A 72,089-nucleotide genomic window follows, 5' to 3' on the forward strand; every position below is an offset into this window, starting at 1 on the left:
GGCAGCTCGCACTGCTGGCATGGAAGCTCAGACTTCTGCCATCTTGGCTTTGGGGGTCACTGTTCAAAGGGACATCACTCCTGCACTCTGTTCTCCAGCAGAGCCGGAGGAGTGCTGAGGCGCCGACCCAGGAGAGTGGGCTTGACTCCATGGGAGAGGCACCTGCTGTCCTCTCTCAAAATGACAGCATGTCTGCCCCCCCACCCCACTAGACACTCCACCAGTGACCTTGCTGGTGCCACTCAGCCAGCTGGCCAGACTACTGCAGCCCATGCTGAGATCCTGCAATCTGCAGTCGGGAACTCTAGACCCGGAGCTGCTCAAGATCATCCTCCAAGGCCTTCTGAAGTGTCCTCATTGGAAGCTCTGCAGCCTTCAACCTCCCAAGCTGTAGCCACTAAGAGCACACGAGACAGGCACTAAGGGCTTGCATAAGAGTGATTAGTAACTTTTTTTGTGAATGCTGACATGATTTGCTTGATAAATTTGTTTTTTGTTCTGCACTTGGTGTTCGTGTTTGTCTTTGTAATGAAGTAAGAGCATGACCCATGAGTCTGGAGTGAAGGAAGGCAATCAGATGGTGGTTGTAAGAAGAGTGGTAATGATTGTGGGACTGTTGGGAGGGCCAATTGAGTTGAAGCGCTCTTCAATGAGCTTACATAAGAACATAAGAAATTGGAGCAGGAGTAGGCCAATCGGCCCCTCAAGCCTGCTCCGCCATTCAATAAGATCATGGCTGATCTGATCCCAACCACAAATCTAAAGAACACAAGAAGTCGGAGCAGGACCCGGCCACATAGCCCCTGGGCCCTCTCCGCCACCCACAGGGCATTGACCGATCCGAACTCAGCTTCATGTCCAATTTCCTGCCCGCTCCCCATAACCCCTAATTCCCTGAGAGCTTGAGCAGTTAAGGGCTCTTCTCCTCCTCTTCTTCCTCTTCCTCCACTTCCTGCTCCTCCTCCTGTACTTGTTACTGCCCAGGTGGTGGGATGGGCTGGTCCCTCATGATGGCGAAATTATGCAGTATGCAGCAGATGATGACAAATCTGGATACCCGTTTAGGGGTGTACTGCATACCGGAACCGTCCAAGCAGTGGATGCATTGCTCGAGCACGCCAATTGTTTGCTCGATAATGTTACTTGCGGCAGCATAGCTCTCATTGCAGGTATGCTCTGCAGCTGTGCGCATGACTCATGAGTCATGTCCGGAGGAGGTAACCCTTGTCATCCAATAGCCAGTCTGTAATTTGTTTTGGACTCGTATGTTGTATTCTTTTGCAGTGCATTGTTGTCAGAATAATTTAGACATTTAAACTATTGCTGAATATGCCTTTCGTCTTGCCATTATTGACTAATGCAGCAATGAAAAATTGCCCAGAATTTTTCATTGTTTTAAAATTATAGGCTTGTCTTGTAGAGTATTCCTAATAATTTTACTTTGAATTCCAAAATCTAAAATGTGTGTGGTATATTGTTTATAGTCACTGTATTAAAAACTCTGGCTGTATGTGTGCTGCTATGAAAATAACATTATAACAGCCACAAATCTATAACATGCAAGTAATGCTAATTACACTGGGCCAGGGTGGAACTTAAATTGTCCTGTCTCTTCCCAATGTCTTATTACTGGTATGCACTTTTTACACATTTTTGTAACAACATTTGTGCTACTACCAACATAGACTAGTTCCATCAGAAAAATATATCAGACCCAAGATGCAATGTGGGGTGAGGGAATTTGGTTTGGATGAGTTCATGGTACCCAGTAATTTCACTGACATTAATTTTTGAAACTTGATATCTTTACCTGCAGTGAATACACCAGCAACGATGATGTAATCCTATCCAGAATTTAGTGCATGATGAAGCAGACATCTGGTGGCAAGAAAGTTCAACGTTTATCAATAGCACAGCAGCGCAAGATTAAGAGTGCCTGGCAGAGCACCATGCTTGTCTATAAACAATTGAACTATAACATCAAATACAAATTGGGCACATTCGCACTAAAGGCCAGTGGCAGTTCTGATCACGCCTAAGCTAAGTGTGAAAAGGGATGTGTGTTTGCATGCCCAATTCAACACAGGTGAAAGTGCTCATATTCATGCTTCTCATACTTAATTTTTATTGCCATGTTCAGGGCACTCTGGTTGTGAATGTGGTACAAAAATTATAGATCTGCTGCCATAATAGAGCTTTTCAAAATACTACAAGGTATCCTGACAGAGGATTTCTGTTGTGTCAGCTCCTGTCTAATATATGGTGCCTACACAATGGACCAGCATGCAGCAATTCCAGCACTTATTCAAGAGTGGAAGCTGAACATTCAGGTGCCATATTCCCTGAAGAAAATTTGAGGAAAGATGTGCCTTTGATCCTGGCCAAACTTCCAGCCTCTGGGTCATTTAAATATTGGAAGTCAATCTAGCCAGATTGGGGGCAGAGTTTTGCCTTAGCCTAAATATGTAGATAGCCTCCATGCTGCCTGTGAAAGGCTTGACATTTTTCACAAAGTTTTCAAAGTTGCCCCACCAACCGAAAAAAAAGTCTTGGGCCCTCTCTGCCACCATTACAATGCTGAATGCGAGGAATAAAGAGCCATTCCTTTTGTGCAGGATTGCAAATCCAGCAAAAAAGCAGAAGTGGGCAGGCAGGAAGTTGAGGCTATTATATACTGCCGTGCAACCAAGGCAAACTTCCATATCTGGTTTTTCAAACCTTCAAAATGGAAGCCAGGAATTAGAATACAAGTAAATAAAATGTTTAAAACTGGGGCATTTACCTGGCCTGTCAGCAATCTAAGGTTTAAAAGTCTATTAAAAGGACTATTCCTTCAGTCCTTGGTGGTAGCCACCTGTCACCTGACATTCTGCTCCTGCCAGCCTCCACTTTCCACTGGTTTTGGGCAGGCAACTAACCAGGGGCATGTAGATTATGCCCAGAGTTAAAATTGCCTGGGTCTCACACTGTCAAGGTCAGCCCTCGCCCACTCTATTCCCACTCCAAGTTAAAATCGAGGCTATATTGAACATATCAGGAATTTCTAGTCATTTTATCTCTCCTTTTAGATATTTCATGCCCTGTGTAATATCTCAACAGAAAGGATGGAAACTAGACCTGATTGCAGCCATCTTCTATTGTTATTCATAATCCAATATTTATCTCTCAACCAACGCCAATAAAAAACAGATGATCTGGTCATTATCACATTGTTGTTTGTGGGACCTTTCTGTGTGCAGATTGGCTGCTGCATTTCCTACATTACAACAGTGACTACACTTCAAAAGTGCTTTATTGGTTGTAAAGTACTTTGGGCTGTCCCGAGGTTGTGAAAGGTGCTATATAAATACAAGTCCTTCTAATTACTAAGAGGTGTGTGAGAGTAGTCCGGGGTAAAGTAACTGAACACTGTGTCATTCCATTCTTAAAGGTGCACTGTATAACTACTTGTAACATTTGTTTTGCTTGCGTTATGTAGTCTCCTTCACCTATGGAATGAACACTGCATTCAATAATTTCATATGCAGCATCCTCAACAAGTAATTGTAAATTGTTACTATGATATATGTATGTACTACTTTTATATTTTTCTGTACTTTCCATACACCTCTCTGCTATGGGGCTGATCAGATTCTATTGCATCCTCAACCAAATTCTGCTGCATGCTCTGGGTCTAATGTATTTTGTTCCACTCCATCAACTACTGCATCTTAGCATTTTTACCCAGAACCTGAGCTCTTAGATAGTAGGGTATTTGTTAGCCCATGCCTGACTCTATAACTGTTTCCAAAAAAACTCAGGCGAGTGATTCAAATCTCCCTTTGTTTGCTTACTAACAGTTAACACAAAATAATGAGGAAATAGAACAAGCAAAACCTACTTAAAGAAATTTAAGGAATTTTTATTACAAGCTAATTGACTGATCGGGAGCGCATAGTGGAAAATTGCACATCCCAGCCTATGATTTTTCATCCGTTAAAATTAATAGATGGTAAATCATGGCTGGATCACCAAATCAGAAAATCTCACAAGACCATTTCCCATTCAACAACCATCTCTATATTTTGCTCGGCCCCATTCAGTTCTGTTGTTGATGCCAAGACCAAGATCCAACTCCTCATTGTTCTTCAATATGGGTGATATCCATTTCTTAATTAAAAGTGTCACATGGTTGACTTCCTACAGAGAGTGTCATTGATATTTGATAGTTTTGTTTTTCCCTGTTTTCACTGCCTTTATTTATTATCACTTGTCTTCATATTGAGTTAACTAGAACTAGCCATAGCTGTTTTAATAAAAGCAATACCTTTCACCTAAGGGACCTTTAATTGTGAAAATTTCTAGGAACAGCTGACCTTTCAGAATTATTATCACAGTACAATAACAGATTCTACCCAAAATTTGGTTGAGATTGGATTCAACCTATTGGAAATATGAGAGGATTTTTGTTTTTCTAGTTGGTAAACAGCCTGGTTTTCTAACCTAAAAATTTGATGTGTGTTTTTTTCCCATCTTTAATTTTGAGCTTTTGTTATTTAGTAAGGGTGTGATCTTCTGAAATGGGTGTGGATGAAGTTAAATGTAACTGGTAGATGGAATGCCAAATCCTCTTACCTCTCTGCCTTTCTGACCAGTTCCTCTTATTCTTGGCTTTATTGTTGTCATTGCATTGGTTTTGTAGGAATGCGATTCCACCAGGATTTATGGACCCAAGCGATAGAGAGACAAATAAACAATACAACAGATTGGTAAAGTAAACTACTGTTTCTTTGCATAAACAATAAAACCAACAACCTGCCCTTTGAGAGTTCCGCGTCAGTGCAGTGGAGTGATCAGTTCCATGGTTCTTGAGGTCTTCTTTCCTGGGCGTCCTCCAAGATGGGTCTTCTGCCTTCTCTGCTGACTGCAGTGCCAAGAGTCTGGAAAATGGTCTTTTTATATCTCTCTGATGCAAGCAGGCGCAATTGATTGACATGTCTGGTTGCAAAGTTCTTTTGCAACAATGGCAACAACCTGTTGAGCTAGGTCGGATATTATTTTTTAATTCTTTCATGGGATGTGGGCGTCGCTGGCAAGGCCAGCATTTATTACCCATCCCTAATTGCCCTTGAGAAGGTGATGGTGAGCCGCCTTCTTGAAATGCTGCAGTCCATGTGGTGAAGGTACTCCCACAGTGCTGTTAGGGAGGGAGTTCCAGGATTTTGACCCAGCGATGATGAAGGAACGGCGATATATTTCCAAGTCAGGATGGTGTGTGACTTGGAGGGGAACGTGCAGGTTGTGTTGTTCCCATGCGTGCCTGCTGCCCTTGTCCTTCTAGGTGTTAGAGGTTGCAGGTTTGGGAGGTGCTGTCGAAGAAGTCATTGCGAGTTGCTGCAGTGCATCTTGTAGATGATACACACTGCAGCCACTGTGCGCTGGTGGTGAAGGGAGTGAATGTTTAGGGTGGTGGATGGGGTGCCAATCAAGCGAGCTGCTTTGTCCTGGATGGTGTCGAGCTTCTTGAGTGTTGTTGGAACTGCACTCATCCAGGCAAGTGGAGAGTATTCCATCACACTCCTGACTTATGCCTTGTAGATGGTGGAAAGGCTTTGGGGAGTCAGGAGGTGAGTCGCTACAGAATACCCAGCCTCTGACCTGCTGTTGTAGCCATGGTATTTATGTGGCTGGTCCAGTCAAGTTTCTGTTGAATGGTGACCCCCAGGATGTTGATGGTGGGGGATTCGGCAATGGTAATGCCGCTGAATGTCAAGGGGAGGTGGTTAGACTCTTTCTTTTTGGAGCTGGCCATTGCCTGGCACTTGTTACTTGCCACTTATCAGCCCAAGCCTAGATGTTCCTGATTGTTGGTATGTTTTAACCTTTCCTGTCTGTCCCACATCCCATTCTATTACCTTAACCCTTGTAACAAAATATATTTTATTGACTCTTTTGGACTGACCAATATTAATGGCGGCAAAGTTCATTATTTGTTGTAATTGGTCCAGTAACTGGTTAACATATCATTGCTGGGTCAGGGCCTGGAAATATGATGTAGTGGCGATAACGGAGACCTGGCTCAAAAAAGGGCAGGATTGGCTACTAAATATTCCTGGATACAAGGTGTTCAGGAAATATAGGGAAAGAAAAAAAGGAGGGGGGGCGGTGGCAGTATTGATTAAGGAGAATATTGCAGTGCTGGAGAGGGAGGATGTCATTGAGGGGTCAAAGACTGAATCCATTTGGTTAGAGTTAAAAAACAATAGAGGCGCCTCTACTAAGTGTATTCTATAGGCCACCAACTAGTGGGAAGGATATACAGCAGCAAATTTGCAGGGAAATTACAGAGAAGTGCAAGAACTATGGAGTATTGAAAATGGAGGACTTCAACTATCCTAATATAAACTGGGATAGTAATAGTGTAAAAGGAAAAGAGGGGGAGGAATTTCTGAAGTGTGTTCAGGAGAACTTGATCAGTATGTTTCTGGCCCAAAGAGGAAGGAAGCATTGCTGGATCTAGTTCAGGGAAATGAGATGGGTCAAGTGTCAATGGGGGAACATTTAGAGAACAGTGATCATAGTATCATAAGGATAGATTAGTTTTGGAAAAGGACAAGGAGCAATCTAGAGTAAAAATACTTAATTGGAGGAGGGCCAATTTCAGTGAGAATGGATCTGGTATGGGGTTGGTGCCTGAGGACTGGAGAATTGCAAATGTTACACCATTGTTCAAAAAAGGGTGTAAGAATAAACCCAGCAACTATAGGCCAGTCAGTTTAACTTCAGTGATGGGGAAGCTTTTAGAAATGATAATCCGGGACAAAATTAACAGTCACTTGGACAAGTGTGAATTAGTTAAGGAAAGCCAGTGTGTATTTGTTAAAGGTAAATCGTGTTTAACTAACTTGATTGAGTTTTTTGAAGAGGTAACAGAGAAGTTTGGTGTTGTGTATATGGACTTTCAAAAGGCATTTGATAAAGTGCCACATATTAAGCTTGTCAGCAAACTTGAAACCCATGGAATAAAAAGGGCAGTGGTAACATGGATATGAAATTGACTAAGTGACAGGAAACAGAGAGTGTTGGTGAACAGTTGTTTTTCGGACTGGAGGAAGGTATACAGTGGTGTTCCCCAGGGATTGGTAGTGGACCACTGCTTTTTTTGATCTTTATTAATGACTTGGACTTGGATATACAGCGCACAATTTCAAAATTTGCAAATGACACAAAACTTGGAAGTGTAGTAAACACTGAGGAGGATAGTAATAGACTTCAAGAGGACATAGACAGGCTGATGGAAAGGATGGACACATGGCAGATGAAATTTAACGCAGAGAAGTGTGAACTGATTCATTTTGGCAGGAAGAATGAGGAGAGGCAATATAAACTAAATGATACAATTCTAAAGGGGGTGCAGGAACAGAGAGCCCTGAGGGTAAATGTGCACAAATCTTTGAAGGTGGCAGGTCAGGTTGAAAAAGCCGTTAAAAAAGCATTTGAGATCCTGGGCTTTATAAATAGAGGCATAGAGTACAAAAGGAAATAAGTTTTTGCCAGTCGTGAATGGTGGTGAACAATTAAACAATTAACAGGAGGAGGAGGCTCTGTGAACATTCCCATCCTCAATGATGGCAGAGCCCAGCAGGTGAGTGCAAAAGACAAGGCTGAAGCATTTGCAACCATCTTTAGCCAGAAGTGTGGAGTGGATGATTCATCTCAGCCTCCTCCCAAGATTCCCACCATCGCTGAAGCCAGTCTTCAGCCAATTCAATTCAATTCACATGATATCAAGAAATAGCTGAGTGCACTGTATACAGCAAAGGCAATGGGCCCTGACAACATCACGGCTATAATGCTGAAGACTTGTGCTCCAGAACTAGCCGCGCCTCCAGCCAAGCTGTTCCAGTGCAGCTACAACACTGGTATCTACCCGGACAAAGTGGAAAATTGCCCAGGTATGTCCGGTCCACAAAACGCAGGACAAATCCAATCCGGCCAATTACCGCCCCATCAGTCTACTCTCAATCATCAGCAAAGTGATGGAAGGTGTCGTCAACAGTGCTATCAAGTGGCACTTACTCACCAATAACCTGCTCCCGATGCTCAGTTTGGTTTCCGCCAGGACCACTCGGCTCCAGACCTCATTACAGCCTTGGTCCAAACATGGACAAAAGAGCTGAATTCCAGAGGTGAGGTGAGAGTGACTGCCCTTGACATCAAGGCAGTATTTGACTGAGTGTGGCACCAAGGAGCCCTAGTAAAATTGAAGTCAATGGGAATCAGGGGGAAAACTCTCTGGTGGCTGGAGTCATAACTAGCACAAAGGAAGATGATCGTGGTTGTTGGAGACAATCATCTCAGCCCCAGGATATCGCTACAGGAGTTCCTCAGGGCAGTGCCCGAGGTCCAACCATCTTCAGCTGCTTCACCAATGACCTTCCCTCCATCATATGGTAAGAAATGGGGATGTTCTCTGATGACTGCACAGTGTTCAGTTCCATTTGCAACCGCTCAGATAATGAAGCAGTCCATGCTTGCATGCAATAAGACCTGGACAATATCCAGGCTTGGGCTGATAAGTGGCAAGTAACATTTGCGCCAGACAAGTGCCAGGAAATGACCATCTCCAACAAGAGAGAGTCTAACCACCTCCCCTTGACATTCAACGGCATTACCATCGCCGAATCCCCCACCATCAACATCCTGGGGGTCACCATTGACCAGAAACTTAACTGGACCAGCCACATGAATACTATGGCTGCAAGAGCAGGTCAGAGGCTGGGTATTCTGCGGCGAGAGACTCACCTCCTGATTCCCCAAGGCCTTTCCACCATCTACAAGGCACAAATCGGGAGTTTGATGGAATACTGTCCTCATGCCTGGATGAGTGCAGCTCCAACAACACTCAAGAAGCTTGACACCATCCAGGACAAAGCAGCCCGCCATCCAGGACAAAGCAGCCCGATTGATTGGCACCCCATCCACCACCCTAAACATTGACTCCCTCCACCACTGGCGCACCATGGCTGCAGTGTTTACCATCTACAAGATGCACTGCAGCTACTTGTCAAGGCTTCTCCGAGAGACCTCCCAAACCCATGACCTCCTACACCTAGAAGGGCAAGGGCAGCAGGCGCATGAAAACACCACCAACTGCACATCACCCCCCAAGTCACACACCATCCTGACTTGGAAATATACCACCGTTCCTTCATCGTCGCTGGGTCAAAGTCCTGGGCTCGATGGGCCAAATGGCCTCCTTCTGTGCTATAACCATTCTATGATTCTATGATTCGATAATTCTAGGGCCTGGTATTTGGGTTCAGACTTATCCTGGTACATTAAATGTTCAGGTGTTCTCTTAACCCTCTCGGTCATTAATTCATGAGCCGAGATCTTAATGGTACCTGACTCACTAGATCTCATGGCCATTAATGCCAAGGATAGCAATTGATCCTAGGTCTGACGGGATTGTCCAATTAGTTTCTTTAGCATAGTTTTCAAGATGCGGTTCACCCTCTCAACTGTACCTGATGACATAGGATTGTGTGAAATATAGAATCGCATTTTGATTCCTAGCTGCTGCATTGCGGTTTGCATAACCTTTCCAGTGAAATGGCTTCCTTGAGCTGAGTCAATGGATCTCGGAAGACCCCATCTGGTGACCACATGGTTTACCAGTATCTTTGCTGTGGCCTGAGCCGTCGCACTGGGGGTCAGGAATGCTTCCGCCTACTTGGAGAAGGTGTCTACTATCACTAATACATATTTATTTCCTCGAGGATGGGGAAAATGGTCCAATATAATCTATTTGCAAATCGGTTCATGGGCTTGCTGTCAGCATGGGGATTATGTTGGACACAGAGTATACAGTGGTGGCAACAGTGCTCCACTTGGCCTTGCATTGCTGGCCTTCGGGCCACCTGTTGGATTCTTTCCAAGGTGCCCCATGTCCCAGGATGTCCCATGGTAGGTGCATCATGGGCTTGGTAGAGAAAAGCATTCCTCTCATTCTACGGTACTACTCATTTTTGGTCGTACATTAAAACTCCATCTTTCACTCCAATTTTGGTTTATTAGCACATTGTCCATGTGGACTTTCTTTCCTTTCTCATGTCATTATTATAGCCTTTATTTCAGGATCCCCATTTTGCAATTGTTTCAGATCAATCAGGTCAGGTACTTTCACGTGTCGATTGGCTTCCATTGGGGGGAACATTTCCACTGGATCCCAATCCGTTCCCTTCCCATCTCTTTTCTTGGTCAATTCATCAGCCTTTTGATTCCCCTCCCAGAGAGGCTAGTTTTTGGTATGTGCCCTTACTTTATGGACTGCTGTGACTCAGCGCACTTCGTTTGCTTTCTTAAAAATCGCCCGTAAAATTGGAGAGCAGGGTAAGGCTTTCCCATCTGCCGAAATGAACCCTCTCTTTTCCCATATAGGGAGATATTCCGTTAAGGAATTGCACACATACATGGAGTCTGAGTGTATTGTATAAGGGGTCGGAAGCTCAGTGGGATGTGTTATCACATACACTACAACCGCCAACTCAGCCGCTTGAGCAGACATATGTGCGGGCAGCTTCAGTGCTAGTTCTGTTTGTCTATCAGGATCGTATATACCACACCCTAGTTTCCTTTCTCCATCTTTCATTTTGCTGGTCCCATCTACATATATATCCCGTGTGATGGGCAACACTTCTGACCTAATCGGTCCCTCTGGTTGGGTTTGATTTTCCACCTCTTTCACCTTGGTACATCAAATTCCCCTCCAGACTCGGTGGATCAGGGTTATGGTGTACCTGGATATCCCTTCCCTGCAGAAATAGGGTCCACTGGGCCAATTGGATTTTAGATATTGAACCGTCTTTTAATCTTTCATCCAACAATAACTCTGTTGGTGTATGATTGGTCAACAAGTGTAGCGGTGCCAATCCCATTAAGTAGGTAGTGTTTAAATGGCCCAAAAGGTTGCTAATAGGCGTTTCTCACACATAAGGTAATTGATCTCTACTGGAGTGAGAACCCGAGACACATAGGCAACTGGCCCCTGTTTCTCATGGATCTTTTGGATTAGCATGATTTTATGATTACAATGATTATGTGATGCCGCTGACCCTCCACGGTTTTCCTTATTAGTATTCATTTGCACCCGTACGGCTGCCTTTAAATCATCTCTTTGTTTTTCCAACTTTCTCATTTTATCTAATGTTTCTTGTGGGTTGCCTGATTCACAGCCAGTTTTCCCCCTTTAACCAGAGCCTGGCTCTGAAAATATTCTACGTGTCCTTCTAGGGTTTGCATATGTTAATCATTATTCTGACCCTCTCTCTTCCAATCACCGAGATTCATTTTTAATTGCTTATTTACTTCCTCTAATTCATTTTTTATAAAACTCAGTTTTTATAAAAACAGAAATTTATCAACTTCTTTTTTTAATTCTTGCCTTTGTCTTTTTCCTTACTGAGGCCAAGTAACCAAACGGCCTTGGCTTGTTTCTTCAAAGCCGGCCGTTCTTCCAACATACATGACCACCTATCATCATATGTGGTGGTCTTCTGTTGGGAACTATTCGGTTCCCCTAGGCAACTTCTTTCCTATGTATTTCTGTATTGCTTCTTCCATTTTAATATCCTGCTAGGTCCCCAGCCAGAAACTCTGATTCTGTTCCACCACTGGACAAGATAGTCTACTTTAATTTAATTTACTAAAACACTGACTAGTGTACACCAATGAAAATAGTAAATGGTTCAGTGTAATTTTTTGAAGTTATTTTTAGTGATTTAAAATCAGGTTACTCACAGGTGAAGGACTAGACATTTATTAAACATGCATATTTTTTGTGATAAACCCATTTTCAGTTGCATTAATAAAACTGCACCAGATTACCACTCTTAAATACATCAATGAATAAAATAAATGATTACATTCTATTAAGCTGCCGCATTGGGCTGGTTCATGGAAGATTTTAGTTTGTGATTATGCAAATGCATTTTAGCAGAAACTCAAACTGTAACCTAACTGGCGCAATTTTCGGATTGGGCCCAAAGCAATCTACCCCACTATGTTTATTTGGATCGCAATGTTCTGTTCATATGGTTTCCAAGAAATGGTGCCAAGTTGGCACATTTCCCATCAGTTTAAACGGTTGCTGTCTCACTTTATCTTTATTCCCCTTCCATGGTTCTCATTTCTTTTTCGTGGTATCAGGGACAAACTGACGCTTCAACCCCAACACTGCTTCGCCACAGAAACAAATATGACGGCAGTGTTAGAGGCTGACTTACCGCCTCTACATCTGCAGAAGCCAACTCAAGCTGTTGTTCCAGCTGATTCTGATGGTACCCAAGATCTGGATTTTCCCACTGAACTAAAGCAGCAGTGATTAGAAAATGAACAATTAACCACACTAGTTCAAACATTACAGAAACTCATTTTATTGTCATTATTATATGTTAATCTAAGTTTTGCATTCAGTGAATTCATGATTGGATAGATGCCTTAGAAAGGGTGATGTATCAAATCTCGGGTACTGACTCAGTGGAACTCCTGGTAGTTTTGGTTTCACTCTCAGTCTCTGTAGCTGCAGCGTGTCTGCTCAAGACTCCACCTCAGCAGTAGCAACAATACTTTATAGTTACTTGCTCTGATTGTCGAGGAGGCGCAAAACTTTGTGGTCACCTACGCTCTGTGTGGTCACCTCTCAACTCCAGTAAAACGAAACTTCTCCACCCAGTTTCTCAGTTCCAATTCTACCGGATGGGAGTGTGTTTTTTCTCGCTCTGAAGTGTTTTCAATAATTTCCGGAACTCAAGCGGCACTTCGAGGAGAACGAGCCCGCGCAGCAGGAGGTCTTCTTCACCATCTCCGGCGTTTGTCCTCCACTCTCTCTGGGGATTAGCTCCATCAACCACAGGCTGCGAGGTGAGTGCACAATCAACTGGGGCAGTGACAAGTGAAAAGGAACTTGGTGAATTTGTGTTTGATGCATGTATTATCTAACCGGAAGCTTTTTTAAATTCGTTCATGGGATGTGGGTGTGGCTGGCAAGGCCAGCATTTATTGTCCATCCTTAATTGCCCTTGAGAAGGTGGTGGTGAGCTGCTGCTTTGAACTGCAGAAGTCCATGTGGTGAAGGTACTTTCACAGTTGTTAGGTAGGGAGTTCCAGGGTTTTGATCCATAGAGTACAGATGTTTTCCCCTATCCTTCATCAAAAGCAAGAGACTTAAAAAAAAAATCATTGCTTTATGTTAGGATAAAAATGTGAACATTTTAGATTTCTACACATTGATCATTTTGTTACAACAAGCCGGACTGATACACAGAGAAAAAATATGCAGCACAGAGTTTTATATGACTGCAAACCAGGGGGTGCAAATTGAAGACATCAGCTGTGTAGTACAAAAAAACCTGGATGCGATTCTTACCTCAGTGTGATCCAAGTATAATTCCCATTGGTCTACCTTGGATCCTGATGTCATAAGTTTCATACTTCTCTTGGAATGTATTTGTGTGTTTATATATGCAAGGTTAAACCAGGCAATAAACATTTTTGCTGCATTGCCAATATTTTATTATTAATTTGTAGTGAAAGTTGCATTCGGAAAGGTCTCTCCGGTCTAGCTCGAGAGTTTAGGCAAATTATATAGGGAAATGAATCTTAGACTGGTTTTGGTAAGTCAATTCTTTTAATTTGTGCCTGAGTTGCACCTAAGGTTGCCAACCCTCCAGGATTGTCCTGGAGTCTCCAGGAATTAAAGGTTAATCTCCAGGACAGTGCTTCAAACAACTGAGGAGAAAAATCATTTGGGCATTAAAAAGAAATGTGTGCTTAAAAAAAATTTGAACTTTTTTGTTTGTTAGTTATAAAAATATTGGAAATGGGGGGGTGGGGGGAAGTGTTAGACTTTGAAGGTGTTTGAAAGCAGCGCACCGTGAGGATGGTTGTGTTAGGTGACCAATGGTGGGAGCGTGGGGGCAGGGTAGTTGGAGATGGGAGGTCATGTGATGAAACCTCCAGGAACATGTTCAACTAGAGTTGGCAACCCTAGATGTACCAGATTTGTGTTGTCCTCCTGGTTAGAAGTATTGTATTCCTGGAGGTTTGAACATGTGATGGCTGCAGGCAACGAAGGGAAATCGAAGGCAGGGAAAAGATTCGCGGGAGAAACCAGAGGTGGGAAGAACTTCGATTCGACCAATAACTAATAGTAACTCACTGAAATTGCACTGATAACTAATAGTAATATTGGTAACACTCAGATTCCCCTCATAACCATCAGTACTCCAATAACTCACTGATAGTCTGTATGTAACTGGTAGTAATAGGTGTAATACCCTGATAACCTACCTATAACTAGTAATAATCCTATAACCATTGATATTCACCCTGTAGCTACAGCCAGAATCACCCTGCACTACACAAGGTGGCGTCAGGGCCCCAGTCAATGCCATTTTTAACAGGCCCCATCTCCTTGGACTCAGGTTCTGTGTGAAGGTGACAACTCTGAACTGGGAGCTCCCTATAAACTCCCTCCTTTAAACTAGCTCTTTCATTACTGTTCTAGTTTTATGTTCTCTCTGAGAAATGCAGAAATTGAAGAGGTTTAATATCTCCACCATTTGAAACATATTACAAAATGAACAACCACTTTGAAATGCAAAGTTTCACTTTCACATTAGCAACAGATTTGATGTCTGATCATATTTGTGTGGAAATGGAATTTATTTAATTCTCCCCTTCCCCATATCCCCATCCCCCCCCTCATATTTTTGAAAGTGGTTCTCATGCAATTAAGGAGCAGTTAATTTGGCATTCTTGTCAATATATGTCAGCCTTGTCTCGGTGGTAATAATCTTGCCTCTGAGTTGGAAAGTTATGGGTTCATGCCCCATTCCAGATACATGAGTGCATGATCTAGGCTGACACTTTAGTGCATTGCCAAGGGAATCCTGCACTTTTGGCAGTGCTGTCTTTCCAATGAGATACTAAACCAAAACTCCATCTGGCCTCTCAGGTGGATGTAAAAGATCCCACATTACTATCAGAAGAAAAGCAGGGGAGTTCTCCCGGTGTCTTGGCCAATGTTTATCCCTCAATCAACACAACTAAAACAGATTATCTGGTCCAGTTGTTTGTGGGACCTTGCTGTGTGCACGTTGGCTGCTGTGTTTGCTTACATTAGAACAGTGACTACACTTCAAAAGCACTTAATCGGCTATGAAGCATTTGCAACATCCTGAGGATGTGAAAGATGCCATATAAATGCAATTTCTTTCTTTAAATAATATAACAAATGACTAATGCTATGGGGTATATTTATACAACCTGCAGACTAGATTGAACACTGCAAACTTTGCTGCTTATGGTGTTTTCCCATTGTTTACAATCACATCACACAAGAAATGTCCCAGGTGCGATGGTCAAAAAAATTTCGATTTAGGAATTTTAAAAAAATTCACGGGATGTGGGCGCGCTGGCAAGACCAGCATTTATTGCCCATCCCTAATTGCCCTTGACAAGGTAGTGTTGAGCCACCTTCTTGAACCGCTGCAGTCCGTGTGGTGAAGGTTCTCCCACAGTGCTGTTAGGATGGGAGTTCCAGGATTTTGACCCAGCGACGATGAAGGAACGGCGATATATTTCCAAGTCGGGATGGAGTGTGACTTGGAGGGGAACGTGCAGGTGGTGTTGTTCCCATGTGTCTGCTGCCCTTGTCCTTCCAGTTGGTAGAGGTCGTGGGTTTGTTGAAGAAGCCTTGGTGAGTTGCTGCAGTGCATCCTGTAGATGGTACACACTGCAGCCACAGTGCGCCGGTGGTGAAGGGAGTGAATGTTTAGGGTGGTGGATGGGGTGCCAATCAAGCGGGCTGCTTTGTCCTGGATGGTGTTGAGCTTCTTGAGTATTGTTGAAGCTGCACTCATCCAGGCAAGTGGAGAGTATTCCATCACACTCAGGACTTGTGCCTTGTAAATGGTGGAAAGGCTTTGGGGAGTCAGGAGGTGAGTCACTCGCTGCAGAATACCCAGCCTCTGACCTGCTCTTGTAGCCACAGTATTTGTGTGGCTGGCCCAGTTAAATTTCTGGTCAACTGTGTCCCACAGGATGTTGATGCTGGGGGATTCGGCGATGGTAATGGCGTTGAATGTCAAGGGGAGGTGGTTGGACTCTCTCTTGTTGGAGATGGTCATTGCCTGGCACTTGTCTGGCGCGAATGTTACTTGCCACTTATCAGCCCAAGCTTGGATGTTGTCCAGGTCTTGCTGCATGCAGACAGGGACTGCTTCATTATTTGAGGGGTTGCGAATGGAACTGAACACTGTGCAATCATCAGCGAACATCCCCATTTCTTACCTTATGATGGAGGGAAGGTCATTGATGAAGTAGCTGAAGATGGGTGGGCCTAGGACACTGCCCTGAGGAACTCCTGCAGCAATGCCCTGGGGCTGAGATGATTGGCCTCCAACAACCACTACCATCTTCCTTTGTGCTAGGTATGACTCCAGCCACTGGAGAGTTTTCCCCCTGATTCCCACTGACTTCAATTTTACTAGGGCTCCTTGGTGCCACACTCGGTCAAATGCTGCCTTGATGTCAAGGGCAGTCACTCTCACCTCACCTCTGGAATTCAGCTTTTTTGTCCATGTTTGGACCAAGGCTGTAATGAGGTCTGGAGCCAAGTGGTCCTGGCGGAACCCTAACTGAGCATCGGTGAGCAGGCTATTGGTGAGTAAGTGCCGCTTGATAGCACTGTTGATGACACCTTCTATCACTTTGCTGATGATTGAGTGTAGACTGATGGGGCGGTAATTGGCCGGATTGGATTTGTCCTGGTTTTTATGGACAGGACATACCTGGGCAATTTTCCACATTGTCGGGTAGATGCCAGTGTTGTAGTTGTACTGGAACAGCTTGGTTAGAGGCCCAGCTAGTTCTGGAGCACAAGTCTTCAGCACTACAGCCGGGATGTTGTCGGGGCCCATAGCCTTTGCTGTATCCAGTGCACTCAGCTGTTTCTTGATATCATGTGGAGTGAATCGAATTGGCTTCTGTGATGGTGGGGATATCGGGAGGCGGCCGAGATGGATCATCCACTCGGCACTTCTGGCTGAAGATGGTTGCATACGCTTCAGCCTTGTCTTTTGCACTCACATTATGGACTCTGCCATCGTTGAGGATGGGGATGTTCATGGATCCTCCTCCTCCCATTAGTTGTTTAATTTTTCACCACCATTCATGACTCGATGTTGCAGGACTGTATAGCTTTGATCTGATCCGTTGGTTGTGGAATCGTTTAGCTCTGTTGCTTCCGCTGTTCAGCATGCCTGTAGTCCTATTTTGTAGCTTCACCAGGTTGGTACCTCATTTTTAGGTACGCCTGGTGCTGCTCCTGGCATGTTCTTCTACACTGCTCATTGAATCAAGGTTGATCCCCTGGCTTGTTGGTAATGGTAGAGTGAGGAATGTACCGGGCCATGAGGTTACAGATTGTGCTGGAATACAATTCTGCTGCTGCTGATGGCCCACAGCGCCTCATGGATGCCTAGTTTTGAGCTGCTAGATCTGTTCTGAATCTATCCCATTTAGCACGGTGTTAGTGCCACACAACACGTTGGATGCTGTCCTCAGTGTGAAGACAGGACTTCGTCAAGTAGGTTTTTCCCTCGTGTTGGTTCACTCACCACCTGCTGCAGGCCCAATCTGGCAGCTATGTCCTTCAGGACTCGGCTAGCTCGGTCAGTAGTGGTGCTACCGAGCCACTCTTGGTGATGAACATTGAAGTCCCCCACCCAGAATACATTCTGTGCCCTTGCTAATTAGAGCCATGGTGTTGAAATTTGCAAATGATAATCAAATTGAGGGAGTAGGTAATAATCTGGAAGAGTGCAGGAAGACATAAAGAGGCTTGCAGAGTGGATGGATCAATGGCAAATGAAATTCAATATAGCAAAGTCTGAGGTGTTTTATTCTGGTAGGAGGAATAAGGATGCCATTTATTTCTTGGTAAGTAAGAAAGTAAATGGGTAGAGGTGCAAAGAGATCTGAGAATTTAGAGGCATAAATAGCTAAAAGTAGTAATGCAAGTTGACAAGGCCATAAAGAGTACAAACAAAATACTGGGGTTTATTTCTAAAGGAACAGAATACAAACATAAGAAATAGAAGCAGGAGTAGGCCATCCGGCCCCTCGGGCCTGCTCCGCCATTCACTAACATCATGGCTGATCTTTGACCTCAACTCCATTTCCTGCCCGATCCCCATATCCCTTGATTCCCTTAGTGTCCAAAAATCTATTGATCTCAGTCTTGAATATACTCAACGACTGATCATCCACAGCCCTCTGGGATACAGAATTCCAAAGATTCACCCCCTCTGAGTGAAGAAATTCCAACTCATCTCAGTCCTAAATGTCCAACCCCTTATCCTAAGACTCTGCCACCTACTTCTAGACTCTTCAGCCAGGGGAAACAGCCTCTCAGCATCTACCTTGTCAAGCCCTCTCAGAATCTTATGTTTCAATGAGATCACTTTTCGTTCTTCTAACGTCCAGACAGCATAGGCCCATTCTACTCAATCTCTCCTCACATGAATCAATCTAGTGAACCGCCTCGAAGGCAAATATCTCCTTCCTTAGGTAAGGAGACCCAAACTACACACAGTACTCCAGGTGTGGTCCTACCAAACCTCTGTACAATTGCAGCAAGACTTCCTTACTCTTATACTCTGACTTCCTTGCAAACAAGCAAAAACCATTTGCATTCCTGATTGCTTGCTGTACCTGCACGTTAATGTTCTGTGTTACATGTTTAAGGACACCAATCCCTCTCAACGCCAACATTTAATAGTTTCTCACCATTTAAAAAGTAAACTGTTTTTCTATTCTTCCATCCAAAGTGAATAAACTCACATTTCCACACATTATGCTCCATCTACCACCTTCTTGCCCACTCACTTAACCTGTCTATATCCCTTTGCAGACTCTTTGTGTCCTCCTCACTGCTTACTTTCCCAACTAGCTTTTTATCATCAGCAAACGTGGATAGATTACATTCGGTCCCTTCATCTAAGTCATTCATAAAGATTATATAGAATCATAGAAGTTACAACATGGAAACAGGCCCTTCGGCCCAACATGTCCATGTCGCCCAGTTTATACCACTAGGCTAGTCCCAATTGCCTGCACTTGGCCCATATCCCTCTATTCCCATCTTACCCATGTAACTGTCCAAATGCTTTTTAAAAGACAAAATTGTACCCGCCTCTACTACTGCCTCTGGCAGCTCGTTCCAGACACTCACCACCCTTTGAGTGAAAAAATTGCCCCCTCTGGACCCATTTGTATCTCTCCCCTCTCACCTTAAATCTATGCCCCCTCGTTATAGACTCCCCTACCTTTGGGAAAAGATTTTGAATATCGACCTTATCTATGCCCCTCATTATTTTATAGACTTCTATAAGATCACCCCTTAACCTCCTACTCTCCAGGGAAAAAAGTCCCAGTCTGTCTAACCTCTCCCTGTAAGTCAAACCATCAAGTCCCGGTAGCATCCTAGTAAATCTTTTCTGCACTCTTTCTAGTTTAATAATATCCTTTCTATAATAGGGTGACCAGAACTGTACACAGTATTCCAAGTGTGGCCTCACCAATGCCCTGTACAACTTCAACAAGACATCCCAACTCCTGCATTCAATGTTCTGACCAATGAAACCAAGCATGCTGAATGCCTTCTTCACCACCCTATCCACCTGTGACTCCACTTTCAAGGAGCTATGAATCTGTACTCCCAGATCTCTTTGTTCTATAACTCTCCCCAACGCCCTACCATTAACGGAGTAGGTCCTGGCCCGATTCGATCTACCAAAATGCATCACCTCACATTTATCTAAATTAAACTCCATCTGCCATTCATCGGCCCACTGGCCCAATTTATCAAGATCTCGTTGCAATCCTAGATAACCTTCTTCACTGTCCACAATGCCACCAATCTTGGTGTCATCTGCAAACTTACTAACCATGCCTCCTAAATTCTCATCCAAATCATTAATATAAATAACAAATAACAGCGGACCCAGCACCGATCCCTGAGGCACACCGCTGGACACAGGCATCCGGTTTGAAAAACAACCCTCTACAACCACCCTCTGTCTTCTGTCGTCAAGCCAATTTTGTATCCAATTGGCTACCTCACCTTGGATCCCATGAGATTTAACCTTATGTAACAACCTACCATGCGGTACCTTGTCAAATGCTTTGCTGAAGTCCATGTAGACCACGTCTACTGCACAGCCCTCATCTATCTTCTTGGTTACCCCTTCAAAAAACTCAATCAAATTCGTGAGACATGATTTTCCTCTCACAAAACCATGCTGACTGTTCCTAATTAGTCCCTGCCTCTCCAAATGCCTGTAGATCCTGTCCCTCAGAATACCCTCTAACAACTTACCCACTACAGATGTCAGGCTCACTGGTCTGTAGTTCCCAGGCTTTTCCCTGCCGCCCTTCTTAAACAAAGGCACAACATTTGCTACCCTCTAATCTTCAGGCACCTCACCTGTAGCGGTGGATGATTCAAATATCTCTGCTAGGGGACCCGCAATTTCCTCCCTAACCTCCCATAACGTCCTGGGATACATTTCATCAGGTCCCGGAGATTTATCTACCTTGATGCGCGTTAAGACTTCCAGCACCTCCCTCTCTGTAATATGTACACTCCTCAAGACATCACTATTTATTTCCCCAAGTTCCCTAACATCCATGCCTTTCTCAACCGTAAATACCGATGTGAAATATTCATTCAGGATCTCACCCATCTCTTGTGGTTCCGCACATTGATGACCTTGTTGATCCTTAAGAGGCCCTACTCTCTCCCTAGTTACCCTTTTGCCCTTTATGTATTTGTAGAAGCTCTTTGGATTCACCTTTGCCTGATCTGCCAAAGCAATCTCATATCCCCTTTTTGCCCTCCTGATTTCTCTCTTAACTCTACTCCGCTGAGGCCCAAGCACTGATCCTTGCGACACCCCACTAGTTACAGCCTGTTAACCTGAGAATGACCCGTTTATTCCTACTATTTGTTTTCTGTCCATTAACCAATCCTCTACCCATGCTAATATATTACCCCCAATGCCATGAGCCCTTACCTTGTGTAACAACCTTTTATATGGCACCTTATCGAATGCCTTTTGAAAATCGAAATTTAGTACATCCAGTGGTTCCCCTTTATCTACCTTGCTAGTTACATCCTCAAAAAACTCCAGTCAATTTGTCAAACACAATATTCCTTTCATGAAACAATGCTGACTCTGCCTAATCATATTATGATTTTCTAAGTGCCCTGTTACCACATCCTTAATAATGGATTCCAGCATTTTTCCGATGACTGATGTCAGGTTAACTGGTCCGTAGTTCCCTGTTTTCTCTCTCCCTCCTTTCTTGAATAGTGATGTTACATTTGCTACTTTCCAATCCACTGGGACCATTCTAGAATCCTGGGAATTTTGGAAGATCACAACCCTGTGCAATAAATCGAAATAATTCGAACGGAGCAGACTGGATTTCACGCTCATCAGGACTATACAGGACAAGTTGTGGCTTTATTGAAGATTGAAGATTGCAGATTGCCATAAAGTTCTAGAAAAAGCTGATTATATTGCTTTTATTGATTTTCGTAAGATTTTCAACCTAGTACTTCGCTGTAACCCTCGGGGAAACTGGAAGCCATTGCAGTACATGGCCAAAACTTGGGATTTAATTAGGATGTGTACATCAGCTCCAAAATCCATGAAAGGGTGGATGAGAGATTCAGTGAAATCTATCTCTCTCAAAAAAGGAGTGAGCCACAGTTGTTCATTGTCACCCATCCTATTTGATGACTTCATCAATTATGTGTTGAATAGTATTCTAAGAGATGGATTTGGAGTGTGTTCTTCACGAAGGTCCAGGGCCTAGTGATAAACAAGGAAGATCCATAGCTTAGCTGGACTGCAATAAAAACAGAAAATGCTGGAAATACTCAGCAGGTCAAGCAGCATCTGTGGAGAGAGAAACAAAGTTAATGTTTCAGGTGGATGACCTTTCATCAGAACTGACAAAAAAGTCATTGACCGGAAACGTTGGGCCAGAATTTACTGTAGCCGGCAAATGAACTGTGCCCACCGTTAGGTAGACTTGCTCTTGTCCGTTTAATTTTCATGAGATCTTGCACTGGAAGTTGCTGTGAGTGGGACATGGAACCGGTGCAGCGCCCTCTACAGGGCATCTGGGATCTGTGTGATCAGGGCAAGCAATTGTGTGTTCCCTTAACCAATCAATTTGAAGGATTGTGAAATGAATAGCGCAGAGTCTGAACCAGGAAGTGTAAATTAGAATAATTAATTCAATGTCAAATCAGGAACTGAAAGAGAAATAAAGAGAGGGAAAGAAAGATTGGATTAAGAGAGAGAAAAAAAAAGAGATAGAAAGGAAAAGTTAAAAAATATTTAATTTACATTTAAGTTACATTCTCATATCTAAGTTTGCCGATGACACAAAGATTGGTGGCATTGTAAGCAGTGTAGATGAAAACATAAAATTTTTTAAAAAAATCTCCAACAACAATTAAAAGCTGAAGGAATGAGATCCCGCACTTGTAATAGTTAATTTTCAGTGCCAGAGAGGTTGTTTGGCAGTAATTAACGCTTACCACGCCGTTAAAAAGGCACTCAGGCTGAAATGGAGAAGCCCTAACTTTCTGTAGTGAGTTTAATTCGTGTCTACCATACAGATACAGGAACTTCACGCCATTCAATACATTTGAATGGTGAGTCAGGCAGCGGGGATGCCGTTTTCACAAAGCTAACGGTGGAGCGGCGCATCTTGGACAGCTACTTCTGGATTTTCGCGTTTAACCACACATCTGCCCCGAAGTTGCTGTGCGATTGGCACATAAATAATATTGAGCGCCGTTAGCCTCACCGTTATTTTCACAGTAAATTCTCGCCTGTTAAACTTTGTTTCTCTCTCCACAGATGCTGCCTGACCTGCTGAGTATTTCGAGAATTTTTTGTTTTTATTTCAGCTTTCCAGCATCTGCAGTATTTTGCTTTTGTTTTAGCTGGACCGCACTCTGATTTGGGGCATGACAGGCAGGTTGGAGGTCTGAGTCCAGGCCTGGTGGGTTTAAGGTGTGGCCTGCCAGCTGTGGACCTCTGGGTATAGTTTGGGACTAGAGCCTGGGTGGCAGGAGGTTGGGGTCAGGCTGGTGGAGGTCTAGGTCCATAGCTTGTCTGAAATAAGGATCCATGGACTTCCAGAAGGCATTTGATAAGGTCCCACATAAGAGACTGTTAGCTAAGATAGAAGCCCATGGAATCAAGGGAAAAGGACGGACTTGGTTAGGAAGTTGGCTGAGCGAAAGGCGACAGAGAGTAGGGATAATGGGAAGGTACTCACATTGGCAGGATGTGACTAGTGGAGTCCCGCAGGGATCTGTCTTGGGGCCTCAATTATTCACAATATTTATTAACGACTTAGATGAAGGCATAGAAAGTCTCATATCTAAGTTTGCCGATGACACAAAGATTGGTGGCATTGTAAGCAGTGTAGATGAAAACATAAAATTACAAAGCAATATTGATAGATTAGGTAAATGGGCAAAACTGTGGCAAATGGAATTCAATGTAGACAAATGTGAGGTCATCCACTTTGGATCAAAAAAGGATAGAACAGGGTACTTTCTAAATGGTAAAAAGTTAAAAACAGTGGATGTCCAAAGGGACTTTGGTGTTCAGGTACATAGATCATTGAAGTGTCATGAACAGGTGCAGAAAATAATCAAGAAGGCAAATGGAATGCTGGCCTTTATATCTAGGGGACTGGAGTACAAGGGGCAGAAGTTATGCTGCAGCTATACAAAACCCTGGTTAGACCGCACCTGGAGTACTGTGACCAGTTCTGGGTACCGCACCTTCGGAAGGACATATTGGCCTTGGAGGGAGTGCAGCGTAGGTTTACTAGAATGATATCCGGACTTCAAGGGTTAAGTTACGAGGAGAGATTACACAAATTGGGGTTGTATTCTCTAGGGTTTCGAAGGTTAAGGGGTGATCTGATCGAAGTTTATAAGATATTAAGGGGCACGGATAGGGTGGATAGAAAGAAACTATTTCCGCTGGTTGGGGATTTTAGGAGTAGGGGGCACAGTCTAAAAATTAGAGCCAGACCTTTCAGGAGCGAGATTAGAAAACATTTCTACACACAAAGGGTTGTAGAAGTTTGGAACTCTCTTCTGCAAATGGCAAATGATACTAGCTCAATTGCTAAATTTAAATCTGAGATAGATAGCTTTTTGGCAACCAAAGGTATTAAGGGATATGGGCCAAAGGCAGGTATATGGAGGTAGATCACAGATCAGCCATGATCTTATCAAATGGCGGAGCAGGCACGAGGGGCTGAATAGCCTACTCCTGTTCCTATGTTCCTATAAGCTAGCTAGAGGTCTGGGGTCACTGCAGGATTAGATGGCAGTATGGTTCTGGCTGGAGGAAGTCTGGCTCCAAGAGCCAGGCTGAAAGTAGCAGTCTGGGTTCGGAACCTGACTTAGTGGAGGTCTAGAGCTGGTTCCAGAGGTCTGGGTAAAGGGCCAGTTTGCCATGGTCCCTAATTCAGTATTGTCAGCAAACTTCAACAACAACAACTTGCATTTATATAGCACTTTTAATGTAGTATAACATCCGAAGGCGCTTCACATGAGTGATTATCAAACAAAATTTGGCACTGAGCCACATAAGGAGATATTAGGACAGGTGGCCAAAAGCTTGATCAAAGAGATAGGTTTTAAGGAGTCTTAAAGGAGGAGAGAGAGGTAGAGAGATAGAGAGGTTTAGGGAGAGAATTCCAGAGCTTAGGGCCTAGGCAGCTGAGGCACGGTTGCCGATGCTGGAGCGATTAAAATCGGGGATGCGCAAGAGGCGTGAATTGGGGGAGTGCAGAGTTCTTGGAGGGTTGTAGGGCTAGAGGAGGTCACAGAGATAGGGAGGGGCGAGGCCATGGAGGGATTTGAAAACAAGGAAGAGAATTTTAAAATTGAAGCATTGCCGGACCTGGAGCCAATGTAGGTCAGCGAGCACAGGGCTACCTGTATCCTACCAATCCGAAAAACATCCATTTGCCCCTACTCTTTGCTATCTGTGCCCTAACTATTTTTCTATCCATGCAACTACATCTCCTTTAAAATCATGTGCCTGATCAGGTACTCCTAAAATCCTATTTTGACCGTAGGATCATAAAATGTTACAGCATTTGTCCCATCAAGACAGCACAGGTTCCTCCACATGAGCCACCTAGTTTAATCACAGTGCCTTGCTTACTTCCCATGACTTTAAATATTTCTCCTTTTCAAGCAATGATCTCATTCTCTTTTAAAAGAATTCATGGACTTTGCTTCAACAGTGGTTTATGACAGAGAATTCGACATTGTAGTCATCCTTTGTGTAAAGATTTTTTTCTAACTTTCCCCTTTAATTCTTGTTGCACTTATCTTAAATTTGTACACTCTCATTACTGTCTTGCCAAACAGAAGAAACAGTCTATCACCATTTACCTGATCATCACCATTCATGATCCTGAAGAGCCCCATAGGTCACCCCCCCCCCCCAAACATTTCAGCTCTAATGGAAAAAACATAATTTCATCAATCTCCCTTCATAACTGTAACCTCTTATCCCTGATTTCATTACAGTAAATCTATGCTGCATCTTTTTCATTGCTTTTACATCTTTTCTATAATGGGGTACCCAAAACTGCACACTAAACTCCAATTGTGGCCTAAGTAAGATCTTGTACAAGGCTATCATTACTTGCTTTTGTATCCTATGTCTCTACGTACAAAGCCAAGGATTCCATTTGCCTTTCTTATGACCTTTTCTACTTGCGCTGACACCTGTGCATCTGCACACATCTGCTTCTCTACTTCATTTAAAATTTTATCACTAAAGGTGTAGGGGGTGACCGATGTCAAGTGCACAGGTCGCCATCTTGGTAAAGGTGTTTGCGCACGCGTGCCTAATGCATGCCGACAGCATGTAGAGACCATCAGACCATAAGAGATAGGAGCAGGAGTCGGCCATTCAGCCCCTCGAGCCTGCTCCGCCATTTAATGAGATCATGGCTGATCTGATTTTTACCTCAACTCCACTTTCCCGCCGTTTTCCCATATCCTTCGACTCCCTTTCTGATCAAAAACTCTTCTAACTCAGCCTTGAATGTATTCAATGACTCAGCCTCCACAGCTTTTTGGGGTAAAGAATTTCAAAGATTCACGACCCTCTGGGAGAAGAAATTCCTCCTCATTTCCGTCTTAAACGGGCAACCCCTTATTCTGAGACTATGCCCCGTAGTTTTAGATTCCGCCATGAGGGGTAACATCCTCTCAGCATCTACCCTATCGAGTCCCCTCAGAATTTTGTATGTTTCAATAAGATCTCCTCTCATTCTTCTAAACTCCAATGAGAAAGTTCAATCTTTCCTCATACGACAACCCTTCCATACCCGAAATCAACCGAGTGAACCTTCTTTGAACTGCCTCCAATGCAAGTATGTCCTTCCTTAAATAAGGGCACCAGAACTGTACGCAGTACTCCAGGTGTGGTCTCACCAGCACCCTGTAGAGTTGTAGCATGACTTCCCTGCTTTTATACTCCATCCCCCTAGAAATAAAGGCCAATATTCCATTTGCCTTCCGCATTACCTGCTGCAACTGTATGTTGACTTTTTGTGTTTCAGGTTCAAGGACACTCAGATCCCTCTGTACCGCAGCATTTTGTAGTATTTCTCCATTCAAATAATATTTTGTTTTTTATTTTTCCTCCCAAAGTGGATGACTTCACATTTTCCCACATTATATTCCATCTGCCAAATTTTTGCCTATTCGCTTAACCTGTCAGTATCCCTTTGCAGACACTTTGTGTCCTCATCGAAACTTGCTTTTCCACCTATCTTTGTACACAGCAGGTGTACAATGAGAACCATGCTGCCACGCGTAACATCATAGAGCACGCTATAGGCATCCTCAAGCTTCCGTTGCCTGGACCGCTTTGGAGCAGCCCTGCAGTACTCAGCTGAGTGGGTATCAAGATTTGTCATTGTATGCTGCATGCTGTACAACCTGCCCATTATGAGGGAGCAGCCCTTGCCACTGCCTATCCGGCGAGAGCCTACTGAGGTGGAAGTCAAGGAGGAGGAGGAAGTCGAGGAAGAGGCAGGGAGGCAATAAGGTAGACAGGCTCTGACTGCCAGGGCTCTGTGTGATCAGATTATTAATGAGTGACATCAGTAAGTTCAATGACCCCTCCCCATTCAACAACAGTCCCACACTCCTTACCTTTCATCTCCCACATGACCATCGTCCTTATGATTACACATTGCTTCCTCGCTCAGCACATCGCAGAAATGAAAACCAACACCAAATACAAATTCATAACCACATTTATAGATTTACACGTGAAATGATTCAAACAAACTGACACTATTCACCTTTGTGTATTTCCTTAGTGCCTGTCGTTCGTGTGCCTTTACCTTTCCTAGTGCTCCTACGAGATGCATCCCCAGAGGCTGGAGCATGGGTGGTGGAAGGTTGCTGACCTTCAATTGAAGACACTGCAGATGGCCTTGGAGGGCAATCTCGAGCAGCTGTGGGCCGGGAGGGTCCAGCTTCAGACTGCGCCATCTCGGGCCTGGGCTGCAGCAGTCTAGTCTGGCTGACTGACAGGCAACAGCAAGAGGACTGGTGGAGTCGCAGGGATGGGAGCAGGAATGATGTCATCCTGAGAGAGGACAGCAGGTTCGTGTTCCATGGCGCCACTGCCACTCTCCTGGGGCGGCGCCTCAGCAACTCTGGTGATCAGTTGAAGAACAGATTGCTGGACTGCTGTGACGCCCTGGAAGCCCCGTTACACAGTGGAACCCAGAGCCACGATAGCAGCAGTCAGACCTTTGATGGAAGCTGTGACATCGGTCATCAGACGCTGCATCACGGTGGGTTCCACAGGTGAGCTGATGGAATTGACCACCCATTCCATGTTGGAAAGGTTGGGCTCCAAGCCCTGCGCAAAGCCCTGTGTCAAGTTGGAGCTGGACTCCTCCATTCGCAACGGGAATGTCCATACGCCCAAAGGCCTTCTTCTATAGCTTGGCCCATGAAAATCATCATCTGACTCCTCTGCAGCAGAACTGGTGAGCAACCTCACCCTCTGGTGAGCTGGCACCTATGATATCCTTTCCCCCCACCCTGGCTTTTGCGCACTTGTGTCCAGAGTCTCATCACGTGCAGATCCCTCCTCTGTCCTAGCCTCTAAACTACGTGCAGTGTCAGAATCTGAGCTGGTAGCTACTGGTGTAAGATCGAATGACAGTGTGTCTGCATTATCACTGTCGTCTTCCTCTGCCTCTTCTGACTGTGCCGTTTCCAGTTCTTGGGTATTTGAAATGACAAAGGGCTGTGTTGTGGTGAGGGGAGAGGAGAAAGAAAGAAGTGTATGCTCACACCATCTGTAGCATGTGAGTCAGAAAAGATTGTGGACTGAGGGAGAAGTGGGAAGCGAGAAGGAGGATTAGGTATTCAGAGACCCTCATCACCAACATTGTCAGTGGCCACAGCCTCAGCGATGGCTCATCTAATGATGGACAGCACTGTCTCCTCCATGGGGGTTAGGACGTGTAGGCGCGCCTGTCCTCCCCCAGTTCTTTCCTGCTGCCTAGTATTGTGCGCCACCTTCTCTTGCAAGAAAGAGGGAAGTGTGTCAGTGAATGCCCTGCAAGATGTTTGAGTGATGTGGCTGTCATGGTTGAATAGCTGCCAGTTTATGTCACCTGTGAGTTGTGGGTGTGCAGCTTGCAAGAGTGGTAATATGTGAGGGCAAGATGCAGCATCTGATTTGCAGGGTTGAATACTGATTGAAAGAGTTTGTTGGTAGGTGGGTGATGGGGGGTGTAGTGTGTGAAGCAGTGAATGAGGCTAGTGGTGCATTTGGTAGGATATGCCATGTGACAGTTGAACTCACTCACCTTGACCACTTGTGTCAAATCATTGAACTTCTTCCTGCGCTACATCCATATGCATGGTGTGATGCTCCTGGCCTTGACCTCATGTGTGATTTCCACTGCCCCTTGAGCATGTGTCTGGAAGGCCTCCTGCCCCCCTGCGGATATAGGATGCTCCTCCATCTGTCCACCTCTTCCACCAAGGCCTCCAGTGCACCGTCCAAGAACCTTGGTGCTGCTGTCTCACAGGCGCAGCCACTCTTCAGTATATTCCAGCACAGACTTACTTCCCAAAGGACTTCCTGCAACCCCAGTGCACCTCCCCTTTAAAAGGTGCAGGCTGCCTTTAAGCAGTGCTAGCCACTCCCGATAGCGGGGCCTCCTGCTGGTGCATGCAGCCAATCAACAGCACAGGTAGCACTGGCTGCACGCAGCGATTGTTGAAATCATCAGGCAGCACAAATGTAACATGGCGTGGGTTAATCACACACCGTGATCCCAGCGCCTGTTTTCGGGGGTTATCCAATATAACCCCTGTATTCTTTTGTTATCCTTAATTCCAAAATGTATTACTTCAAATTTTTCTACAGTTAATGGTGTGTCTCACCTATCTTCAATTCCTGCTAACATTCCTGTGTTCTTCTGCACTTATTCAATTTTTGATGACCCAAATTTGGTGTCCTCAGTAAATTTTGATGTTGTTCCTTAATTCCTGAGCCTAGATCATTTATGTAAGTTTGCCTATATAGCAGCTGTAACTGCACTTCCAGTGTAATCTTTGCTTATAAAGCATTTTGTGACATCTCAAGGATAAGATGCTTTCTCAATGCAAATTCCTTCTTCTTTCTTTAAGAGTGACCTAACATTTGGAATACCATTCACCACACCTTTTAATTCTAAGAAACTTTGTTTAACAAATTGTCTGTCAAAACTTTATTAACAGCAGTACAAAATACAGAAATTCTGGAGAACAATGACTGCATAGTGTGGCCTCCCTCCTAGTTTGAACTATGCTGGGGTTTATATACTTTACTTGCTTACCATTCTCTGTGCATGCCAGCAATCATTCGTATAATTGTTCAACTGTACATCTTCAACTATCCAAATATCCCAGATCAATAATAGTCATAGGAGGGCTGGACTTTGGTTCCAAAAGAACATCTTATCAGCTTGAGGTGATATCCCCTTTGCTCCATCTTCCATACAAGAGCCATCTTGTTGGACCTCAACTTTCCATGCAATGATGTCCAATGTGAAGAAGGCCATTTGACCAATTAGTGATGTACATATGAACATTACCCATATGATTGATTACCGAAATTGGATAATTATAGAATTCGTACAGATGCTATTCACATGATTTATGACTAACAAGAACTAAAACATATCTCTATCAGTCCTTGCGGACCCAATTATAGATGGGACGAGTTCCTGCTCATCTCTCAACATCGCCATTAATCATCAATTTTTACTTATATTGTTACACGCCAGACACTCCCAAGGCCGCTACCATTATTCTCCTTCAACAATGATGTTGTTCGAGTTACTTGCAGTACTCTAAGGTCTATGGAGAGGCCTTTCCCGTGCTAACCCTGCTCTAAAAACCGTGGTGGTGCTTTTGCTTTTTTAAAAATAATTTATATCCTATATTAACCAAAAACCTTTGCCAACAATATCAAGTCTAGTCACAACAATTGTTTGCTTAGTCTGCCTTTGGAGAGATTGAAGAAATGCATTGGTGAAAAACACGAGTATCCAGTCCAGACCACAAGGGGATGCTATTGTAACATCTCTGGGTTGGGCTACCGTAAAAGTAGATATAGGGCAGAAGTGAATCAACTCCCATTACATAAAACTCTTAGACTGTCTAAAGGAGCGACTAATGCCACTGAACCTGAGACGGTACCTACAGCAGACCTGAATTTGCAACTGTCAGCTTTATAATTAATTTTAATAATGTTATTGTGAAATATGTAATTTTATTTTTTTTCATATTACAATAAGGCTTGTAATATGAAAAAAAATAAAATTACATATTTCACAATAACATTATTAAAATTAATTATAATTTTGAACATTACAGATTTGAATTACTGAGAAAATGGCATACAATTTTTTATTCAAAAAGAATTTTGAGTGACTTGACTGGCTCGCCTTTCCTTTTGTTGGTAGGTTCTTGTGATTGTCATTCAGGATTAGTTAGTTTTATAAGTCTATGGTAATTTCTCATTAGTGGTACACTTACCTTGCTTTTGATTTACACATTCCCTACCTTTGCAGTAAAAATTCTTAAAATCTTAAACCCGCCCATTTCCAGTTTTAATGGAGGTGGGACGAATGGTGGGCGACCAACTCACTCTCAGGAGGCTGGTCGGTCACTGAAAGCTTTCAAGAGGGCAGCGGGTCTCCATTTTTACAGTTTTTTTATTTTTAACCCCTGGGGGCGGGATTCCGGGCCTTCTACTTCACATTATGTGAGAGGAGGCGAGAAGGCCTAAAACAGCAGGTAAGTGCCTTTATCGCACTGCTTGTGGGCCCAGAGGAGCAAGAGTGCTTCCCCCAGGTCCAACAAGTCTACCTGCAGCAACCACTTCCCCCCACACGATCTCCAACCCCACCCCCACAATCTCTGACCCCCCCCACCATCTCTGACCCTTCCATGATCTCTGACCCCTTCCCCCATGACCCCCGACCCCCCCCCTCCCAATGACTCAGGACTCACAATGATTCTGGACCCCCGCTGACTCCCGATCTCCGCTGACTCCTGACCCTGCCCCCCCCCCCGATTACCCTGATGACTCCTGACCCCGACATCCGATAACCCCTGACCCGACCACCCGATGACTCCCGACCCCTGATGACTCCCGACCCCCGATGACTCCTGACCCCCGATGACTCCCGACCCCCGATGACTCTCGACCTCAACTCCCCGATGACTCCCGACCCCCGATGACTCCCGACCCCCGATGACTCCCGACCCCCGATGACTCTCGACCTCAACTCCCTGATGACTCCCGATCCCCCGCTGACCCCGTACCCGACCCCCACCCCGATGACACCCCAACCCCCTCCTCCATCTAAGACTTATCTTCTCGCATCTGCTTCCTTCCTCTTCTCCCATCCAACTGACAGCCAGCCTGTCAATCAGGCCGACCTGTCGGGCAGGAAACCGACAAAAAAAATAAAAGACATCTTTACGTCAAAATCGTAAGGACATCCGGGGAAATCCGTATTTCCAGGTTTTCTGTCAGGAATTCCTCCCCCCCCCCCCCCCCCACCACTGCCGCCCCGCTTTCCCGTTCCATGTTAAAATTTAGGCCCTAGTGTCAGATATCAGATATCTGAGTTCGGGGCAACGATTGAGGAAACTTTGCCTTTTCAGCCTTAGAAGGATACATCCAAGAGGTAATCTTATAGAAGATTGTTAATGGAATGGAAAAAGTAAATGCAGAAAATTACTTCAAAGTACACTATGTAAATAGGACCAGAGGACATAGATTCAGACTAGTAAAAGGCAGATTTAGGAGTGACATCAGGAAATTCCTCTTCACACAAGAGAGGTGGATCTTGACTTTGTGCGATAGTGTAAAACATGAGATAGCGAATCGGCAGCCTGCTTTACATCTCTCCCGATTTTTATTTCCGTTGACTTCAATGGAAATAAATTTGGGAGAGATATAAAACGGGCTGCCGATTCGCTATTACCCATTTTACACTATTGCGCAGTCAGGATCTACCCCAAAGATTGATCAATCAATGGAATGGAGTTTCAGATAGAGCAGAGGAGGTGAAAACCCTGGCATTTAAGAACAAATTGGGTGCTGCAGTGAGGGAACTACAGGATGTTTCTGGATAGAAGAACTAAAATGGGTCAAATAACTTCCCTCAACTGTAGCATTTTTTTGAACTTTTATTTAACATTTGTAGCAAGAAATGTATAATTCTTAGTTTTGTAACCATCTGTAATTACATTTTCTCTTACTTTCGCAGATGTTTTTGGATGACATCCCATTGCCTCGTGGAAATGCAGCCATTTGGTCTTCCATCACTGTTATGCTTGCATCTTTCACCTATATGTTTTTTTCCACTGAAGTGAAATTTATTGTGCAGGAAATTATGTTTCAGCTTTTCTTGTCATTTGTAACTATAAGTGTGCTCAAGTTATGTGAGTTTCTGGAGGAATACAGGCACATCCCTTCTAGGTATGTATATGCCTTGTTTAAAGAAGGAGTGTTATTATCAGTAATTATTTAAAAGACAAACTTTTGCAAATAACTTTCATTAACCTTACCATCCTTTTTATTTTGCTGTGCATTTCTATTATTTTAGATTTCTGTGTGAGGCATTCCCTAATTTATAATGTATGATACTAAGTGTGTCACAAAAGTAATTAAATCTCAAGGATATTCTTGTCTTCAGATAAAATTATTTTGTTTCCATTGCTAAAGGTGCGGTATGTCCTTGACATTGCATTGGGTATCATTATAAACATGCTGTGTGGCCTCGTTCTCTGATTCAAGGTTTGATAAGTGAAAAATATTCCTGAGCAAAGGGTCATATTTTCACAGATTAGCCCCAAACAAAAGTGAATCCCAATCCATCCAATTAAAACAAATTGTTTGTTGTTGTAGTGACAACTCTTGAGACTATCCCATAAAATAACTGGTCTGTTTAAGAAAAGGCAAGTATATAGGCCATTTTACAGGGCTATAACAAAAGATTGCCAGTAATCATATTTCAGTGCCAAAAGCTAGGAATTAACATGATATAATTGGATAATTCATCACAAAATTTGTGCAAATATTCATATACAGGTTAGCTCGATAGTAACACATAAATTAACATTTGTAGCTAAATTATACCTAACGTTTTAGTCACAGTTGCAATTGTTTAGCCAGTCAGTTGTAATTCCAGAGAAAAATTGATGTTTACAGCCATGAAAGAGAACAATTGGACATCCTTTCTGTTTTGCCTCTTTGCTAGAGCAATTCAAAACCAGACTCACTGCCTTAATCCCTCTTTTTCCTCTGCTTCAAATATTTATCCAGTTTTCCCTTAAAAGATACAATGGTCTCTGCCTCACCCACTCGCTGTGGCAAAGCATTCCAGGCTCCTTTACAAGGAGCCCTAGTAAAATTGAAGTCAATGGGAATAAGGGGGAATACTCCCCAGTGGCTGGAGTCATACCTAGCAAAAGAAAGATGGTAGTGGTTGTTGCAGGTCAATCTTCTCAGCCCCAGGACATTGCTGCAGGAGTTCCTCAGGGCAGTGTCCTTGGCCCAACCATCTTCAGCTGCTTCATCAATGACCTTCCCTTCATCATAAGGTCAGAAATGGGGATGTTCGCTGATGGTTGCACAGTGTTCAGTTCCATTCACAACCCCTCAGATAATGAAGCAGTCCGTGCCCGCATACAGCAAGACCTGGACAACATCCAGGCTTGGGCTCATAAGTGGCAAGTAACATTTGTGCCAGACAAGTGCCAAGCAATGACCATCTCCAACAAGAGAGAGTCTAACCATCTCCCCTTGACATTCAACGGCATTACCATCGCCGAATCCCCACCATCAACATCCTGGGGGTCACCATTGACCAGAAACTTAACTGGACCAGCCACATAAATACTGTGGCTACAAGAGCAGGTCAGAGGCTGGGTATTCTGTGGCGAGTGACTCACGTTCTGACTCCCCAAAGCCTTTCCACTATCTACAAGGCACAAGTCAGGAGTGTGATGGAATACTCTCCACTTGCCTGGATGAGTGCAGCTCCAACAACACTCAAGAAGCTCGACACCATCCATGACAAAACAGCCCGCTTGATTGGCACCCCATCCACCACTCTAAACATTCACTCCCTTCACCACCGGCGCACTATGGCTGCAGTGTGTACCATCCAAAGGATGCACTGCAACAACTCGCCAAGGCTTCTTCGACAGCACCTCCCAAACCCGCGACCTCTACCACCTAGAAGGACAAGAGCAGCAGGCACATGGGAACAACACTACCTGCACATTCCCCTCCAAGTCACACACTATCCCGAATTGGAAATATATCACCCTTCCTTCATTGCCGCTGGGTCAAAATCCTGGAACTCCCTTCCTAAGATTCCTTACATTTATACACCCCAGTCCATCACCGGCATCTCCACATCATAACGGCACTGTGAGAGAATCTTCACCATACAGACTGCAGCGGTTCAAGAAGGCGGCTCACCGCCACCTTCTCAAGGGCAATTAGGGATGAGCAATTAATGCTGGCCTTGCCAGTGACGGCCACATCCCATGAACGAATAAAAAAAACCCTGCATAAAGAAACCTCTTCTTACTCTCTTAGTGTTAGATTTAAATTGATGACCCCACATCACTGACTCTCCAACCAGGTGTAATAGTCTTTCCCTGTTCAAAAAAGAATATGAAATCATGGTTTGTAATTCTGTATCTGAGAAAAAAACTACACTATCATCAGTTGAAATTAATAAGGAACATTTTAGTTTTAAGATTTAAAATAAATCTTTGCCCTCCTCATGATATTGGTTCATTTGTGTAGCTGTCTGCAGGTATGAACTGAAGATATTTAGACGTTATACAGTTCTTAAAAGGCTATTATTTAGTTATTTAAATTTATTACGAAGATTAAAACTGGGGTGCAGTACATAATCATTGTAAAAATAAAGCTGTTTTGATTTTTTTTCCAAATTACTACTGCATGCACTTTCAAACCTGCATTAATCTGGTCATTGTCACATTGCTGTTTGTGGGAACTTGCTGCGTGCATATTGGCTGCCGCATTTCCCTACATTACAACAGTGACTACACTTCAAAAATTGTCTGTAAAGCGCTTTGGGACATCCTGATGTCATGAAAGGTGCTATATAAATGCAAGTCTTTTTTTTATTTTGTAGATACAAAAGCTACTGGAAGGCTTTGAATGCATCACTTGATCTAAAGAAAAATGGCTGTGGAGTGGTATTTTCTGCACTGTTCTACTACTTACTTCTTGAGTGCAAAAATGAAGACATTGGTTTTCTGAGATCTTTGGCCTGGGAAATAAGCCTTTCCTGTTTCTGCTATTTGTTCCTCAAGGTTTTTAGATTTCTTGTAAGTATTTATTAAAAAATTATATTTTGCAATATTTATCCCACAGTAATTTTTAGGGAACCTTGTTTGTTTTAGAATTTGTCTTTTCCTTCAACGCCAACTGGGATGATGAATTGTATCACATGTTTGGACCAGGCTAGGTAGTAGGTTCAAATTGAAGTCTAGGAATGATACGATACTGACAGCTTAACTTTTGAAATAATTTGCAGTTGATTAAAATACATTTATGTTGTGAATTCGTTTTATTTTGTGTTAGCTTTAGTTTTGTGTTACATTTATAGGCATATAGTTAAATTCAGTCAAATGGTAACAATACGCTTAAAATGCCTTACTGTTTAATTGAGAAACAGTAAGGGGTCTAACAATAGAAGTAAAACTATATTTATTGTGACCTTATAGAAATATACTGTACTTGGGCTAATCTATTCTGAATTTAGGAAAAGCTTATGGATTCCTTACATTTTGTATATAGATATTGATTATTTGTCTTTCAGTAGGAATTAGAAAACATTCACATTTAAAAATCAGTGGGCTGTATTTAAAGGATTGGAAAGAATAGGTTTTTCATCAATTTCTTTCAGTTCTGAAATCACAAAACCATTCTGTTAAATCTCATGATTCAATCTGTGCCTATAAAAGTCATCTTAGTAAAATATGTTTTTTTTACTGAAGTAATACATATCACTCTGCAGGATCCCACTCCAGCTGAAATTTCAGAAATCTGTGAGAAGAATCATTTTAATGTTGCTCATGGATTGGCTTGGTCCTATTACATTGGTTACCTGAAGTTAATTTTACCCAGTAAGTATTTATAAAATTTCTTCACTAAAAATATATTTGTGTTGATGGCGTTAAAATGCCTGTCAATATCTACTGCTTTGTTGAACAAGTCACCCATTATGAATTATTCAATAGTCTATCTTATTTTCATGTATATTGTATATATTAACTTTAAAGACTAATCAGATTTGTCAACTAATTTCACAGAATTGCCTGTGATTATTAATATAATCTGTGTATACCCAAAGGCAGAATTATTGGTGCCTAATTCAGCAACAAAACAAATGATATTTGTACTTTAATCCCTAAAGTCACTTGGGATGACTTGATGGGATAAGTCTGTCCATACCCAGACTTCAAAAATATTTATTTCACAATCTTTATTCTATCTGTGGTTCTGCAGCATTCATAATGAATAGACTGATTACTCGGGAATTGTTCTTCATTACTGTTAAAATCTACAGAATAGAAATTACTGTTGGTAATGTTATTGTCCAAACATTTGATGGCTCGTACCAAATTCTTTTCTCTGCTATTTTAATGGAGGAGTTAACCTCTTTAAAACAAACAATAAAATAAGGGAGAGAGGAATTTGATAAGTGAATTAAATGTTTGTACAGAAGGGAAGCATATTATTCAAGATCAAATGTGACATTAACAAAAGGGAAAATAATTAATTATCAGCACAGCAATGGGGAAAGAAGTTGAGGTAGAAGATCAGCCATGATCTTATTGAATGGCGGAGTAGGGTTGAGGGGCCATATGGCCTACTTCTGCTCCTATTTCATATGTTCTTATGTCCTAATGAAAGTGATTAGGAAACTGTTTTGTACAGTCCAAAAACAATTTGCAGTTTATCACAACAGAACAGGAGGGGGAAAGGGTGTCCCAAGAATTTAGAGGACATGAGGTGCCTGATTCACAGCAAGCACTATCCCAAACAGCAGATGTAATGCAAGAGTCAGCTAATGGCATGGCAGAAGAGCAGTGCATGAGGAGGTTTAAGCTCACCAGACAAGTTCTGACTAAAGTAATGGGCCCTGATCAAGGAAGGCTTGCAGAAGCAGATAACCATTTGGAATATACTATCAATGGCAATGAAGGTAACCACCCTCAACATTTATGCCAGAAGAACCTTCAAGGAACCCACAGAGAACAGTCATGTTGTCCTGTAGTACTCCATTAAGGTGATGCCTGAAGTTTGCTATTACCCCACATCCTGCCAGGTACATCTCAGCAAGGCCACGCCAGTGGAATCAGGTGCGCTAATTGCTTTTTTAAATTGAGACGCTAAGATGAAGGACAGAATATCACCAAGGTTGACACAAAATACAAAAATTAAATCAGAAAATAGTAATTAGTTGGTTCCGAGCTTGGATTTTAAAAGTTCAAAGATTATACAAAGAAGGAAAGACTAAGGGAGGCAAAGAGGTTCACAGTTTGAGGTCCTAGGAAATAATGATTTAGAGCATGGCAGGGAGGAGAAAGACCATGTATTTTGGCACATTTGGTACTGTAAGTACTGTACTTAGCAACTGTACTTGCAGTGCTGTGATATTTACAGTATTCAAACTACACCCGAAATGCTGTGAGTAGGAGCCAAATACTGGATGAGTCCCAGCCACAGTGTCACAAATACAATGGGGCAGAACTTGCGCCGAGCGCTATGGCAACTATTGCTATAGCTCCTGCGAAATAAATTTACGGGCTCTGTGGCATCGACTTGCGTGATTTTGAACTTTTAAAGAATTGTGCGCAATCAACCTAGCCTCTGAACAGCGCAGGTTGATTCGCATGGAAATGTCTGTGAGAATGGAAGACGTGCCCACAAAATTTGTCAGGAACAGAAATCATGCCCACAGACAGGCAAGAAGGCTTCATGCATTTAAATTTGGTATTCAGGAAGACATTGTAAACAAAACATGTTTTTTTATAAAAAGCCAAAGAAATAATTAAATTAAAGAGACAGAAAGGAAAATTTTTTAAAAATGTTAAAATTTTTATATTTTTCCATTTTTGTTTAATGACCAAAAACTATTAAAATAAGGAGTAATATGAGACTCCACATTTTTTAAATTTAATTTTTAGTTGTTTGGCAGTCATAGAGTTATCGCTCTTTTAAAACTTAGTTTAGACCTGGTATTTTCAAGCGTACCTTTTGGTGACATAATTAGTTACTTTCCAGCTGGGCAGATGAGCAAGTTTTTGATTTTTCAGTGATTTCTATGATTGTAGGGTACGATGGCCCTTTAATTCTCAGCTGCCAAATCGCCGGCGAACCGATAGGAGCAAGTTCACGACTTCCACATTTTATTGCATATATTCAAATGCGGCAACTTGCTTCTTCAATCTGCCATAAAAAACGGAGAGTGCTGTTGAGCTCGCCCTTATTTTGGGAGCAAGTTCTGCCCCATTGTTTAAAATTCTAATTTGTTCTGTGTTTGTCATATTTATGAGGTGTAGAGCTTTCATATTCAAGAAAAAGCCTTGGAAACACAAAAGCTTTTGTTTTCCAGTTACTGTTCATTTCACTGACGCTTGAGCTTTCTTGGTTGCTTAAACCTCCCCAGTTGCTTTTTTTCCTGTAGGCTTTGCTACTGCACCTTTTATATCTTTTTTTGCCCTGCTCTCTTTTGCTCATTAAGTTCTCACCTCAGGTTCTTTTTGTGGAGCTTATCTTTGAATCTTCCTACACGTCACTATCCCTCTAGTTTCCTACGCATTCTTCCCCTGTTTGGCTGATTTCTGCAACCCTGCTTTTTCTCTTGTTGGCTTTTTATTTGCTACAATTATTATTATAATTATTATTCATTCTTGGGTTGTGGGTGTCACCGGCAAGACCAGCATTTATTGGTCATCCCTAGTTGCCCTTAAGAAGGTGATGGTGGGCCTGCTTCTTGAACTGATGCAGTCCATGTGACAAAATTACTCCCACAATGCTGTTAAGTTGGGAGTACCAGGATATTGTCCCAGCGATGATGAAGGAACGGCAATATTTGTCCAAGTCAGCATGGTATATATCTTGGAGGGGAACTTGGAGATGAGGGTGTTCCCATGCATGTGCTGCCTTTGTCCTTCTAGGCGATGGAGGTGGCGGGTTTGGGAGGTGCTGCTGAGAAAGCGGTGGCAAGTTGCTGCATTGCATGCTGTAGATAGTACACCCTGCAGATGGTACACAAATGGTGGAGGGGGTGGATGTTTAGTACATTCAAGGCCCTATATAAATGCAAGTTACGAGTGGATGAAGTTCCGATCAAATGGACTGCTTTGTCCTGGATGGTGTTCAGCTTCTTGACTGCTGTTGCAGATGCACCCATCCAGGCAAGTGGAGAATGTTCCAGCACACTTCCAAATTGTGTCCTGTAGGTGGTGGAGAGACTTTGGAGAGTCAAGAGGTGCATGTCGACTAACTGCAGAATGTCCAGCTTCTATCCTGCATTTGTAGCCACAGCATTTATCTGGCTGGTCCAGTTGAGTTTCTGGTCAATGGTGACCCCCCAGGATATTGATGTTGGGGCATTCTGCAACAGTAATGATGTGGAGATGCCGGTGATGGACTGGGGTTGACAATTGTAAACAATTTTACAACACCAAGTTATAGTCCAGCAATTTTATTTTAAATTCACAAGCTTTCGGAGGCTTCCTCCTTTTCACATCGTTCACCTGACGAAGGAGGAAGCCTCCGAAAGCTTGTGAATTTAAAATAAAATTGCTGGACTATAACTTGGTGTTGTAAAATTGTTTGCAACAGTAATGCCATTGAATATTAAGGGAAGGTCATTAGGCATTCTTTTGTTGGAGATGGTCATTGCATGGCACTTGTGTGGCGTGAATGTTACTTGCTACTTATCAGCCCAAGCCTGGATGTTGTCAAAGTCTTGCTGCATGTGGACACGGGCTGCTTTATTATCTGAGAAATTGAGAATGGAGCTGAACACATTGCAATCATCAACAAACATCCCCACTTCTGACCTTATGATAGCAGGAAGGTAATTGATGAAGCAGTTGAAGATAGTTGGGCCTAGGACACTGCCCTGAGGAACTCCTGCAGGGATGTCCTGGAGTTGAGATGATTGGCCTCTGACAACCACAACCATCTTTCTTTGTGCCAGGTATGACTCCAGCCATTGGAGAGTTTTCCCCCAATCCACATTGATTTCAGTTTCACTAGGACTTCTTGGTGCCACAATCGGTCAAATGCTGCCTTGATGTCAAGGGCAGTCACTCTGACCCCACCTCCGGAATTAAGGTCTTGCATCCATATTTGGACCAAGGCTGTAATGAGGTCTGGAGCCGAGTGGTCCTGGCGGAACCCAAACTGAGCATCAGTGCGACAGTGGGTACGATAGCATAGTGGTTATGTTATTGGACTAGTAATCCAGAGGCCCGGACTAAAAACCGGAGTTATGAGTTCAAATCCTGCCACAGCAGCTGGTGAATTTAAAATTCAATTAATTAAATTCAATTAATTAAATAAAAGCTGGAATTAAAATACTAGTATCAGTAATGGTGGCCATGAAATTACCGGATTGTCGTAAAAACCCATCTGGTTCACGAATGTCCTTTAGGGAAGGAAACCTGCCGTCCTTACCTGGTCTGGCCTATATGTGACTCCAGACCCACAGCAATGTGGTTGATTCTTAATTGTCCTCTGAAATGGCCTAGCAAGCCACTCAGTTGTAAAATCTCGCTATGAAAAGTCATAACAAGAATAAAACCGGACGGACCACTAGGCACCGGACACGACAACGGCAATCCAAGCCCAGTCGACCCTGCAAAGTCCTCCTCACTAACATCTGGGGACTTGTGCCAAAATTGGGAGAGCTGTCCCACAGACTAGTCAAGCAACAGCATGACATAGCCATACTCACAGAATCATACCTTTCAGCCAACGTCCCAGACTCTTCCATTACCATCCCTGGGTATGTCCTGTTCCACCGGCAGGACCGACCCACCAGAGGTGGCGGTACAGTGATATACAGTCAAGAGGGAGTGGCCCTGGGAGTCCTTAACATTGACTCTGGACCCCATGAAATCTCATGGCATCAGGTCAATCGTGGGCAAGGAAACCTCCTGCTGATTACCACCTACCATCCTCCCTCAGCTGATGAATCAGTCCTCCTCCATGTTGAGCACCACTTGGAGGAAGCACTGAGGGTAGCAAGGGTACAAAATGTACTCTGGGTGGTGGACTTCAATATCCATCACCAAGAGTGGCTCGGTAGCACCACTACTGGCCAAGTCCTGAAGGATATAGCTGCCAGACTGGGCCTGCGGCAGGTGGTGAGCGAACCAACACGAGGGAAAAACTTACTTGACCTCGTCCTCACCAATCTACCTCGCATCTGCCATGACAGTATTGGTAGGAGTGACCACCGCACAGTCCTCGTGGAGAGGAAGTCCCGTCTTCGCACTGAGGACACCATCCAACGTGTTGTGTGACACTACCACCGTGCTAAATGGGATAGATTCAGAACAGATCTAGCAGCTCAAACTGGGCATCCATGAGGCACTGTGGGCCATCAGCAGCAGAATTGTATTCCAGCACAATCTGTAACCTCATGGCCTGGCATATTCCTCACTCTACCATTACCAACAAGCCAGGAGATCAACCCTGGTTCAATGAGGAGTGTAGAAGAGCATGCCAGGAGCAGCACCGGGCGTACCTAAAAATGAGGTGCCAACCTGGTGAAGCTACAACTCAGGACTACAGCCATGCTAAACAGCGGAAGCAACATGCTATAGTCAGAGCGAAGCGATTCCACAACCAACGGATCAGATCAAAGCTCTGCAGTCCTGCCACATCCAGTCGTGAATGGTGGTGGACAATTAAACAACTAACGGGAGGAGGAGGCTCCGTAAACATTCCCATCCTCAATGTTGGCGGAATCCATCACATGAGTGCAAAAGACAAGGCTGAAGCGTTTGCAACCATCTTCAGCCAGAAGTGCTGAGTGGATGATCCATCTCGGCCTCCACCCGACATCCGCACCATCACAGAAGCCAGTCTCCAGCCAATTCGATTCACTCCAGGTGATATCAAGAAACGGCTGAGTGCACTGGATACAGCAAAGGCTATGGGCTCCGACAACATCCCAGCTGTCGTGCTGAAGATTTGTGCTCCGGAACTAGCTGCGCCTCTAGCCAAGCTGTTCCAGTACAGCTACAACACTGGCATCTACCCAACAATGTGGAAAATTGCCCAGGTATGTCCTGTCCACAAAAAGCAGGACAAATCCAATCCGGCCAATTATCGCCTCATCAGTCCACTCTCAATCATCAGCAAAGTGATGGAAGGTGTCATCGACAGTGCTATCAAGCGGCACTTACTCACCAATCACCTGCTTACCGATGCTCAGTTTGGGTTCCGCCAGGACCACTCGGCTCCAGGCCTCATTACAGCCTTGGTCCAAACATGGACAAAAGAGCTGAATTCCAGAGGTGAGGTGAGAGTGACTGCCCTTGACATCAAGGAGCCCTAGTAAAATTGAAGTCAATGGGAATCAGGGGGAAAACTCTCCAGTGCCTGGAGTCATACGTAGCACAAAGGAAGATGGTAGTGGTTGTTGGAGGCCAATCATCTCAGCCCCAGGATATTGCTACAGGAGTTCCTCAGGGCAGTGTCCTAGGCCCAACCATCTTCAGCTGCTTCATCAATGACCTTCCCTCAATCATAAGGTCAGACACGGGGATGTGCGCTGATGATTGCACAGTGTTCAGTTCCATTCGCAACCCTTAAATAATTAAGCAGTCCGAGCCCGCATGCATCAAGACCTGGAGAACATCCAGGCTTGGGCTGATAAGTGGCAAGTAACATTCGTGCCAGATAAGTGCGAGGCAATGACCATCTCCAACAAGAGAGAATCTAACCACCTCCTCTTGACATTCAACAGCATTTCGATCGCTGAATCCCTCACCATCAACGTCCTGGGGGTCACCATTGACCAGAAACTTAACTGGACCAGCCATATAAATACTGTGGCTATGAGAGCAGATCAGAGGCTGGGTATTCTGCGACGAGTGACTCACCTCCTGACTCCCCAAAGCCTTTCCACCATCTACAAGGCACAAGTCAGGAGTGTGATGGAATACTCTCCACTTGCTTAGATGAGTGCAGCTCCAACAACACTCAAGAAGCTCGACACCATCCAAGATAAAGCAGCCCGCTTGATTGGCACCCCATCCACCACCGTAAACATTCACTCCCTTCACCACCGGCGCACTATGGCTGCAGTGTGTACCATCCACAGGATGCACTGCAGCAACTCGCCAAGGCTTCTTCGACAGCACCTCCCAAACCCGCGACCTTTACCACCTAGAAGGACAAGAGCAGCACGCACATGGGAACAACACCACCTGCACGTTCCCCTCCAAGTCACACACCATCCCGACTTGGAAATATATCGCCGTTACTTCATCGTCGCTGGGTCAAAATCCTGGAACTCCCTTCCTAACAGCACTGTAGGAGAACCGTCACCACACGGACTGCAGCGGTTCAAGAAGGCGGCTCACCACCAACTTCTCTAGGGCAATTAGGGATAGGCAATAAATGCCGGCCTCGCCAGCGATGCCCACATCCCATGAACGAATAAAAAAAAAGATGCACACTTCCCTGCTTGCTACTTGGATTTTCCATTACAGGATTTCTGACTAAGACTTTCAACCAACACAAGAGTTGAATAAGATCATTTGAACTTTGTGAAGTAACAAAAGGTCTTAAGCAAACATTTCCCCTGTGGAACAATCACAATCTTTTAATCTGAGAGAAGGATGATCTAACAGTTTATCTTGCTAGGGAGGATAAATAAATGGTAATTTTATCTCCTTCAACTCTTTCTCTTTAGCATTCTTCTGTTGAAGACAGCAGCTAAATCCTTGGGGTACCAGAAGCTGTCCACTACCTTATTAAAGAGGCCATTTGTTATTTTTGATCCTGGGCACAGCATTCAGCAGGTTGCTTGATTACTGGCTGTGGTAGTCAAATCCAATTCAAATTCCACACATATGTACTTCTATTCGGTATCACTGTACAGCAATCCCAAGCAGGAAACCTAGTCAAATCCAATTGGAAATCAGTTGATTCAGGTTAGAACAAGGACTGAACTTGTGACCTTATGCATTACACTCTGCCCTGTATCTACTCACAGACCATTTTTACCTTTTATCCGGGGAGTAGTCTGGATTGAACATAAGAACATAAGAAATAGGAGCAGGAGTAGGCCAATCGGCCCCTCAAGCCTGCTCCACCATTCAATAAGTTCATGGCTGATCTGATCCTAACCTCAAATCTAAATTCATGTCCAATTTCCTGCCCGCTCCCTGTAACCCCTAATTCCCTTTACTTCTAGGAAACTGTCTATTTCTGTTTTAAATTTATTTAATGATGTAGCTTCCACAGCTTCCTGGGGCAGCAAATTCCACAGACCTACTACCCTCTGAGTGAAGAAGTTTCTCCTCATCTCAGTTTTGAAAGAGCAGCCCCTTATTCTAAGATTATGCCCCCTAGTTCTAGTTTCACCCATCCTTGGGAACATCCTTACCGCATCCACCCGATCAAGCCCCTTCACAATCTTATATGTTTCAATAAGATCGCCTCTCATTCTTCTGAACTCCAATGAGTAGAGTCCCAATCTACTCAACCTCTCCTCATGTGTCCGCCCCCTCATCCCCGGGATTAACTGAGTGAACCTTCTTTGTACTGCCTCGAGAGCAAGCATGTCTTTTCTTAAGTATGGAGACCAAAACTGTATGCAGTATTCCAGGTGCGGTCTCACCAATACCTTATATAACTGCAGCAATACCTCCCTGTTTTTATATTCTATCTCCCTAGCAATAAACGGCAACATTCCGTTGGCCTTCTTGATCACCTGCTACACCTGCATACTAACTTTTTGATTTTCTTGCACTAGGACCCCCAGATCCCTTTGTACTGCAGTACTTTCCAGTTTCACGCCATTAAGATAATAACTTGCTCTCTGATTTTTCCTGCCAAAGTGAATAACCTCACATTTTCCAATATTGTATTGCATCTGCCAAATCTCCGCCCACTCACCCAGCCTGTCTATATCCCCCTGTAGGTTTTTTATTTCCTCCTCACTCTCTACTTTCCCTCCCATCTTTGTATCATCTGCAAACTTTGATATGTTACACTCGGTCCCCTCCTCCAAATTGTTAATATAGATTGTAAAGAGTTGGGGACCCAGCACCGACCCCTGCGGAACACCACTGGCTACTGGTTGCCAGTCCGAGAATGAACCATTTATCCCAACTCTCTGCTTCCTGTTAGATAACCAATCCTCCACCCATGCCAGAATATTACCCCCAATCCAGTGATTCTTTATCTTGAGCAATAATCTTTTATGTGGCACCTTGTCGAATGCCTTCTGGAAGTCTAAATACACTACGTCCACTGGTTCCCCTTTATCCACCCTGTACGTTATGTCCTCAAAGAACTCAAGCAAATTTGTCAGACATGACTTCCCCTTCGTAAAGCCATGCTGACTTTGTCCTATTAAATTATGTTTATCCAAATGTTCTGCTACTGTCTCCTTAATAATAGACTCCAAAATTTTACCCACTACAGATGTTAGGCTAACTGGTCTATAATTTCCAGCCTTCTGCCGACTACCCTTTTTAAACATTGAAAATAAAATGTTTTCTCCCCTTAACCTGCAGTATTGTTTGTTTGTAAAGGAATGTCATAATATTAAATATTTTTACACAATTGCAAGGACATTACTGTCATGACTGCTGTTAATAGTAGTTGGAATACTTAAATGAAATGGTCAAATTGACAATATTGTGCTCATTATTTTTGACTTCTGCATTTTAATACACAAAATTTGAAATTATATTTTTCACTTAAAAATGTCCCTTCACGTTGTTTATTTTGGGCTAATGGTTAACTTATCAATGTTTTGTTGCATTTATTAGATCTGGAAGAAAGAATAAAGAAGTACCAGCACATTTCAAAAAATATACCAGAATATAAAAAAAAATGGAAGTTATATATCCTAATTCCATTCAGCTGTAAGATTCATGACAAACTGGAAAAGATGGACAGTCGGATCAAATTCTTTGGGAATCTACCGGAACTTTGTGTTGACAGAGCTGGAATAAAAGCAAGAAGCTACAAGAACAGTATATATTCAATTTATGATCAAAAGGACAAGGTACAGAATGCATTTCTTAATAACTGAAGATCATCATTCCCATTTCTAGAATTGAATTTTATAAAATATTTGAGATTAATATTTTGTATAGTTGCATAATAAGATTTGTAAAATTCGCCAGCAATTTGATATTTTTGTAATAGTGTATATTCTAAAAATTAAGGTTCAGATGAATAAACAAATATGCCTCTTTTTAAACTATTGTAACAAATTACCTTTTAATTTGCTTATAGATATCAATTTTGTTTAACTTTTGCTCCTTCAATTTACTTTTAAACATAACACTAATGCTCCATCCTGTTCCCTGTCATAGATTCATTACTGTATCCTTGAATACGCCACACCGCTGAGGTCCCTGTTTGAAATGTCCAATGATGCCACTGCAGCCTTTAGCAAAGAGCAGCGTCGACAGCAGGCCAAGTTGTTCTACAGCACCTTAAAGACTATCTTGAACAACTCTGTAGAATGTACAGGTTACTTCAGATTGATTCCATATGATGGTATGTGTGACCAATATTTATTTCTACACTTGTGGTTTGGCAGTAATTAGTATGATTTGTCTCTCAGAAGCACTAATTTCGTCATTTGAGCCATTTATCATGTAACTTTCATCGAATGCATTTACCAGTGTATAAATAGGTGCAAAGCTCAATTTTTCATCAGTGTTCAATATGCAAATTTTCCTTCCATGTGCTGGAGAGAGAAATTAGACTAATACTAACAATGTGCATATCCTCAAAAGCAAAATATTGTGGAAGCTGGAAATCTGAAATAAAAACAGAAAATGCTGGAGAAGCTCAGCAAGTCAGGCAGCATCTGTGGAGAAAGAAACAGAGTTAATGTTACAGATCAAAGACCTTTCATCAGAACTGAAAGATGTTAAACAGTTTTAAGCAAGTACAGAGCCAGGGAAAGGAAGGGGGGCGAGGAAGTTGGGTGGGGCGGGGGGAGAAAGAACAAAAGGGATAAGGTGGAGGGCAAAAGTGATCAAATGACAAAAGGGATGATGGTGCAAGGCAAGGAAGGTGGTAATGGGACAGATTAAGAAACAAAAGATTGGTCAGGAGTAGCTGTGAATGGCAACAGCAGAACCATTACCAGCACATGCTGTCCGAAAAAATGGGAGCAGTGGTTATTATCTGAAGTTATATCCTCACAGGGCGCTAAGGAGTAATCTGTGCAGAGTTTCATTGTCCAAGTAAAGTGCCGTTCTTCTGTTGCTTCTATTGTACATCTGTCCACTTCTGACACACCCTTTAGCATTAAATTAAAACCATCACAGATTCTGGTTCATGCCTGAGAGGGGCAAACTTGTTCTGGGGATGGTCAGAGACTCACACTTTACTTCTTGCCAACTTGTCTCCTCCTGTGAGCCTTTCTTCTTTTGCAATGTTATGAATCTATGACTGAGGAGTTCAGTATACCTCTTGATCTGGCCACTACACTATATGTAAGAAACTGGCACAGACTGACTCACTTGTTCTTTCTTTCTTCTCTATATGTGATGAAGTAGTCCATTGCATTCAGTTTTCTCAACATGGTGAGTTACCTCTATCAATTCTAGTTACTTCTCTACAGAGAATGAGGAAATATTGAAAACAGCTTTTGTCCACTTCCTAGCAGCTGGTCACAGAGTGGTAATTCTAAATACCTGCGAGAAGGTTTCCCTGGTAGCTCAAGAAGGCTTGGAAAAAGAAAAATGAGAAGAATAGAAAGTAATGTACGAAAAAAAAATTGTTGTTATTTTTAATCTATATACAGAGGCTCATCGTAACTTGGGTCTAATCAATAGTATGGGGATCTCGCCTGCCAAGCTTGAGTAATGCATATTACCACAGATTTGTAGCCACATGATTACTTTTACTTAAAGAGAAATTCTGGAGTTACCTGGATTCTACCTGTGGAAAATCAGGCACCCAACCTCGTCTGACCAATTTGTGAGGTGCCTGATTTTGTAGGGGTCAGAATATGTGTCATGTTACTGGCATGCATGGGCCTCACATAAATATGTAAATTATCTATGAAAAGTCTCATGCTGATTCTTCCAACAGCGGGCAAAGTTCTATCCACAGCATGCTGCTCACAGGTTAAATCTAGCCTTCTGAAAGGAGATGGTGGTATTTGTTGCAGGTCATTTTTTTTAGCATTTTCAATTAATATATTTTTCTTTACACATTTGGTTTTGCTGGGTATTCTTCCATTTTTGCATTTTTGTGGGGTTTTTTCCTGCCAAGACTTTGCTTCATTATTCTTTGTTGCTACTGTCCCTAAAATTGTACCTTGCAAAGAGTTGAGGATGGATATTCTTAGTGGGCTCTGAACATGCTGCATAATTGAGATGAGCAAGAGGAATTCATGAGGGGCCAACAAATGTGCAACAACACTTAAGATAATTTGGCCACATCTGTGATTACCCCAGGATTATCGATTGCTGCTCAGTATCCATTTATACATTCCAATGCCTTGACATCTCTGCTTCACAAGACAGGCTATAACAGAGTTCATAGTATCATAGTAGATACAGCACAGGAGGAAGCCATTCGGCTCATCGTGCCTGTACCGGCTCTTTGAAAGAGCTATCCAATTAGTCCCATTCCCCTGCTCTTCCCCCAGAGCCCTGTAAATGTATTCCCTTCAATTGTTTATTTAATTCCCTTTTGAAAGTTACTATTGAATCTGCTTCTGCTACCTTTTCAGGCAGTGCATTCCAAATCATTACAACTCACCGTGTAAAAAAAATGTTTTCTCATGTTGCCTCTCGCTCTTTTGTCGATCACCTTAAATCTGTGTCCTCTGGTTACCAATCCTTCTGCCACTGGAAACAGTTTCTCCTTTCTTCTGTACAATGACCTCTATTCAACCTCTGAATCAGGGACAAATCATCCTATAGAAGAGAAGGTGATCACTGCATGAAGCTTTCATGTTGCCAAATCCTTCCAAGCCACTCCAAAAATATCTGCCAGATCAGCAAGTCTGCATTGCATACATGTATCAAGCAAATGACAAATGCTATGTTTGCAAGAAACAATACCTTCAATACTTTTCCTAAGGAAAGGAGGTATTAGCTGGATAGGGCACTGAGCATCCGCAAGGTGACATGGTGCTCTCAAGTGCACAGTGGTATATATGTCCTCATGTGGGCTTCAGGGCTCTTCATATCAAGGCCATGGGCTTCATGAACAGAAAGGATTTGCACTCAATTACTGTTGAAAGAGTTTCTGACCATTAAAATGATTGTGTATATCAGTGACAACTATCTAGAAAGCATCCATGATGCCTTCATTGTGCGGCAATCCGTGCTGCCCACACTATATGAAGGCAAAGAGATACTGGGTACATGGCTTTTAGAAAACCAGTGCAATCCTCTACATTCACTGCTGTTGATCTCATTAAGATACCCTTAACAGCAGAAGACCACCTACTCCTTGGCTGCCACCTCTACCTTCAAGAAAAGTATGTGGGCTGTACAGTTTTTGCACAGTGTGCAAAGGGCAATGATTGTATTGAAATGATACATGCGAGAAGATGCTGCAGTTCCCAGGTTAGATTTGTGCTATGGTTAATGGACCTCACAAGAAATGTGCACAAAATTGAGAGGTATAATTACTTTCTTCCTTCTGATACTAGCAAACTTCTTCTTCATTTGAAGTCAGGTATGAAGAACATAGGTGACAGCATTGGTTCTGTTACTCAGGTCCCTTGTACCTCATGCAGCCGACACCTATGCTTTTACTGGAGGGTGGCCTTTATCCCCAAATAAGAGCATGTTCCTTTGATCTATCCTGAAATAGAAGCTCCAACCCTTCAGCATTAAAAGTGCTAGTGCTGCCCGCTTGTCTCCATTGTACAAATGTAAACAGTGAATTTATCTGTCACCACCAATACACGCTATTTAATGCCTAGCTGTGGCCCTTTAAGAGCTACTGCCTCAAGATTATTTACTTCCCAGCCAAGTTTGTCTCAGGCCACATTGTTTGGGTAAGGCTTTCTTGTGCCAATAGCCAATTCAAATTAGGGAAGGAACTCTCATTGGAAAATTCTCTGTGACCTGCCCCATTACCTGCCTGCCCAGTTAAGTTTGTGCCATGGGTCAGCACAACCCCATTTTTTATCAGAATTAAAAAATTGGGGCTCAGAGCACAATATTTGTCAATTTCCTTTCTCTTCCCCTACCTCCCAGCAATAACATGACTTTGATCAGAAACTCATCATTTGAGATATGCAAATTCTAATTTAACTTTCTATACCATTTAAAAACAACTGTACTATTTAAAAAGAATGAATGCATTTCAGGGTGAAGAGTAATTGATCCTGTTGGTGATTTATGTATCACACTACAAGCCCCAGCATTAATGGTAACCAGCTTGTAGTGGTGAGCAGTTAGTGCTGAGGATTACAAGCTTCCTTCAATTTCTTTCCCCTTTCAACTTATCACTGATTCAGTGAAGACTGCACCACAGATAGTTTATCATATCCTCATCTCAACAGCACCTTGCATTTATATCGAGTCTTTAATAGTATGCAGTGTTTGACAGAAGAGTGCAGAAAAATAAGTAGAAATAAATAAAGGAAAGCACAAACACAAGGACCTGGGGGAAGGAATTAGGAGGGAAGACCAAATGCTTGGTCAAAGAGATGGGTTTAAAGAAGGTTTTTAAAGATGGAGAGAAAAGTGGAAAGGCAAAGAGATTTAGTGGGGGGAGTTCCAGAGAGTAAAGCCGTGGTAGCTGAAGGCCAGTGGTGGGGTGAAGCTGCGGTGAATGCACAAAAGACCAGACCCAAGGATGTGGGAGGGGATATAAGGCTGGAGATGGTTACAGAGATATGGTGGACAGATTTGAAGACAATGGTAAGGATTTTAAATCTTAATACATTGAGGGACAGGGAGCCACTGTAGGTTAATGAGGATAGGAGATGAGTGGCAAGTAGGGCTCAATGTGAGACAAGATACAAATGGCTGCATTTGGGCAAGTTGGAGTTTATAGACGAAGGAGGTCAAGAGGCCAACAAGGAGAACATTGAAGAAATTAGGGATAATTTGACCTTCACCACCCGGGCGATAATCTGGTTGGGCAGATCGTTCACCCATTATAGAATCTACTTGATTTTCATTCAGTTGAAGTCAAGCAGTGAAGGTGAACATTACCCCCAATGAGTCTAGAAGTGACAAAAGGATGGATAAGTCCTTCAGCAGAGAAGTGGCTGAGGTAGGGGCAGAGGTGGCAGATGGATAGGATGTGAGGTTTAAAGCTCAACTCTCACTCAAATCATACCAAGATTTTGCACAGTCTGGCTTAGCCTGAGCAAATGATTGAGAGCACATTGCTACCTTGTGGACGCTCAGTGCCCTATCCAGCTAATGCCTTGAGAATGTCAGGAGTGGGAGACAGTGCGGGGGAGCGGCGGGGGGGGGGGGGAGTTTTAATCCCCTACGACGGTGGATGGGGATAAATTCATAAAAACGTGAAACCTGACCCCAAACCGCCATGAATGTGCCTACTTCCGATTTTTTCGTGACGGGTTTGGGGGCGGCCAAGTAACCCGCTCTCGAGAGGTGGGTCCGTGATGATAATATTTAAATAAGGCGCCGTTCCTCAGATTTTGGCAGCCATTTGAATTTAAGGGCTGAATGATGGGTTTCCCAGGGCTCAGAAAACCCGGTAGCTAAAGGGAGACGAGAGCTGCCAGATCCAGCAGGTAACTGCTTTTCCAGCACTGCTTGTGGGCCAGGAGGAGCGGGAGTGCTTCCCCCGGCCCCTCAAGCAAACCGTACACCACAGTCTGCCGACCCCCCACTTGTGCGATCTCTATCTCTCCCCCCCCCCCCCCCGCTAACTCCATCTCTCTCCCGCAATTTCTATCTCCCCACTGTGATCTTTATCTCTCCCCCACAATCACTCTCTCCCCCCGCAATCTCTATCTTTACCCCCCGCAATGTCTCCCTCCCCCCCACTCCTCGCTATCGCACACTGAGCCACCACCCCCCCCCCCCCCCCCCCCCCCTCCGCCACCCCACCAATTCCCGATCTTCTCAATTGCCAGGGACTATCCCCAATGCTGGCTGCTACCTTCGACAGCGGGCTTTCCTGCCTGGCTGCTGGCCAGCCTCTCAATCTGGCCGGCTGCTCGGCAGGAAAAGGAGTAAAAAATTCTAATGAGGTCCTGCTGTTAAATTCACCCTCGCTCCCTACCCACCTCCCCATAAGTATCTGGGCCAGTGAGTGATTTGGTGGGAATGAAGGTATCGGAGGCAGAGGTAAGGGAGATGTTTAGACGATCAATTGTAGCTCCAGTACTAGCTGCGCATCTAGCCAAGCTGTTCTAGTACAGCTACAACACTGGCATTTACCTGACAATGTGGAAAATTGCCCAGGTATGTCCTGTCCACAAAAAGCAGGACAAATCCAATCTGGCCAATTACTGCCCCATCAGTCCACTCTCAATCATCAGCAAAGTGATGGAAGTTGTCGTCGACAGTGCTATCAAGCAGCACTTACCCCCCAATAACCTGCTCACCGATGCTCAGTTTGGATTCCGCCAGGACCACTTGGCGCCAGACCTCATTACAGCCTTGGTCCAAACATGGACAAAAGAGCTGAATTCCAGAGGTGAGGTGAGAGTGACTGCCCTTGACATCAAGGCAGCATTTGACCAAGTGTGGCACCAAGGAGCACGAGTAAACCATCTTCAGCTGCTTCATCAATGACCTTCGCTCCATCATAAGGTCAGAAATGGGGATGTTCGCTGTTTATTGCACAGTGTTCAGTTCCATTCGCAACCCCTCAAATAATGAAGCAGTCCGAGCCCGCATGCAGCAAGACCTGGACAACATCCAGGCTTGGGCTCATAAGTGACAAGTAACATTCGCGCCAGACAAGTGCCAGGCAATGACCATCTCCAACAAGAGAGAGTCTAACCACCTCCCCTTGACATTCAACGGCATTACCATTGCCAAATCCCCCACCATCAACATCCTGGGGGTCACCACTGACCAGAAACTTAACTAGACCAGCCATATAAATACTGTGGCTACAAGAGCATGTCAGAGGCTGGGTATTCTGCGGCGAGTGACTCACCTCCTGACTCCCCAAAGCCTTTCCTCCATCTACAAGGCACAAGTCAGGAGTGTGATGGAATACTCTCCACTTGCCTGGATGAGTGCATCTCCAACAACACTCAAGAAGCTCGACACCATCCAGGACAAAGCAGCCCGCTTGATTGGCACCCCATTCACCACCCTAAACATTCACTCCCTTCACCACTGGCGCACTGTGGCTGCAGTGTGTACCATCCACAGGATGCACTGCAGCAACTCGCCAAGGCTTCTTCGACAGCACCTCCCAAACCCGCGACCTAGAAGGACAAGAACAGCAGGCACATGGGAACAACATGTGAAGTTGTACAAGACATTAGTAAGGCCACACTTGGAATACTGTGTACAGTTCTGTTCACCCTATTATAGAAAGGATATTATTAAACTAGAAAGAGTGCAGAAAAGATTTACTAGGATGCTACCGGGACTTGATGGTTTGACTTATAGGGAGAGGTTAGATAGACTGGGACTTTTTTCCCTGGAGAGTAGCAGGTTAACGGGTGATCTTATAGAAGTCTATAAAATAATGAGGGGCATAGATAAGGTAGATAGTCAAAATCTTTTCCCAAAGGTAGGGGAGTCTATAACGAGGGGACATAGATTTAAGGTGAGAGGGGAGAGATACAAAAGGGTCCAGAGGGCAATTTTTTCACTCAAATGGTGGTGAGTGTCTGGAACGAGCTGCCAGAGGCAGTAGTAGAGGCGGGTACAATTTTGTCTTTTAAAAAGCATTTGGACAGTTACATGGGTAAGATGGGAATAGAGGGATATGGGCCAAGTGCAGGCAATTGGGACTAGCTTAGTGGTATAAACTGGGCGACATGGACATGTTGGGCCGAAGGGCCTGTTTCCATGTTGTAACTTCTATGATTCTATGAACACCACCTGCACGTTCCCCTCCAGGTCACACACCATCCCGACTTGGCAATATATCGCCGTTCCTTCATCGTCGCTGGGTCAAAGTCCTGGAACTCCCTTCCTAACAGCACTGTGGGAGAACCTTCACCATACGGACTGCAGCGGTTCAAGAAGGCGGCTCACCACCACCTTCTCTAGGGCAATTAGGGATGGGCAATAAATGTCGGCCTCGCCAGCGACACCCACATCCCATGAACGAATAAAAAAAAAGTTGTCATGATCGATGGAGAGGTGGGAGAGTGGTTGCTGGGAATTCGAGAATGAATTAGTGAGGGAGCTGAAAGGCAGTTTTTCCCATGGGTAATGGTGAGAATGGTGAAGCTGGGGGTGCGGGAAGGGGAGAAGTAGAAGGTAATGAATAGAATGGGAAATGAGGAAGTGATTCGTAGTAGCCCTGTGGTGGCCAAGACCTTGAGACCAGAGAGGATAAGAGAAAAGGTGAGATGAAGAGGTGGCCGTGTGTGTGGGTGGTGGAATATATGTGGAAGGTGATATTGAGTGAGGAAGAAAAGGCAGAGAAGAGGGGGCCAGGACAGTTTAAGCATGGATAGAAGTCACTGAAGATGAGGAGTCATAGTGCAGAGGCTAAGGGAAGAGATTTATGTGAGGAAGTTGGCATAGCATCTGGGAGGATGCTATACAGCTATTATTTTAAGTGAGAGGTGAGGGGAATGGAAAAGGGTGAGGTGCTTGAACAAAGAAAAGGTGCCAATGGCTTTGGGGATATGCCTGAGTAGGACTTGGCAATAAGAGCTATGCCAATGCCGTGACAGTTTGGATTGGACAATTGATGGAATGTATAGCCGGGGGGGAGTCTCCAGCGAGGGGGGAGAAATGCTTCGGCCAAGTTGTCAGCATTGTAGTCTCAATAGATTAATCAGTGGAGTCATTGATAGCAAGGGCTTTGTTCATGAGGGTGCTAACCTCTCAGATGCAGCTGGTGGTAAGGAATAATGCAAAATGCACCAAAGGGTAGGTGGCTTTCCATTGAATAAAGTGAATCATGTTATTGTCCATTGAAAGAATCACCAGTCTTGTGATGATCTTTTGATATTTTTAGGATTTTCTTTAGTATAATTATGAATGTATGCATTTTATATTCCAGATGATTTAGAGGAAGGAAAAATAGACTCACATTTTTTGACCACAACGATCTTGGACCATATGCAGCAGGAGGGAATGGAATACATTGTACCAGAACAAACAACTTGGGAAGAATCATCCAATGATTCACTGTCCAGTGAGGAACAATTAATGATCAGCAAAAGCGATGATCCACAGCCTTTACAGAGTATGAATTATTAAATGTCACACTTTTATATTACATGTTTTCGGTAATTCTGGTTGGTACTTTGTTTCAAGATTATTTCGCAGAACTCAGTGGTGGCACAATGCTTTTGTTAGAATTAAATATTGTCTATATTCCTTCTGAGCACTAAAATGGAATGTCAAATCCAAAGTGACCTGTGTCAACCAACTTTCTGCACAACTTCCAGGAACATTTATCCTTCTTAGTATACAGGATGTACTTTCTAAAATAAGAGTGCTTTATTAGCTTATTTTAAGAATACTGATGGGACTGCACATAGGATAGTAAATGACTGGCAATAAGGCAATAATAGTGATTCTCTTGATGTGATAAAACTCCAAGAGTAAAGCTTTAACAGTTTATGTAAGTCAGTAGAACTTCACGATTAAATTATTGCCTTAACTCACTGCCAGCTAATTAATTATAATATTCGGTGCATAGTTTATTTTGTTTTGCTTGCTATCTAGTTTCAGTATGTTAGGTTGGTTACTACAACAGTTTTTTACTTTTTCCCATTTAGTTTCAGCATAAGCCCTCCTAGGTTAGGTGTAACACGGATTAGATAAAGGATAAAGTTCCTTCAACACTGTTCCAACAATCCACTTTTACTTCAATTTCGAAAGGGGAACCTCTTGTTGCATTAATGTTACATTACCATTTTCAACCCCAGCCATCTGTCTGTGAGTAAGACTGTCAATTTAGTATCAGTTGTTACTGAATTGAGGGTAGTTAAAGCCCTTGCAGCCATCAGAGAATAAACTTTCATCCAACTATCAGTTTGACCTGCTGTACATCTGAGGTGTTCCAACCATTGTACCATCTGGTGATGCTTTTTGATTTATTTTTTGATCATGCAGCAGGGCAGTTGCATATCATAGAGACTTCATGCATCTCTTCAGTAATGCTACAGTAACATTGAGTTTTTCCTAGATTACTGGGAAAAAAACTATGCACTGTGTATTATAATTAAACTGATATAATGTAGAATATTAACTTGTTTTTAGCTTTTAGCTGTAATCTTAAACAACCAAACCAATTTGCCAATATAAATTCTACTTTAAACAATAGTCCAGAATACCTTTAATATGTATCAGGATCAATGTCAAAACACATCAGTCTTGTTACAGTTGCCTGTGACTATTCTTGATGATTATAGTACCTAATGGCCTGGAGTTTCATGGAATTTTACAGTGTAACTATTTCGTAAGAACAGCATGTAAGATTCTCAAAATTCACAGATCCCCCAAAACTCGGAGAAAAACCCTAAAAAAACCCTGAGTATGGGAAAACTTTGGCCATTGACTATAATCCTAAAATGGAAGGATAGGTGAGAGGTCACCAGACAAAATCAACAACACACACACCGTGGAACTTCGGAGAATTAATGCGTCAGACATGTCTCTGTTTTAATGCAAAACCGACAGCAGGTGGTCGACACTCAGCACGAATTCAAAAGACAGTCGGCCATTGAAAGAGGCAAGTGCTCCAGACAAGGTGGGGCCATGTTTTTGTTTTAATGCAAAATCTATCAACACCAAGGACGTCGGATACAAAAGGAAGCCTGGTGATCAGCAAATGGGAATTAACAATGACCCATCAGGAGAAGCAATGGCAACATGATGAGGGACCATCAAAAAGCCATCAAAGATTCTTAAGGACTTTGTAAGAACTGTTTAAACAGACATGAAGTGTTTTTTTAAAGTGACGAAGACCATTGTAAGAGAGACATCCACAAGTGGAAACTTGAAACCTCGCTCTCTCTCTCTCTCTCTCTCTGACTTGCTCGCTCTGGTGGGCTGCTTGTCTTGGTTCTGCCTGTGTCTGGAAAGAAGAGCAGTTTCCATCAAACAACAAGGTGAGGGGAAGGCAGTTCGACAGGGAAGGTCAGCAGCTCTAGAAGCAGACCGACACACAAGAAGAAACCAGAGCAACAGCCCCAGTGACCATCAGACACCTCGCGGCAACAAGGGCCTTACAAAACAACCAACCAAATATTACCGTCAACCAACCGGGTAATATTGGGCCACCGCAACCAAAGAAAACCAACTCAGGAGAAAACCGAAGATCTGCAAAGTTTCCACTCTACAATCTATTTCTGACTTACCTCTGGATGAATTATTGTCAAGGATTCGTTTGGTGAGCATTATCTCTGGTCCTTTAGAGTCCAACCTAGCTAGTACAGTGGGATTGGGAGGGGTGAGGTATCTTTCTACTGTAATTTCCCTCGTGTGTACCGAAGTGTTCCCCATTTTATTAGAGTGTTAAGATTGTTGTGTTGTATTTTCTCTCTTGAATAAAGGTCAAAGTTTCTTGCACCAAAACCAGTTGTCTGCTGCACTTTGTCACAACCCCCAAATAAGTCCAAGGTCTAGAACCCAGGGAGTGGGAGCGATTCGGACCGCTCAGAAGTCAGAGGTGAAGCTGACACACACCACCACCCCCCTACAGAATGGCGACCCAGATGGGACCTTGACAAAAGGGATGTGATGCTGTGGACACTGATATGGAAGAGAGAACTGTAATGGAAGAGAGGATTTCAAATTATGTGTTCAGTAAGGTGAATATGGGAAAAAAATGGGTCACTAATCTGTTAAAGGCTGGGTGCCCGGTAGATGCTGCAGCTAAATGGACAGAAGGGAAGGATCATAAAAAATCCATAGAAAAGGCAGTCTGGCTGATGTGCTTCAAGAAACAGATCCAGCTTTTGGACAGGCTCGTTGAAGCACAGGCAGCTGAGATTCGGCAGTCAGCCCTGGAAGTCCAAACAACGGCCCTAGCAGAGGAGAAGTTACTGTTAGCATTGCAGGCTCTGAACCAAGAAAGGGCGCAGATGGCAAGGGACCACGAGGCAAAGGTAGAGCGCCTGGAATACCAGATCGCTGAGCTCAAAAGTAGCGCTAGAGGTAGAATGGAACACCTGGAATACCAGGTCAGAGAGGCAGTGAGGTTAGGTTAATGGATAAGATCCACAACCTCACGCAAGAACTAAAAGTGCAGGAGGAGAAAGTAGGCGAGGTAAAGGCAGCATATAAGCTGGCCTGCGCCCAGAGGTTTGAAGACACAGATCATGGCCCCTGCAGGCAAGAAATAGAAAGCTTGGGCATGGCCTTAGCGAGGGCGAAGGGCATGGTATGCCTCATTAGCCCAAAGGCGGGCCAGTCAGATTTTACCGGCAACACAAGCAGGGAGGTCCCACGGGCAGCTCCCAGAATGACACTGGTTAGGGAACCAGAGGCTTCACGGCCACCACCCATAGCCCCGAGTTTTCAGGAGGTCTGGCAGCAAGGGGGGGTGGAGGATGAAGCATTAGGGGAGACCCAGCAAGCCCTGGAAGATAGACCAGGACCGGGACCAATGTACCCCCTCCGACAACGGAGGTACGGCCCGCCCGCTGATGGCGAGGACCTAGGGGCCATCCAGAACCAGTTTGTTGTGCCACATGGCACCCAACAGCTCAGGGCCATGGTTAGCCATATCCCTAAGCTTACAGTGAGGGGAGACCCCTCTCTACACTTCCGTGAGATGGAGCAGGCAGCGTGCGTTAATGACTGCGATGAAGCAGAACAAGCAAAAATGCTGCTGTTTTCTCTGGGTGGTGACCTCCTCCACACCTTATCAGATGAGTGTAAAAGGGGGCAGAAAGATTACGAGGGGTTAAGGGATGAGATATTGGAGGCTATGGGACTAAATGACGGGAGTCCGTTCGCCTGGGTGGAAAAAACGGTTCAGCTCCCCTGGGAGTCCCCACAGGCGTTTGCAGACAAGCTGTAGCCAGTCTACCGGAGCGCATGCCCGGGAATGCCAGGGCGGGCAATCCTGAACAGAGATCAATCGGCGCACTGGCTCCGCTGTCTCATGGCAAACTGCCTGCCCCAAATTCGAATTCGAGCTGCGGCCTGGTTTGACCCCCGTAGCCCCCAGACCACCGAGGAAACGGTGATCCGCCAGCTCATGATAGCATTTAAAAATATCAGGGGTATCGAGACGCCTCAACCCAAGGGGAAAGTCCACGAGGTTAAACCAGGGGCCCAGCATAAAAGGGAATGGCACTAGGAAGGGAATCGTCCCGCCCAGGCTAAGTTAAACTGCTATGGGTGCGGGAAGGACGGCCTCTGGCGCAAAGATTGTAAAAACCCCTGGAAGGATACCAAGGGAAAGAATCCCACTGCCCCAGCCCAAAAGGCAGCGACGGGGGAGGCAGAGACAGGAATTGCCCCCGCTGCCATGGAGTCATTTTTTGAGGCCATGCGATCTTTTATGGCCAGCCAGGGAAAAATAGCAGCCACTACCGGTGTGGTAGCTCCCTCAGTGCCCCCCTGACGACGCCCCGAAATGACTCGAGCCCGCACAGCCTGTCTACCTGTGTGCTCTCCGGTATGATGGATGGAAGAGACCGCTCGTGCAGATGGAGGTAGAGAAGATTAAAGGGATTTATCTGTTGGATACAGGGGCATCATGCACCGTGATCCACGCAGCTAATCCCACCACCTCACCTCTGTCTAGCGGAGTTCCATACGTTCTATCGGGGTTCACCGGTAAGGAACAGGCGGGAGCATTCTCCAAGCCACTCTCAATCCACCTGGGCCCACTCCAAACCAAGTGGACGTGTGTCCTGGCGAGGTGGGAAGCGGAGGGAGGAAAGGGGATCCTAGGGGCCGACTTCATCGTGGGCCACGGGACCCTCGTGGATCTCCGCAATCATTGCCTTTGGGGAACCGACACGGGTGAGGAGAATGGCGTGGTAGTTATCCCAGGAAAAGAAGGGAAGGGAACCCTGTGTACTGTGAAGCCGAAAGGAGGTTACAACCTCGGGCTCATGATGGAGGGTGTCCCGGAGGAATTTAAAGCATTCGTGCAGGCTCACCTAGCTGCGTTCGCCACGCAGAAACACGACTGCGGGAGGGTCACCGGGTTTGAGGTCAGGGTAGACGGGGACCCCATGGCCCGACCACAGAAGCAATATAACTTCCCCAGGGAAGCAGAGCCAGACATGGGAGTAGCCATGTCCTCCTTAGTGCAACAGGGGGTCCTGAGACCGATAGCCACCCACGTGAACTCTCCACTGTGGCCGGTTAGAAAACCGGACAACTCCTGGAGGGCCACAGTGGACTATCGGGTGCTCAACAGTAACATCCCAGCCTGTGCACCCACGGTAGCAGCAGTTGCCGACCTGATAGGAAGTATCCCAGCATCCGCGACCACTTTCACGGTGCTGGATATCTCCAACGGGTTTTGGTCCATCCCTTTAAGGAGAGAGGATCAGTACAAGTTTGCCTTTGCCTTTAAAGGGCAACAGTACACTTGGAACTGTCTGCCTCAGGGCTTCCACAATAGCCCCAGCATTTTCCACCAATGCATGGCAAACAGTTTAAAGGGCTTCAGCCAGCCCAGGTAGCTGGTACAATACGTGGATGACCTGCTCCTATTCACCGATTCGAGAGAGGAGCATGGCCCACTTCTGGCCGAATTGCTGGAACTGCTCGGGCAGGAAGGTTTTAAAGTGAACCCAAAGAAAGCTCAGATTGGCCAGCAGGAGGTGAAATTCCTGGGCCTGACAATACGCGCTGGGGAAAGGGCCATAGGTAAAGCTAAAAGGGAAGCAGTACAGGAGTTACCAGTCCCCAACACACAGTCATGGGAGTGAGATCGTTTCTAGGGCTAACCGGGTACTGCAGAGACTTCATTGAGGACTATGCGGCCACAGCAGCCCCTCTGCTCCGACTCCTGCATAAGGGAGTGGAATGGGTGTGGGATGAGGGTTGCCAGGCAGCATTTGTCAGGCTCAAGAAAGATCTGCAGACCGCACCAGCTCTAGAGGCGATAGATGGAGGGAAAGAGTTCTTCCTGGAGGTAGCAGCCAGCGGGGACAGCCTGAGTGCTGTGCTGCTCCAAGAGCGGCATGGCAAGCTGAGACCGGTAGTCTACTCCTCCAGGATACCCACAGATGTGGAGAAGAGCTACTCCAATTGTGAAAGGCACCTCTTGGCCACACATTGGGCTGTGAAAAGATCGCTGATCTTCACAGGCACCTCTCCCATCATCCTCCTCACCCATCACACGCCCACCCAGATGCTCCTGGACGGGAGAATCAAGGATGGGACAGTGAGCAGTGCCCGCATTGCTCGCTGGACCCTGCTTCTCTCACAGATGAACCTGAAAGTAAAAGGGCTCTGTGAGCCAAAGCTCGCAGCTAACCTGGTATATCCTGGAACAGCCCACCGGTGTTCCATAGAAGGGGTTCGGGAAGTAAACATAGGTTTACAGACCGGGATACACCGCACAGGCCGTGAAATCTATGTGGATGGCTCCAGTACAGTATCTGCTGGTGAGCGACTCACGGGGTGTGGAGTTTATGACCCAGCGGCAGACCTTGCCCTGGCAATTAAGCTCCCCAGCACCATGAGTGCCCAGCAGGCTGAACTGTCCGCGGTAGTGTACGTGGTTACACACCCCGAGATCTTCCCCACCCCATACACGATTTGCTCAGACAGCATGTTCACATGCAATTCGTGTACGGAGTACCTGGCCATCTGGTCCCGCCGTGGATACACCTCCGCTAACGGGAGACCCCTCACAGTGAAACCCTTGCTGGAGAAAATCTTAGCAGCATTGGGGGAGGAAGGGGAGGTTTTCATCCATAAGGTGAAAGCCCATTCCTCCGCAGAGCCCCGGAGTGAGGGCAACCGGCAGGCCGACATACTAGCTAAGGAGGGTGCCCGCACAGGCACTTTCTGGGACCCATAAGGGTCCTGTCCTATAGCAGCAGTCACGGGTAGGAATGGGACACAGGGGAGTGCAGGGGTAGCTTTAACCCCGGACCTTAAGACGGTCCAAACCCAAGACCCCGTCCTCAAGGCAGTTCTCAGTGCAGTGGCAGAAGGGAAAAGGGCAGAGGGCCCTTACAGCACAGCAGCCCTCTCTGTAAAGGAGGGCATGCTGTTTAAGGGAGAGCAATGGGTGGTACCGCAGCAGCACAGGAGGGAATTCCTTTAACTGGCCCACGAGGGTCCAGGAGTGGGGCAACCCGGGCCTGAGACCACCTTGCAGCGGGTGGAACAGGCAGGATGGTGGCCAGGACTCAGGGAAGATGTTCGCGAGTTCTGTGCCAGCTGTCTGGTGTGTGCTGCTAACAACCCTGACCCCCACAAAAGGAAAGTACCTGTGGGACACATCAGGAGGGTAGAGGGACCATGGCAGTCGATCCAGGTCGACTACATCGGGCCCCTACCCACCGCCCAGGGAGGCTATAAGTACTGCCTAGTCCTGGTGGATGTGTTCACAAAGTGGGTAGAAGCCTTCCCCTGTCGAACAGCCACAGCTCTGAATACAGCCAGGATCCTGGTCAGGGAGGTGTTCTCACGATGGGGGCTATCACAGTACGTGGAGTCCGACCAAGGGAGCCACTTTACTGGGCAGGTCATGCAGAATACCCTTATGGTACTTGGCATAGAGGGGAAATGGCACGTTGCACACAACCCACAGTCCTCAGGGATTGTAGAGAGGATGAACAGAACCTTGAAAGAAAGGCTGAGGAAAGAGACGGTAGACTCACCTAGAAAGTGGGTAGAAGTCTTACCGTTGGTCCTAATGGGGATCCGAGCCAGCCAGTCAAAAAGCACGGGGTATTCCCCACACGAGCTCATGACTGGTAGGGTTATGCGGACCCCCACCCATGTGCTAGCCCCGGTGCTCACGGAGGGTCAGCTCAGAGAGGTGAATCGGGACAGCTTCGTCAGGAATCTGTTTGAACACCTTAAACAGGTTCACTGGCAGGCTGCTAGCAACATGGGAAAACAGCATCGGAGTAACCGATTGCTGTTAGAACCCCGTACGCATCACGAGTGGGAGATAGGGGATCAGGTTATGGTTAGGAATTTTGCTCGGGTAGGCAGTCTAGAACCATTATACATGGGGCCCTACAGCATTGTAGATAAGGCAAGCCCCATGGTATACGCCATAAAGCTGCCTCGGTGCACCAAATGGTTCCACATTAACCAATGTAAGTTGTTTAAATCCAAGAGAAGGGTACAGCCAGTTGGGGCAAGGTCTGAGGATAAAAATCCTCAGCCTTCAGCAGGAGCAAACTCACAGACTGCACAAGCAGGTGCAGTGGCTTGTTTTAAGGGAAGGGCCATCCCACCCACCGTTTGGGACACTCTCCCGCTCATCTGGGACTCAGGCGAGTTGGGACCTGAGGGCAGAGAGTTACCTGCCCCTGACATCGGTTTAGAAGAGGTACAGCCTAAGAATAGAAATCCCCAGCCAGCGGCAGTGGAGATTCCACAGACCGCACAAGAGGGGACAGTGGCTTGGGTTAAAGACTCACCAGCTAGAAAACCCCGACCAGTCAGAGTCCCTAGAAGGCCCCCACGAACGCCACGGCCAAAGAAACCGTGGTCACCGGCTCCCCAGTTTAAAAGGGCAGCCCCTCAAGTCAGGGATCGATCTGATGACAGAGGTCCCCAGCCAGCAGCCGCAGGCTGCGAGGGACCAAAGGTACAGGACAGGGCGGCCACACCGAAGGGAGTAGTGTGTTGTAGCCCGAACAGGGATTAGCCTGGCCGCCCGGGGACGGGCGGCGGATGTACATAGCTTCTGTTTATTAATTTTGAGATTGTAAAGTTTGGGTGTTTTAGTTAAATTTTATACAAGGTGGTTGGTAGTTTAAGTATTATTGTTTACCGTGTATTATTTTTCTATGTATGTACCGTATTTTCCAAGTGGTGCAGGGGTGTTGGACCCCCTCCGTGCTTGGATATGAATGTAACTGAATTCTTACCTGTGTCTGCATCTGAACACTACACCTAAAGGGGAAATGTATGTTTTGGGTCTTAGATAGGTAAACTACAGGGGAAGGTTGGCTCTCGAGATCGAGAATTTTGCTCACCTTTTACCAGTATGATACTTGAAGCAAGGTTAAAGTATCACAGCGGGGAGTGTAAGATTCTCAAAATTCACAGATCCTCCAAAACTCGTAGAAAAACCCTAATAAAACCCTGAGTATGGGAAAACTTTGGCCATTGACTATAATCCTAAAATGGAAGGATAGTTGAGAGGTCACCAGACGAAATCAACAACACACACACCGTGGAACTTCGGAGAATTAATGCGTCAGACATGTCTCTGTTTTAATGCAAAACCGACAGCAGGTGGTTGACACTCAGCACAAATTCAAAAGGCAGTCAGCCATTGAAAGAGGCAACTGCTCCAGACAAGGTGGGGCCATGTTTTTGTTTTAATGCAAAATCTATCAACACCAAGGACGTCGGATACAAAAGGAAGCCTGTATACCAGGTGCTCAGCAATTCGGAATTAACAGTGACCCATCGGGAGAAGCAATGGCAACATGATGAGGGACTATCAAAAAGCCATCAAAGATTCTTAAGGACTTTGTAAGAACTGTTTAAACAGACATGAAGTGTTTTTTTAAAGTGACGAAGACCATTGTAAGAGAGACATCCACAAGTGGAAACTCGAAACCTCGCTCTCTCTCTCTCTCTCTCTCTGACTTGCTCGCTCTGGTGGGCTGCTGGTCTTGTTCTGCCTGTGTCTGGAAAGAAGAGCAGTTTCCAGCAAACAACAAGGTGAGGGGAAGGCAGTTCGACAGGGAAGGTCAGCAGCTCTAGAAGCAGACCGACACACAAGAAGAAACCAGAGCAACAGCCCCAGTGACCATCAGACACCTCACGGCAACAAGGGCCTTACAAAACAACCAACCGAATATTACCACCAATCAACCGGGTAATATTGGGCCACCGCGACCAAAGAAAACCAACTCAGGAGAAAACCGAAGATCCGCAAAGTTTCCACTCTACAATCTATTTCTGACTTACCTCTGGGTGAATTATTGTCAAGGATTCGTTTGGTGAGCATTATCTCTGGTCCTTTAGAGGCCAACTTAGCTAGTACAGTGGGATTGGGAGGGGTGAGGTATCTTTCTACTGTAATTTCCCTCGTGTGTACCGAAGTGTTCCCCATTTTATTAGAGTGTTAAGATTGTTGTGTTGTATTTTCTCTCATGAATAAAGGTCAAAGTTTCTTGCACCAAAACCAGTTGTCTGCTGCACTTTGTCACAACCCCCAAATAAGTCCAAGGTCTAGAACCCAGGGAGTGGGAGCGATTCGGACCGCTCAGAAGTCAGAGATGAAGCTGACACACACCACCACCCCCTACAAGCATTGTATCGTTTTTTTCTCTCGTGCGTATCTAAGTTACGCTGGTTTTACAGCAGTGTGCGTGAATTTCCTCGATCATTTGTGTTGCTTCCAAGATGCATCTGCTAAAACTCTGGGCCACCTACTTACATAGATTCCTCCCCCCATGTAAAAGATCAGCTTACGTGAGTTTCCTGCATTTACGTCAACAATGCACTGGCATAGATTTAGGCCTAAAAAATATAAGCTCAGCATGGCACAAGTTTATCAGATTTGAGTATAATTGAGATTCCTGGAGTTTGATAGCGATTTTCTTTACATTTTTTTAAATTCTTACTGAGACCTGAAATTTACTTAACCAAAGTGTTGTCAGAATCAGTGCACCCGAAATTATTCAGACCACCGCCTCTCCCCATCAACATGGTCAGAAGGACTAAACAGCTGGAATGGCCTTCCCAATGGGCGTACCCCTGTTCTGCATAATAGAGGAAGAGGAGCAGCAGAGGCAAGAGGATCTGAAAGTGAGGCGCCATAGCAGAGATAAAAACAGAAAATGCTGGAAACACTCAGGGATGGGCAATAAATGCCGGCCTCGCCAGCGACGCCCACATCCCATGAACAAATAAAAAAAAACTCAACATGTCTGGCAACATCTGTAGAGAGAGAAATAGAGTTAATGTTTCAGGTTGATGACCTTTCATCAGAACTCGAAGAAGTTAGAGATATAATAATTTTTATGCAAGTACAGAGTCAGAAAAGTGGGGGGGCGGGGAGGGAAGGAAAGAACAAAAGGGAAGGTCTGTTACAGGGTGGAGGGCAGGAGTAATTAAAATTACAAAAGGGATGATGGTGCAAGGCAAATGGGGACCAAGGCAGAGGGCAGCAGCCCACTTGCTATTACCCCTATTGGTGCTGCTGCATTTGCACTGGTTTTATGCGTTTTTACATTACGGCATAAGAAAATGAGCTCCGCAGGAAATTTTGGCACAGATTCCTATTGGCAAGATCAACACAGAAACCGATGAAAATGTTGGTGTAATTTCTGTGTAAATGTGATCCAGGAAATTCCAGGCCAACATGTTCAGCATATGCACATGGTTGAAGTATGGCCCTAAGCAAATATTATAGGTTTTTAGCAATGCATGATTGTTACCATAAACTGTAGAAAAATTAGAAATAAAAACAAAACACTGTAAACTCCACAATATACTGGGCATTTATCATTGAATTATAGAATAGTTACAGCGCAGAAGGAGGCCATATCATTGAATCATAGAATGGTAACAGCACAGAGGGAGGCCATTAGGCCCATCGAGCCCCTGCCAGGTCTTTGTAAGAGCAATCCATTTAGTCCCATTACCCCACTCTCTCCCCATAGCCCTGCAATTTTTTTCCCTTCAAGTATTTATCCAATTCCTTTTTGAAAGCCACGATTGAATCTGCTTCCACCACCCTTTCAGGCATTGCATTCCAGATCATAACTACTCGCTGCGTAAAAAACTTTTTCCACATGTTGCCTTTAGTTCTTTTGCCAATCACTTTAATTCTGTGTCCTCTGGCTCTCAACCCGTCCGTCAATGAGAACAGTTTCTCTTTATTTATTTTATCTAAACCCTTCATGATTTTGAACATTTCTATCAAATCTCCTCTCAACCTTCTCTGTTCTAAGGAGAACAACCCCAGCTTCTCCAGTCTATACACATAACTGAAGTCCCTCATCACTGGAACCATTCTAGTAAATCTTTTCTGCACCCTCTCTAAGGCCTTCACATCCTTCCTAAAGTGCGGTGCCCAGAATTGGACACAATACTCCAGCTGTGGCCTAACCAGTGTTTTATAAGGATTCAACATAACTTCCTTGCTTTTGTACTCCATGCCTCTATCTATAAAGCCCAGGATCCCGTATGCTTTTTTAACCGCTTTCTCAACCTGTCCTGCCACCTTCAAAGATTTGTGCACATATACCCCCGGGTCTTTGTTCCTGCACCCTCTTTAGAATTGTACCATTTAGTTTATATTGCCTCTCCTCATTCTTCCTGACAAAATGTATCACTTTGCACTTCTCTGCTTTAAATTTCATTTGCCATGTGTTCGCCCATTCCACCAGCCTGTCTATGTCCTCTTGAAGTCTATTACTAGCCTCTTCACTGTTTACTACACTTCCAAGTTTTGTGTCATCTGCAAATTTTGAAATTGTGCCCTGTACTCCCAAGTCCAAGTTATTAATATATATCAAAAAAAAGTAGTGGTCCTAGTACCAACCCCTGGGGAACCTTCCTCCACTCCGGAAAACAACCATTCACCGCTACTTTGTTTCCTGTCACTTAGCCAATTTCATGTCGATGCTGCCATTGCCCCTTTTATTCCATGGGCTTCAATTTTGCTGATAAGCCTATTATGTGGCACTTTATCAAATGCCTTTTGAAAGTCCATATACACATCAACCGCGTGGCCCTCATCAACCCTCTCTGTTACCTCATCAAAAAATTCAATCAAGTTAGTTAAACACAATTTGCCTTTAACAAATCCGTGCTGGCTTTCCTTTATTAATCCACACTTGTCCAAATGACTATTAATTTTGTCCCGGATTATCGTTTCTAAAAGCTTCTGCACCACTGAGGTTAAACTGAAAAGCAAAATACTGCGAATGCTGAAAATCTGAAATAAAAACAAAAACCACTGGAAAAGCTCAGCAAGTGAGGCAGCATTTCTGAAACGTTAAATCTGTTTCTTTCTCCAGAGATGCTGCCTCACTTGCTGAGCTTTTCCAGCATTTTCTGTTTTTATTACTGAGGTTAAACTGACCGGCCTGTAGTTGCCAGATTTATCCTTACACCCTTTTTTGAACAAGTGTGTAACATTTGCAAATCTCCAGTCCTCTGGCACCACCCCTATATCTAAGGAGGATTATGGCCAGCACCTCTGCAATTTCCACCCTTACTTTCCTCAGGGACTGGGTGACTTATCTACTTTAAGTACAGCCAGCCTTTCTAGTACCTCTTATTTATCAATTTTTAGCCCATCTGGTATCACAACTACCTTCTCTTTTACTGTGACTTTGGCAGCATCTTCTTCCTTGGTAAAGATAGATGCAAAGTACTCATTTAGTATCTCAGCCATGCCCTCTGCCTCCTTGCGTAGATCTCCTTTTTGGTCCCTAATCGGCCCCACCCCTCCTCTTACTACCTGTTTACTATTAATATGCCTTTGGAAGACTTTTGGATTCCCTTTTATGTTAGCTGTCAGTCTACTCTCATACTCTCTCTTTGCCCCTCTTATTTCCTTTTTCACTTCTCCTCTGTACTTTCTATATTTAGCCTTATTATCAACCTGACATCTGTCATACGCCTCCTATTTCTGCTTCATCTTACTATCTCTTTCGTCATCCAGGGAGCTCTGGCTTTGCTTGCCCTACCTTTCTCCCTCATGGGATCTAGACTGTACCCGTACCATCTGCTCTTTAAAGGCCACCCATTGATCAATTACAGTTTTGCGTGCCATTTTCTGATTCCAATTTACCCGGTCCAGATCCGTTCTCAACCAACTGAAATCGGCCCTCCTCCAATTAAGTACTTTTACTCTAGATTGCTCCTTGTCCTTTTCCATAGCTAATCTAAACCTTATAATACTATGATCAGTGATCCCTAAATGTTCCCCCACTGATATTTGCTCTACTTGACCCACTTCATTCCCCAGAACTAGATCCAGCAATGCCTCCTTCCTCGTTGGGCCGGAAACACACTGATCAAGAAAGTTCTCCTGAACACACTTAAGAAATTCCTCCCACTCTTTGCCCTTTAAACTATTACTATCACAGTCTATATTAGGATAGTTGAAGTCCCCATTATCATTACTCTATAGTTCTTGCACTTCTCTGTAATTTCCCTGCAAATTTGCTCCTTTATATCCTTCCCAGTAGTTGGTGGCCGAAAGAATGCACTCAGTAATGGCGCATGCACAATAATTACCTTAACTGTAATCAAATAGATTCTGTCCTTGACCCCTCAAGGGCATCCTCTCTCTCCAGCACTGCAATATTCTCCTTCATCAATACTGCCAATCCCACCCTCCTTTTTTTCCTTCCTTATCTTTCCTGAACACCTTGTATCCAGGAATATTTAGTACCCAATCCTGCTCTTTTGAGAGCCAGGTCTCCATTATCGCCACTACACCATATTCCCATGTGGCTATTTGCGCCTTCAACTCACCAACCTTATTTACCACGCTTCATGCGTTTATACACATGGACTGTAAACCTATCTTAGAACTTCTTGTATTCACTCTTAGGCTGATCCGACCTAATACCGTACTATTTCTTACTCTAGTGTTGGGTGACACTGTCTGGGATGCGGAGAAAGCCATTCCCATCCTGCTGCAGACCGAGGTATTCAGTACTGAAAAGGATTGAATTCATAACAACTGCAGTTCAGTCCAGGTTCTTGTGATCTGCTAAAATACAATAGAGATGAACAGTGATCACCAAAAAGGACAGAATTTAAACAAAGTCTAATAATACAAAGTCCAAAGTAACAAAGAAGCGCGCCCATCAATACAACCTCCAACTAAGTCAAACCTGACATTTGTCTTTTGATAACAAAACATCATTTAACACAGGAAAAAATGAACCGAGAACGAATTGTCTTTACAGCATTCATGTTATTAGGTCAAAATCTGTATATATAGATTTATGTTTGATGGTTAATTACTTTTAGTAAACAATACTTTAATACGTAACGGCTGCACGGGATCTGTACCAAATATTTTGCAATTCATTAATGTTTTAGGATTATGCAAATAGCCATTTAAACAGCTGTGTTCTCCCATAGTAACTGCTTTACCATTGGGATTCCAATATCAACATGTTGCATTGTGCCCAAAACGGCAATTGTAAAACTAAGACTTCCTTCACATTTGTTGCATTACTACGTCTGTTACAAGTAACATTTACTTTGCTGAAAACTCCACAACATCGTTTAAATACACTCCCTTTTCAATGATAAAAGGGCTCCATAACTGAAGATTTGTGATCCGTGTTATCACCCAGTGTCTGAGAATTTGTAAGCAAATTCACCTGGAATGAAAAAGCATAATCCCGAGTTTAAAATCGACTGAAATATGCTAAACGTTACTATTGGGATGCTCTGAGTGCATCTGTTATTTATATTCCTATATAAGGTTAAACTGTTCATGTTTCCCCATAAAGGGATAATATATGAATGATAATTTGTTTTCTAGGATCAGTCGCATTAAAGATCCGAGACATCCAACAGACTAAAAGCAGAACTATGTTAAACGCTATAAAATTAAATGCTTGACAAATGGCATCTGTTGTTAATAATACATTTCTGCACCCACATTTATATGGTGAATTAAATCAACTGCAGTTTGTGTTCATTGAGGTACAGTATTAGAGATTGTTTTTTAGATGTTTTCCTCATTTACGCCCTGAATGTATGTGTGTGTCCTACTTGAACCAAATAACAGGGTCAGCAATAGGCCATTGGGACCAACCAGTCTGCCTCTTTGTTATTTTGCTAGCTATAGTTCTCTTTATCATGGTAATCCTTA

At 44.3% G+C, this 72,089-nt stretch overlaps 1 protein-coding gene across 2 annotated transcripts; it reads left to right on the forward strand.

Moving 5' to 3' along the window:
* The first annotated feature begins 12,484 nt into the window (after positions 1 to 12,484).
* On the forward strand, positions 12,485 to 58,687 carry sting1 (stimulator of interferon response cGAMP interactor 1). 2 transcript variants are annotated; one of them, XM_067996331.1, is made up of 8 exons: positions 12,485 to 12,903; positions 27,511 to 27,799; positions 32,989 to 33,200; positions 35,899 to 36,094; positions 36,787 to 36,895; positions 46,808 to 47,046; positions 47,360 to 47,546; positions 56,163 to 58,687. In XM_067996331.1, the coding sequence occupies exons 3-8, from the start codon at positions 32,989 to 32,991 to the stop codon at positions 56,360 to 56,362; spliced, it is 1,143 nt and encodes a 380-aa protein (XP_067852432.1). In that variant the 5' UTR covers positions 12,485 to 12,903; positions 27,511 to 27,799; the 3' UTR covers positions 56,363 to 58,687. The 2 variants fall into 2 exon arrangements, with proteins under 2 accessions (XP_067852432.1, XP_067852431.1); XM_067996330.1 differs by lacking the exon at positions 27,511 to 27,799 and having other exon boundaries at positions 12,486 to 12,903.
* Positions 58,688 to 72,089: the final 13,402 nt, after the last annotated feature.

This window comes from Heptranchias perlo, chromosome 14, assembly GCF_035084215.1.
Source record: "Heptranchias perlo isolate sHepPer1 chromosome 14, sHepPer1.hap1, whole genome shotgun sequence".
NCBI lineage: Eukaryota > Metazoa > Chordata > Chondrichthyes > Hexanchiformes > Hexanchidae > Heptranchias > Heptranchias perlo.

What these genes read in the sequence shown, in the direction of transcription:
- sting1 (XM_067996331.1), top strand. Translation starts at nt 32,989, where the DNA reads ATGTTTTTGGATGACATCCCATTGCCTCGTGGAAATGCAGCCATTTGG. An exon ending in TTTATGATCAAAAGGACAAG is followed by an intron (nt 47,047 to 47,359) that starts GTACAGAATGCA and finishes TCCCTGTCATAG; the next exon opens with ATTCATTACTGTATCCTTGA. An exon ending in CAGATTGATTCCATATGATG is followed by an intron (nt 47,547 to 56,162) that starts GTATGTGTGACC and finishes TTTATATTCCAG; the next exon opens with ATGATTTAGAGGAAGGAAAA.